We start from the raw sequence: 72,089 nt of genomic DNA, 5'->3' as shown, positions 1-72,089 counted from the left end.
ACTGTTTCTCCTCAAGGACTCCCATCAGGCAGATGCCAGGTTCCTAACTCACATCCCACACCCTCTATCTCTGTCAGTTTCTGTCCCTGCTACGCCCTACCCCTTTCTGGGATTGTAACCTAGAATACCATTGTGTGGTAGGGAAGTGGTCTAATATAGGGCCATATCCACAGCCTGATTTACTTTTTGAGATATGGTCTCACTCTATAGCCCAGGCTGGCTTTGAATTTGTGAGTTTCCAACCTCCCCCAGAGTAATTGAGCTTACAGGCCTGTACCACCAGGCAGAGATGCTGTAAACTCTTCCCACTGGATGAAGACTATAGGAAACACCCCATATACTTGGCCAGCCAGCATGGGGGCAAGAATGGGCTTGTGACCCAAAAATTAAAGCAATGTCAATTTTAGATGCCCCCTCACCCCTCTGTTCTGTCAAGAGGGGTGCTTGGTGAGGTGAGGGGATCTCCTGGCTCTGAAGGAAACTCTTCCAGCCAGCCTCTTCTGATACACACTGTAGACTTTGTTAGGCCCTACACAGACTGTCAGGAAGTGCCATCAGCTGACATACATGCTCACTGACCCCTCTAGCTGTCCAGAGTCAGGACTATTTCTGTCTTTGTTCCACTGGGGCCTTCCTACGGTACCCAAGGCTACCACAAACTCTCTAGAAACCCTCTAGCTTGTCTCTAGCTACTCCTTCGGGCTCCTCTTCCTGTCCCTCCTGCCCTCTTTTGCTGACCATTTCTGTGTTAGCTGTCAGGTATTCAGAACTCTGCCTGTCCTCTCTCCCTCCTCAAGGCCAACTCCCAAGAAGTCAACAGTAAGCAGCAAGCTAGGCAGACCCTCTTAACCTATGTGACATATGCTTACCTAGCCTCTCTAAGGCATCCTTGGCTTGCCTCAGCTAAAACTCCATCAGGCGGCTGAGGGCACCTTCTAACACTTAGACTTGGTGACTTTAGGCAGACAGCCAGGCATGCACGCATGCACGCGCACACAGACACAGACACACACACACACACACACACACACACACACACACCCCTACCTTCTCCTTCCCAGCAAGTCTGAGCCAGGCCTCCCCACTCTCAGGAGGAGCAATATCCAGTCTAGGTCTGAGCCTGAAGATAGTATCCCTGTTCCCACTTGGTCTTGTCACCACAAATGCACCTGAGCTAGAAGTCAGGCCAAAGACGGTTCCCTCTGGTGCTGCCCAGGCTCTCAGTAGCTACTGGAAGGAGCCTGGCTCAGAGGGCAGGCAGACAGACATTCGCTTCTGCTCAGAGCCCTGCTCCTGAGCCCTAGAACACCCATGAAGAGCCATTCTCTCAGCTGTCCCCTTGTTCCAGGTTGCTTCTGACTCCTCCTATCCCTATTATCTGCAGAAGTCACTAATGTTCTCTAAAACTCTTGTTCTGGCCTTGCCAAACCATCTTTTCTTCAGGGAGGCACACCCAACCCTCTAGACCACACGGGGCCCAGCTTTGTCAATTGCCCAAGTTTGGCAGATTGCTGGGCACCTAGCCCAGCATGTCTCTTTCCCTTTAGTAACAAAATCCCTACTGGGGGCTAAAAATATGAACTATTTCCCAGCTTCTATGGCAGCTAAGTGTGAGCATCTAATCTGCAGCCAATTGGATTGAGAAGCAAACAGACCTCCTTCTGGAGTGGGCAAGCCTCTTCTTCACGCCATTCCCACCTCCAGCCACTCAGAACACCAGGGTGGTGGCGACAGTGTGGTGGCGACAGTCCTACAGATACCTTGGGCCAGTAAGAACTACAGTGGATGGCGTAGCTGAAGCCACCTGAACCTCAGGCTTGCTGGCTTGCTGTCAGCTGGGACTCTCAGCCTTCATGTTTCTTTCACGTAAAGGTCATCATGCCACCCCTGACACAAACTGAATTTTTTGTCGAAAGCAACTGGCTGTTTTACTGGCTAAACAGTATTTATCACATATGCACTTGCTGGCTTAGAATGTGTTTTCCGCAGCATGCTGTGAACTCTGGGGATAGGGTGGGGTGTTTGTCTGCTCTGGTCACCCGTGTCCTTAATATTTCGTACAGGGCACAGCACAGGGGATGCTCCCAAAGACAAAAGAACAAGCTTGGTGTAGGCTCCATGTGCTCAAGGACAGGGGTCTGTATGGCCAGGACTGGGGCAGGGTGAGCAGGGTCAGGGGTCAGTATGTGGCCAAGACCAGTGTTGCGTATGAGTGGAACTGGGTCTGTTTGATCAGTATGTGAGCAGGTTTGGGGCACATGGTCTAACTGGAACCACAGCTTAGTGTATAACCATGGTGGGAACAGCATCCAAACTCAGTACTGAAAGGATTAGGGCTCAGCTGGAACTAGAGTAGGGCCAAACAAATCCCTAACACTGGAAACCGTTATTTCAAGGAGGGGCAAATGTTAGCCACACTGGTGTTTTCAGGGGACCAGAACTTAAAATGGAGACCCCTAGAGATGTCTCATAGCTGGTGGCACTGAGATGGCCCTCTGGGATTCACAGGACAGGACAGCAGACTCTCCTTTCTGAGAGAGGACTATAATTACAGACGGAGCAGCCATGTACCCCAGAGTGGGGGTGAGACAGGAAAGCCAGGCACTGTGTCAAGGGCAGCAAAAGATGTGTCCATAAAGTCTAGATGTTTCCTAGACAAAAATCATGGGTGCCGATCACCTGCGTGACATGTAAATAAACAGAAAGCCTCCATCCACGTCAAGATACCAACCCACCATGCTCTCCCACCCAGGGCAGCATGGCTTCTGACCTCCTCCGTAGGAATCAGGCTGGGGATCCAGGCAAACCATGTCTGGTACCCAGACCTGGCTCCCAAAGGCTACCTAGCCTATGATGCTATAGCCTGTGCTCCACCAACTGGAACAGGAAGCATGAAACCTGGAGGAAACAGGAAGGTCTGAGACCAGAATACCTAGCTGCCCTGCTGGAAGATGAGAGGCGAGGGGCAGAGACATTCACCACCCACTGTGGCAGGGGCCAGTCTCTATGGCTCATTTACTGACAGCACTGCTGCAGCTTCTGCTGCTGTTTTATGTTATTGTGAGAATATATTTTGCAGGGAAAGTCAGGTACGAAATGGTAGCCCACAACACACAGGGCTGAGCGCAGTGCACACAGGTGTCTGTAATCACGGAGATGACATAGAATGAAAAGCTCAAGAACAGTCGTACAAGAACCCAGGCCTCCTGGTTCACCTGAATATTGGGGTGAAGGCTTCAAGGAGAGTCATTCTACATCCACTGAGGTCTGCATGGAAATGCCATACAGTGGCTCAGGCCATTGGCACTGGCTGATTGGAACAGTGTGGGGTCAGGTTCACCATCCTTCTGCCTCCTCCATTAGGATCATCCCCGAGTACATCCTGGTGTTGCAGGCTTGTGTAAGCCTCTTTCCAGGAGAGTGCAGGGGTGGAGGGTGGGGTGGAAGACCAGGATATAAGGACACTATGGGGAAGTGTCTCCTGTCAATCCCCAACCTCCCAGCCCTGTGGATCTCAGCTTTCCTGGCTCCCTAGGTGTCTGGTCATGTCACCTTTTCCCAGCCAGATGCTGAGGAGGGATTGGAGCCCCTTTTCCAACCTACATCTCTTCTTTCACCTTTAGGAACTATGAGAAGCCCTCCAGGCACAGGTGGGTACTCCAGGGATACTAGGTGAGTCTCTGTGCTGTTCTACCAGCTGGGACATTGTGTGGGACTGAGGATGAGGCTTGCTGGGCAAGGCATCCTGCTAGCAAGTGCTCAAGGGTTTGGTTGAGGGCTTGACACCATCAGCCAGCCACTGGCTTTGCTTGGTCAGCTGCTACAGCAGCTGGTTTTGCTGGTCCATCAGTGTGCTCCGTTTCTGGGACCAGCTGGCCAGGAGAGTGTCCTGCCGCCTGCAAAAATCCAACAGCCATTGCTCAAAGGTGGAGGGCTCAGCTGCTGTTTCTGGGGTCCTTCCGAAGGGCAGAGAGGACAGGGAGGGGCCGAAGGTCTCCATGCATGTGGCTGCAGGGGATGCTAAGGTTGGATATGCAGGTGGGGAGAACGGGGACATGGATGACCTGGAAGACTCCAGGGGCTCGGGTTCACATGGGCTGTGCCATCCACAGTCTGTAGCCATAGGCTGGTAGGGGCCTCATCCTCCTGGTTGGCTGGAAGGTTGGCAGAAGGAGACAGAAGCATCAGACTATGTGAGCCACCACTGTGAAATCCCAGTGGCAGTCTCGTGCAAAGAACCTCGGCAGTGCAGCTGTTAGGAGGATGAGTAAACTAAGATCCTACAGGTAAAATGTTTTCTCTAGCACCAGGATCAGACCACAGCTCTACCAACATCTTAGTTCTCCCACTGTCTACTCAGCTGCCTTTGTCCACTCACCTTTGTCCAGTGACCTGTCTGCTATCCTGTTTGTCCATCTCTCTGTAGACATCCACCCACACCAAAACTCTCTACCTGTTGGCACACCAAGGCATGCCTCTGAGCTGACCTGTCCTTCAGAGACTGAAGCAGGAGGCAACAGGAGTGAGGTACTGGTCCCAGTGCAGCACCATCTCCATGCCAGGGGATCTGAGCCTGGGAGCCCCTACTCTGCTGCCTGTTTCCAGGAGAAAAGAGAGAAGCCAGTGTTGTGAGGGCTCTGCAGGGACCGTAGGCCATAGGCTGATGGGTAGATTTAGTTGGCTGTGGCACACCCCACATTCTAACTCAGTACTTCTCTGGGGATGTCAGACAGCCAGAGACCCAGCTCTACAGCTAGCAGCCTCCCATGCAGCCCTGGAGGACACAGGTGGGCATATTCTGGCCTGCCCCATGGCAATGCTTGGATGAGCAAGAGGAGTGAGTTCATGCTCTGGATCTGTATGGGGACACGACTGGGTGACAGTCTCATAGCTGATCAGCCAGGGCTTTACCCATCCCAGGCACAGGCTGCTTTCAAAGGCCCCAGACACCCCTGTCCCAATGTTGTACCATGGCTCTGAGAGACATTTGGGTCACAGGCCCTCCCCTCCCCAGACATATGAAGATAGCAGGTGCTCTACTTGGCCACCTCAAGGACCATGTGTCCCAGGAGACTCAGACACTCTGACAGCTCACAGCCTCAGTCTTCAGCCTTTAAAGTCTGGCTCTACCCAATACCAAGGCTGGTGCTAATCTTTAGGCTTATGGTTGGCACAGGGTATCTGGGCTTCTAATGTAATGCCCCCCATCCTATCACAGGGCTCTGAAATCATTTGGTTCTTCTTGCCTCTAACTCTCAGTCAGTAAATCAACAAATTCAGAAAGCTGTCAGCAATATGGAGACCATTCCCATGAGGAGCCCAGGGCATCGGGGAACATCAGTCAGTTATCCTCCCTGATAGAAGTGAGCCCAGGGCATTGGGGAGCAATAGTCAGTTATACTCCCTGAGGGAGGGAGTTAGGTCAGGGCATTAGGAATCACTAGTGTCAATTGTGTTGCCAGAGGGAGGTGAGCTAAGGGTTGTTAGGGCTTGAGAGTGGGCTAACCTTATCAGGCATCAAGGAAGTCTGGGCTAGGCCTCATAGCAGATGGGGGCACTCCTGAGTTCCTGCTGCCCCTCTGAGGCCCATTCTAGAGCCATGCCATCTCCTGCACCCATGTGTAGTGGCAGCAGGCATGGAAGAGGAACAGGGCCGTGCCACGGCGGCACTGTCATCAGAGCTACCTGCTGGAGAGATGAAGCTGTCCTTTGATTTGCAAGATGTCAAAAAGAAGCTAGTCTGCTTCCTAGGGCTTTATCTCAACTTCCTTCCAGCAGCTTCCTGGGACAGGACAGCCCATCAGGGTCGGCTTCAAGGTGGATGGTGAGGGGAGGAAGCAAGACAAAAAGCGGCAGCAGACACTTGAACCAGCGTCATGAGGGGACCAGAGCACAAGTGGACAGGGACAGCGGAAGACAGCACTTTACAGTTGAGAGCCCTAAAAGTCAGACCGGAAGAACCCACAGGAGAGGGGTAGTCACCCAGCTCCCACCTCAGGCCTCAGTAGTTGAGAAAGGGGTGGATATGGGCAGGAAGGCTTCAGCTCCCTCCTGGCTCCACCCCAACTCCACAGCCATGAGGACTGGCTGATAGGTTTCCGGTACCAGAAGGCTCAGTGAGGGACACTGTGTGGCCTACCTCTCCAAGGCACCCTCACCCAGACACCTACCTTCCAAGTCTGGGTTCAGCCTACAGGAGGAGGAAGAGAAGAAGAAAGTGGAGAAAGGCCTTCTTCCACCTGTCAAACTCCATGGCCGCCTGGCCTCACACTCAGCACTCAGCACACAGCCTGCAGCACTCAGCACTCAGCACAGCGGGTTACTTTTCTCAAGTCAGGTAGTCTAACCACAGCCGTGCTCTGAGCTTCGCATGCCAAGTACATTCATGAGGGCGCTGAGCGGGAGTCAGACGGTTACACTACAGCCTCGACCACATGCTAGATGTGACGAGGCAGAGGCTGAGATAGAACCAACCGTAGGCAGGCCTGTGAGGTGCCCAAGCTGTGCAGGACAGACTGCCAGGTGCTGGCATCCTAGTGTCCTGCCTGGACAGCATCGGTGGGACACCGAGCATTTTCCACACTCCTCACCTGAGCACTGTGGGCCTGCAAATGAATTCATGAGGGGCCTCCAGAGGCCTACAGGCTCCTGGCTACACTAGGTCAAGACTAAAGTAAGGCCCTGAATGTAAGGCCAAGAAGAAGTAGCTCGGAGCTTCCCATCTAGAAGGGCTCCCCACTCCTTCACAGAATCTCAAACAGATTCCAAACACTGGAAGTAGCCAACAAAGGAGTCTCTCAGTTGGCAGGATGTGTGGAAGGGCCCACTTGCCTGTCAGGGGCTCCCCTGTTGAGGGACAGAAGTTGAGAAGGTCTCAGCTACCATGTGCTCAATGGGAGCAAGGACAAGGCCCGGGACAGAGCTCTCCTTCACCCAGGTTCCTGTGCCCAGTACCACAAAGTTCCTTCTGCTCGCCTGAGGTTGCACAGGTCATGGTGCCAGTAGCCCAGAGTTCACGGCCTGAAGGATCCTACTCCACATCTGATGCTTCTACGCTCTTGTGTCCCACTGTGCTCCAAACAGCAGTGGATGGTGGTGTGACGCTCTGTGTACCAGCACCTCCAACTCCTGGGGGAGGCAGAAGTTGGGCTAGTGCGTCTTGGTGCAGGAGTGAGTGCCTGGTAGCAGGACTGCCTCTGCTGGCTCTGAGCTGAAGCTCTGCAGGCATGTGATCTTGTTGCTGGACTCTGAGAAGATACTGGAAACTGAGTGGGGTCCTCTAGTGCTCAGGTGCTCGATGCCTACCATGATGGGGCTTTGAGCCAGCAGCTCTTTCTCTGCCTGCTTGGCCTTTGGCTATTTCTCCCTCCCTTTTATCAGCCTACTGGGATTTGGGAGCATCTGGGCTACACAAGCCATTCTGTACTGTACATCTCCCAGCCATTTTGATGAGATCAAAGCAGCAATGACTGGAGCCATCACTCTGCAAGCCCACATTGGGCAAGGGAGCAGGTCTTGCCATGGGCCTTCCTCAACTCCTGTCAGGAAAGGGAGATGTTGAAAGCTGGCAAACAGCTAGCTCTCTGGCTGGCAGGTAGCTCAAGTAAAGCAAGTACTCACCAATGGCATCTTATTCTAACATCACCAAGGACAAGTCCTTGATGATCTATTTCACATACAGCATGTCACCCTGTAAAAACAGGAAGGAACCCTGACAGAAGCAGGGATGCTATGGGAACCTAGGTCCATAATATAGAGAAAGCCCAGAGCCATCTAGCAACTAAAACTCAGGAAAAGGTCCTCTTCCTATTAGGGGTGCTTCAGGCCCAAAAGGGATAGGTAGGCCTGTATCTACTTACTCAGATCCTGACCCATAGGTATTCACTGAGAACCACAAGCTTCCTCTATGCATGCAGAAATCTCAGGACCTACACAACCCAGTTGTAGTTTAGAGCAAAACAGTGTATTCACAGCACCATCTTGGTGGTGGCTTGTCAGGGAGGCTAAAGGCTATACATGGCAGAGTGTCCATGTTACCTATAGCCTCTAGCGAGATGGGCCATCCTCTCTTGTTAGGGGTTCCTTGATAGAAGGCTCTGCCTTCTCTCTGTGTATAAATAAGGGTCACATTGGTGTTGCCGAGCAAATCTAAAAGAAGGGGACAGGAAGGTGCATCCCAGGTGGAAGGATTAACAGCCAGCAGGTAGAGGCGCACAGGTAGGTAGGAAGTATAAGCAGGTTAGCTTGTGGGAGTGGCGGGGGGGGGTGAGTGGCCGAATAGTAAGCAGTGGGTGTCGGGTTGGGGTATTGGCCCTACTTCTATCCAGGCACAGAGTAGTTCTATGAAGCTAGAGAACCATGTAAGGAACAGAAACCTGTGCCAGGAAGATTCTGGGTTCCTCATGCCAGCTTGCCATCTGGTCTCTCCCATCCTCCACATTGCTAAACTTTATCTTAACTCTCTGTCCACTTAAGTAGCCAAGATATCCATGAGGGATACTCCCACACTGCCAGGGACTACACCAGGGACTGTAACTGGTGACTGGGCACACACTGCCACCCCTAATCCTTAAGGGGTAGGAGGGTTCAAGAGGTCCTGTGACCTCTCCAGCCTGTCAGTGAGGAGAAGAGTTGGCCTCATATCTGTGCCCACTGCCTGGATGCCCACCCTGCCCTAGTGCCACACTGACACTGTGAGACCCTGGACAAACCAGTCTCCTGAGAGTCACATCTGCTCCCTTATCTGGATAATGGCTGGGTACAAGCCCAGACAAGGGACACTCCTTACACCTGCTGAGGCAGGCACAGAGGAGTGCAGGTGGCCCCTGCCCCGGCACTCATAGCTCATCATGGAGCGAGGATTGATTTCCACAAGGGTCATTTCACCCCACCGCAAATATTACAGGGAAATTCATTTTCTTTTTAGGAGTGTTCTGGGAAATGAAGCAATTAGCATGATCTTAAACCGGCATGTACTATCAATTGCAATTCAATTACTGGGCTTAAATATGGCACAGGGCGGGCTGCTGCTCCCTGGAAACAAGCCATGGACAGGGAGGTAGTGAAGAACTTGGGGTGGGGTCTCAGCTCTGGTCAGCTCCCACTTATCCATGGTAGCAGATGGGGTAACAGCTGATGGGACAATTGGGTGCTGGCTGGTCAGCTTCTGGGTCCTTATCAATATCTACATGCTCTGGGAGTGGGATCCCAGCTCAGTACTGTCATGAGCCGATTGTTCCTAGCTCAGCTGGCCATGGACTGAGAGGTCTACCTCCATGGACTCTAAGGTTACTGGTCCAAGCCTGTCAGAGACCAGGCACTGATTCTCCACACTGGCTGCCGTCAGCCCAGTCCCAGAACACTACACCTGGAGACTCACTCATCTCCTTAAACTGTGCTGCTCGCTATTGCTCCATTCTACAGATGGACAGGAGTGCACAGTAGAGATCATGCCGTGCAATGTTGGAGCCAGGACTCAGACCCAAGTCGAGGCTAACTGCACCCCAAGGCTACCAGCAATGGAGCCAGCCATGACCCAAGAATAGTGATCTCCCCTAGGACAGAAACTCAGAGGATTGCTGTGTGGATGGAGCCCACAGGTGCACTGCATCACTTCCTGCTTGTCTAGCAGCAGAGGGACACTGATGTCTGTGTTGCCTTGATGGATAGAATGGCTTTACCATAGCCTTGGCAAGAAGGGAGGAAGGCACCACTGGCAGGACCAAGACTCTGGTAATCTGGCCCAGGGGTCCAGGTTGGAAGTCCCTACAGACCCTATGTATTCCCACGGCTTAGTTTAATACAAAGGGTACTGCATGGGAATCCCTAGATTGGGGCAGTGTTGACTCCTATAACCTGAGTTAGTCAGGATAAGACACTATTCCCAGGTCAAAATCAGATAGCTTCTATTCTAGGCTTTGGGTGAGACATTTTGGACACACAGTGGCTGAGGGCTAAATTCACTACAGTCCAACCATGGCCTCAGAGGGTTTCAGAAAGCCTAGGTCCTGTCTCCCTCTAACTGTGGCTAGCCTGGGCATGACTATCCATCATGGGCTGCAGGCACTGTATCTAACTTCTGATATCCCAGTCAATTATACAGTGGTGTCTGTTAGAACCACAAGGACAGAGGAACTAGGGACAGCTGTCCTAGGTAGTGAGACTTATGCTGAACTCAGCAGAAGAGGCAACAAGGGAGAGTGGCGTATCGATGGGATGACCTTAGACACATGGAAATTAAATTCACATCAAGATACTGTGGAGGACACAGATTTCCAGGGTTTCTGTGCATAGCAGGGCTATTGCATAGAGGCAGAACTTTCTTAGAGGTATCAGAGCTCACACTTCGAAAAAGGGAGGCCAGAGCTACATGCAAATGCAGTTTCACTCTCTGGCTCGTGTGGAATTCAAACAGATTTTGCACAGACACCTCTCTTTTCTAGATGCCTCTCTTTATAACATTGGGCTCACATCAGTGACCCCACATTACCACATGCCATAAGGCTTGGCTGCAAGTACTGGGACAACTAAAGCCCTATAGCCTCCGGCCCTGGCCCTGACTGCTGTCTGGCTGAAGACCCCTGCAGGTTTCACTGTCTAGTGAGCGGCACCCATTTTGGATAAAGAGAAACCTCAGCTTGAATAAAAGCAACCCCTGACCTGATGTTGGAAGAGGAGGTGGCTCCCTGCAGGTGACCTTCCTTCCCATAGACCACAAGCCCTTCCTTTGCATAAACTTATGTACACCACAAACCAGGACCCCTTCCTCTCTTGGGCCCTCCCAGTGCTGTTCAGAGAAAAGTACTTGCCCCATACAAGCTAGGTAATTTCATAGTCCAAAGGCTGGAGACTGGGAGGCTATCCTTTTTCTGAAGACTGTCTTGGTAACACTGGGCAACAAAAGATGGGGCAGTGTGGCAGGCAGCCACATGCTCTCTGCAGTTGCTGTGGAAGGAGTGGTAACATCTGCATCTTTGTACCTACACTTCTTTGACAGCCATCCTTTGTGAAAGGATGCAGAGCGGGAAGTAGTCTCATGGTGGCAGAATTAGGCAGGTACTGCAGGGCTGGGACATTGTACTGGGCCTGTCACTGATGGTGGATGTCAACCCTGACAGGGATCTGGATCTACGGTAGGCAGCTGGCACAAACCAGCATCTCTCCCATCACTGGTTACCGGGTAGACCTCAGTTTCTGGTAGGATCCGACTCCCAGGCACACTGGGATATGTGCCAGATATCTAGACTTCACTCTCCACCTCTCTGCAAGAACTAGGCAAGAAGCCAATTCCAGACAGAAGTTGACCTACTGTCCTTTGGTGAAAGATAAGGCCAGGCCTGGGAGGAGGGAGACTACAAGCCCTGGAACCCTCTACCCAGATCCCAGCTACCTAGGACAGAGCAGCCCTAGACAGTGTGTTGGAAAGTGCAGACAGCACAGCTTCCACCCCCAGCATGGGCAACAGAGAGCAGAAGCAAGGGACACTGGGAAATACCCCAACTTAGTTAGTGTTTAAGTTGTGCAATTATTCCTTTTGATTGCTTCTAAAGCTAGAACTCATTATAAGCTCACAGAACCTTCTCTCTCTTCTTTCTCTGGTACCAGGGAACTACTTCACATAAGACATAATAAAATCTCTTTCTCAATGTGTGTGTGTGTGTGTGTGTGTGTGTGTGTGTGTGTGTTTCTCTCTGTCACAGAACTCTTCTGGCAACTGTCTACCTACAAAGGCAGCTGCTCAGGTTCACAGAATAGCCAGCTTTCATTTATTTGTATGTTTATTTACCTGTTTATCTGTTAGCACAGGCAGGATCAGCCTTACCTGTGCAGGGCTGACTGTCAATGTCTGGGGTCTCCGAGGTCTTTCCCTTCTTGTATCTTGTATCTTTTCACTCAGTCCTCGGCCCTCCCAGGCCTATCATGTAGCCATGGCAACAGAGCAGCTAGTATTCTCAGAGCCTGCACCCAGGTCAGGTGACAAGTGTTGGGGACCTCCATCAGGTGAGAGCTCGGTGTGGCCTGGCACACATAACAGATGGCTCCAGCTGTCATAGTGTGTGGCTGCACACTGGCAGTAGCTTAGAGTGTGTTCATCTTAGCTCTCATACCTGGATCAGGACTCACTGGGTGCTGGCCTGTGTGGAAGAGCTATTAGCATTCGGCCTCTGGAGGGATTCTCTTCTGAGACTGGACTAACCAAGATCCTCTGAGAACATCACAGCTGGGATGGCCTTCTCCTGAAGTCAGGCAGCCTGTGATGGGTCCCAGCCTCACCAGCTATGACCTGGGCTAGTCAACAGGACATTTCTGTCTTATCCTGACAATGTCAACACCTTGAGTGCTTACTCTCTTGGGGTCCTGGTGTAAGCTGAGGTACACAGAAAATTGGCCATGAACTAAAGCAGCTCTTCCAAGAGTCCCATCACATAAAGCCACATTCCTGCCTCCACTCGCAGCCACTAACTAACCACAGAGCCAGGAATGCAGCAACAGCTACAACAGACCATACCACTGCCTCCAGCTGGCTGCCTGACACATTCTAGTGGAGGGAGATGAATAGCAGGAAGGTATTAAACTGGGTACCAGAGAAGGCACCGAAGGGACTGTCTGAAGTGAGCGTTCAGACAGGGTGCATGTTGCTCCAGGATGGGACAGCAAGGCTGCAGGCAGAGGGTCATGTGGTTGGGCAGGTACACAGGCTATAAGGAAGGCACTCAGGCTGTGAGGAGGTGATGGTGAAAGAAGGGAGGGAGAGAGGAAGGGGGGAGGGAGGGAGGGAGGGACTCTGCATCTCCCAGAGGCCAGTCCAGTCCACAGGATTCTCCTTCTACAGAGTGGCATGGACAGCCTCCTCACAAGAATACAGCCCCTCTTGTGGGCCTGAATGGAAACAATCTGGCAGAGATGCTGTGTGGCCTGCAAGCCTAGAGAAGTCTCACCTAGCTTCCTAGTTAGGACCCAGCATTGGGATCAACCATGTGGGTCAGACCACACATGTGGAGTTCAGGCCAAGAGTCCCAGTTCTGCCTCAGTCAATAGCTAGCAGGAACCCAAGAAGCCAGGGTTCCATGGCACAGAGGCTTAGCCCTGCTTATCTCTGACCAACTGAAGGACTAGGACAGACTTCCCAGAAGACAGACAGATGGGGAAGGGGCTTTTGACTAGGTCATAAAAGTGGTGACCTTCCAAAATGGCCAGCCAGCTTCTTCCACACCCTCTTGACCTAAAAGAAAAGCTGAAAACAAAGACCTAAAGCCTTTTCCTTCCACCAATAGGACCTCCCACTGCTAATGGCTCACCCAGGAGTACAAGACAGATCAGGACGTGTTATACACATTTATGGGCCAATCAGCCATCCTAACTTTCTTCAAACAACCATAAATTAAGGAAAGCTAGACCCATCGAAGGATTAAAACTGTAGTCCTCAAGGAGAGACTAAATTTGGGGGGCTCTCGAGTCAGAGTTTCCATCTCTGCTTTGCGGAGGAGTCTTTCTCCGTGTGTCTGTCTGTGCTTCTTCACCCTAATAAATGCCTTTCTTCAATGGCTGATTTGTCTGTTCCTGTTTGCTGTAGTCACAACTTCTCAATATCGTGCTTGAGCTTTTTCCTGCCTTTTAATTCTTTAACTGGCAGAGAAAGCAAACCCCATCAAGAGCTCTCGACAGTATTACGCCTTATAAATGTTGACAATGCCACAGTGCACAGCACAGGTACCACATGCCACAGGTAGTATGCCCTGGGTTCCTCACAGTCTTGCTGTTGGGCCAAAGGCTCTCCCTGTCAGTTAGAGAAGATTTGGTTGCTGTACCAGCAAAGCAGAAGGAGAGAGCCATGGTGAGCTTTGAGGCCTTAGAATTCTGAGCAGCCGGGGCTGGAGGTATGAGCAAGCCTGAGCCATAAGAAGTAGCCAGTAGGAGCCAACCAAAGGGGAGTCCTCATCAGCCCATGTGTCCTCCAGCCCAGGCACAGAATAAATAAGACTCAGCATGGCTCCAGCCTCTAGTCATCTGCATCACTCTTGGTCACACAAGTCTTCCCACCAGAGGCTCCACAGGCCTCAGGTTCGACAGCAGCCACCCCTGCAGAGTTCTATCTAAAGGCCCACTGTGGAAATCCATGGCTCTCCTTAATGCCACTGAGTTTGGGAACAGCACACAATGCATGGCAGCTCACAGCCTCCAAAGCTCCAACTGTTGCTCTCTGTGTCCCATCCTTAAGAAGCACTGTACAGGGGCTGGAACTGGGGAAGGGGAGGCAGGTGGGCTACATGGGTGAGGGGAGGCTGCTGCATCTGTGGTCCAGATGGGGCCAGGATACATCTTAAGGTGGCACAGAATGTGGTGTGTCATCCATGTGACACTGGTTTTGTAGACAAGCAAAATGCAAGAGTTACTGGATCATAGGGGCTTGTACCAAGGTGCCTAGAGCCACTGAAGCCAGGCAGCACGTGTGTACCTTCAGACTCCCTGCCTGGAGCTCTTATTGGGAAGTGAGTGAAACTGTCAAATTGCAGTGCACACCTAAAATGCTGGATATACCACAGATATTAGCGGAAAGCCCAAGACACTGAGTGGAATCCACCCCCAGAGAGTACATGTGTGCTGCAGACAGAAGAGGTGTAGGGGCAAGGCTACTGAACCTAGTTGGAAGAAGGGATAGGGTGGGTGTTTGTCTAAGGGGAGCCCCCTATCTCCAACCTTGCCTACCCAGATCCCCACAGGATCAAACTGTGCTGTCTTCATGAGTCTATCGATAGCCAGGGCAGAGCCAATAGGTAATATTTAGATACTAATAGGACCCTGGATCTGGAGTGGCTTGTTTATTTACCCTTGAGCCTGAAGCTGGTGAGTGCAGCCCTAGCTTCAGGCCCTGACCATGTAGGATCCCAGGAAGCTTTCCCATCCCTGGGGAGGGGACCTGACAGGGCTCTGTTATTTCCTGCCTGCATAGAGGAAGTGGGAGTCTGATTACAGGATGATTCTGGAGAGCCAAGAATGGAAGGGATGAGTGCAGACGTGGGTCCCACAAGATCCCATGGACTCAGCTCTTCACAGCCCCTCAGAGCACCCAGCTCATAAACACCTTGGGAACCCGGGATTATGTGGCCACCCACTCAATGTCCCCAGGGAGCTTTGGGCTACATGGTTTTATGTCTTCAGAAGCCACCCAAGTAAAACTAGAACCCAAGAACTTTTGAGGTCTATCTTGTAGACTTGCCTTACAGCCTTGTTGGCTACTGTGACATTCACTTGCAACCTGTCTAATAATCACCCAATAGCCAGTCCTCTCTGTACTGGACACCTGCAAGGTCATTCCCAATCTTAAAGGCATGAATCCCTTGCTCCTTTCTCACTGATCCCGGAGAGCTATGTCACCAGGACCTGCTACAAACTAGAGGGAGACAACAAGGCTGATGATATTGGTGTTTTGTTTTTCCATTTTCCAGGGGCAGTGCATGATGTGGGAAGGATGACACTCATGGCAGATGGCTCCAAGAATGACTGCTCCTGTCCCACTGACCTTCTGTCTGGCATCTGGTGAGTGCTACAATGAGATTCTGTATCTTATGTAGGGCCACATCTGATAAGGAGCCCATGCTGGAGAAGAGGAGCTACCTACAGTCTACTTGAGGACCTCATGAAGCCTCAGAACTACAGAGGCCTGAGTGGGCGGTCGGGAAAGCCCAAGCCTGGTTTCCTGGTCTGCAGCCAGATCTACAAGCCAGATTCTCTATCTAGATTGGGCTCTAACCTCGCGCTCACTAGACTACGTCAGCAGTCTCTAGAAAAGTCTCCTCTTCTGCCATATGCACCATACAGAAGCAGAGAGCATAGCACAGCCCCAGGCTGCCCACGAGGTGTCCCTGCCAATGAGAGACTGGAGATGCAGGCTGTCCATACCTCCAGCTATAGGACTTCACCCTCAGATCTTTGCCACACTATGAGGTCTGGGCTTCAACTCTCTTGAGACCTTTGGATGGCCAGAGGGACAGCTCCTAAGGTGTTCAGAGAGCGCTGGGTCCTGAGAAATAAGCATTCTTCTACCATGCTTCAGTAGGAGACAGAACAGAGGCACAGCATAGGTGAGCCCGAAGTAGGGGCGCAAGATACAAAAGGCCTTGAGCCTGGCCCTTTGAGGAAAATGGAGACATGTTGGTTCTCAGCTGAGAGCTTAGTAGGCTTAGGAGAATTGTCCATGTCCCTGTTTTCTTCAAGGATCATTACTGGCAGCCCCTGAGTGCTCCTGAGCAGGTTCCAACACTTCTGAAGCATAGATGGACCAGAAGGAGGGAAGTCTCAGGACTATAGCCAACAAAGTCAGGTCTCCATCAGCTCAGCTACCGTGTTCTACATTTCCTCAAGGGGAGGGGCACACTTACACTCACACACCTGTACTGTGCACCTCGCAGAAGAGCATACACTCAGCAGGCTCTGCAAAGACAGGCTGCCAGCAGGAACCACACAGAAGCAAACCTTGGGAAATTAGAACATGCAGCACAGTCTCACACCCACAGCCCACGCAGACAGCTCACCTGCCACCTGCTGGCAGCACCAGCAAATTGCAGGGTCAGTTCTGAGCGGTTTGTTGACTACCTGAAGACTACCCACTGGGAACTATGGCAGGTACCCAGTCTCTTTCTACTCCCTTAGTGGCCCAAGTTGAACAGAGCACCTTGTCCTACCACAAATGTCAAGAAGTCACACAGGATCCCAAGATTATCCACCATGTCTCGAGAGTCCCCATGGAGAGGGTGGAAGCCTACAACAGGCTGGCTCCTTGAGCCCTGGAGTTCTTGGCAGTCCCCATGGTGGAAAGCTGAGCGTCAACACATGCAAGTCTCACCAGCATCTGCAGGATGGCCTCCCTGTGCAGTCAGCTGGCATCCAGGTCCTCCTTAGTCAAGTATAGAAGCAGCACCTGCTCTGGCCCTGCCACTTAGCTATCATTTCCACTAAAGTTTCTTCTGGCGATCGGCCAGGCCTGCAAATTACCATCTGATACCTTGGAAGTCTTCTTCCCTAGTCCCAGTCAGGACATCTCTGTCGTGGGGCCTTGCCCTGGGATACTGAAAGCCTGGGGAGTTGACAGGTGCTTAGCTCTTAGCCCAGGAGAGCATGCTCCAGGGAGAAGAGGCTATAGGTTGCTAGGTAAGGTTGGCAGGAGTGAGGGTTGGTGGTCCCTGGTCACCTGTCCCATGATTATGCAGGCACGAGGAGAGTACAATGCGCTTATACTCCATGCTGGTATACAATGATGCCAGTTTCTGGACCATAGCAAGTCTAGGGATACAGTCCTGACCCCCAAGAGCGCATACTCTTTGCACCCAGCTTTTATGGGTCATAGGCCTCTTTGTGAGTTACTAAGGACATGCCAGTGAAAGGAACCAAAATCCACTGTCTCACTGAAGGCTGCAGACCCATCACAGGCCCAGCTCCAGGTAGAATCTGTGAAGCCAGACTCCAAAAGAAATGGCCACCTGATACCATGAAGTCAAAGTCCAAACACCATCCCAGGGAGCCTGCCCCTGCTGAATGGACTGAGGATGGGAAACTTGGGGAGGATTTTCAATTTAATTCTTCCTTGATTTCTTTAATTCACCAAATGTTTTAATATAATAAATGAATTTCTCTAACCCCATTTACTCTCTGATCGGACAAGCTGGGCACATTTCCAGAGCCTTCTGTGGCAGTGGCTCCAGAGAGACAATCAGTGAGCTTCCATCTGGTCCCCAAGCACTGGTCAAGCTGGGAGGAATTTCAGAATGAGGGGCTCCACTCCAACACCAAGATCCAGCTCAGCCCCAGCACCATCTGCTCCATCATCTCCAAGGACCCTGGACTCAGCCTCTCTGGTCTTCTACAGAAGGCATGGTCAAGGTCCTCTCTCCAGTTCTGGAACCTTCCCCTTTAAAACACATGGCCCAGCCAGCTTGTCCCTCTCCCTTGGCACCAGAGCCCTCAAGCAGCAGTATAGCTAGGGCATGGCTAGGTTGTCTGGGCCCTGGCTATTGAGAAGGCAGGACCTCATCTCCACTGTCATTCTGGACCAGGATCTAAGGGACAGAGGTACAGCAATGAATGGGTATGAGCTAGCACAGATGGCATGGGAGAGTCTGGGTACTACTGGACTCCAGCTGTGCCCAGTGTACTTGGGGTAGAATCTACCCTGGTTAGGCGCATGAAGCTGGGGCAGCTGTGTGGTCCCGTAGCTCTATCTAAGGGCAGACATTGGGATGTCATGGCTCCGCCTGGGCGAGCTGGTGATGAAGGAACTAGATTAGCTCCTTATGAGGGGAAAGGGCAGATATTGAGAGGCTTTTTCTCAAGACCCACCAAGTAGGCACAACCAATGCCACTTCGAGTAACGGTGAAGCCACCCTCACCCAGGTCTCCTTCCCAAGCCAACGTCCTTCCCACGCATCACGGGAACACAAGGAAGTCAGCAGAGGCCTTTAAATAAACAAATATGTGGATAGATGAATGTAAAATAAAAGACCTAAAAAATCTGTTGACAAGTGCTCTCATCCAAGGCAGTAATTATCGCCTCCCTTCCCTGTGGGTGGGAGGAAGTGAGCAGGGCCTGCGGGTGGGGGAGGCTCTGGCCCTGTGCCAGGCCTCACTCTATCCCCCCCATCCCCAACGCCTCCTTCTCTGCAGCCTCCTGAGCTTCCAGGCTCGTGGAAAGAACTCCGGCAAGGGTCCTGGCCCGGTATAGCACTTTCTGTAAGATGCGAGCACGGCACCCACATTCTCTGGACCTCGATATACGCATCTGTCAACTGGGAATGGTGCTGTACTGCAATGACCCAGTGTGTGATATGATCTCAGCAAGCACCTTTATTCTCTGGTCCTACCTGCCTGCAGAACACTGGGGACTTTTTATATCTTGCAACTTTATTAGGGGACCTGCCTGCCTAAGAAGAGGCTTCCTACTGTGTGGTCAGATAAAGTTTTAGCATCTGAGACATAGAGCTGCTACCACCCCTTGAAAACAAGATGCCTAATCAAGGGCCAGTGCATAGCAAAGACAGCAGACTAGAAACATCACTATCGATTCCATGAGAGGACACTCTAAAGACTGGTCCCCCGTAAGCCACGGGATATCAGTAAAATATCAGGCCCTGAAAACAGTTACGCAGAGGCCTGTTCCATCTGCTTCTCTGTTCCTGGCCTGACATGTCTTGATAGGCTTGTGGCACTTCCACAAGAGCCTGTGCATAACCTACAGCTGTTCTAACAGCTGGCCCATCCCAGAAGAGAGAGCTGGAAAAAACTGGGTCCAATCTCATCACCAGATGTCATGGGCCAGTTAGCATCAAGTCAGACCTGCTAGGGAAAGAATTCCCGAGAAAACTCGGTGTGACATGACCTGAGGGTTGAGTCTCAAAGGGCAGCTCCCTATAAGCTGAAGGCATAGGGGCCCAGACTACCCATGTGTGCTGCAGGGAGCCCATGCCTTTGATGGGCTGCCCCACTGAGGGCACAGAGTGGGGATATGGGGCTGAGTTTGCAGGGGGACGTGGGGACGGCAGTTCAACCATGCCAGGCAGGGCCCTGTAAGGACTTCTTTCCCCTTCATACAAGTCCACCTTCCCTAGCACACATGGCAAAGAACAAGGCTGAAGAAACAGTTTAGCGGATCTCCCAGCCTCCTGAAAGGGAGACAAAGCTCTTCTTTATGCTGCCTACAAAGGCTTAATTTGGGTCTTTAGCTCTGATGCCCAGATTAAGGATTTGCTTGCCAGGTGCTGGGGTGCAGAGTGGGGCCTGTGATGGTTTTCCAGCTAGAGAAAAGCTGACAAAGGCAGCTTTCTCACCCCTAGCCATGGCTCAAACACACACAGACTTAGGAATAAATAAACCCTGCCGTGGGACCACCAGAGAAAGGGCTTGGTTTCCCATGAGAAGACGCAAAGTTGGGATGGGCATCTTTGGGGACAATGATATTGGGCTGACCCTGGCCTCCTTCTGCCGAGGGAGCAGGAGCTGGAAGGTTCAGACCTAGGCAGTGTCTGGGGCTCAGGCTCTGGGAAATTGGGCATTTTCTCACGCACTGCAATCCCAGCTAAGAGGAGGGATCAGGTGGTGCCACTTCCTCACTTGGGGAAGGTGCCAACATCTGCTCTTCAACTCCTCCAAATGGCACGGGCCAAGAGACGAAGGAGAACTCTGCTCTGTGCTCTAAATACGATAGCATGACAACTGACTTCTAGCTAAACTGTGGGAATGAAAATGTATGGCCCCTGTGGTCTAGGTACACACACAAACAGAAAGAAAATAAAGGAAAGGAAAGGAAAGGAAAGGGAAGGGAAGGGAAGGGAAGGGAAGGGAAGGGAAGGGAAGGGAAGGGAAGGGAAGGGAAGGGAAGGGAAGGAAAGGAAAGAAGGGAGGGAGGGAGGAAGAGAGACAGAGAGGGAAGGAGGAAAAGAAAAATAAGAAAAACAACCATTTAGCTATGTCAGCCAGTGGTGGTACAAAGGCAGACAGTATGAACCTGAGGCTTGTCCCCAATAGCAAGCTATCAGCTCTGCTTGGGGCCAGACTGTCCAGACCAACCAGGGGCCACTCACTGTCTGAGACTGCATGGGGGGGCCCCAGCAGCTATGCCTCATCCTCAGGACTGCTGTGAACCTTCATACTGCCTGAAGCCAGCATGGATGACGTCTCTGCCTCAGTGTGGCAGCGGCTGATCACACCACGACCTTCAGTGAATGCACACACACACACACACACACTTTTCCTCAGGGCAGAATCGTAGGACCACAATCAACCATGTTCAACCTCAGCTGACACCCCTAGGCCTCCAGATCAGGGTACAAATTCACCCTGTCTCCACTGCCTCTTCCATATCTACCAGTGGCAGGTTTTGGCATTTATATTCAAGTTCTTGTTCAAGTAATTATCTGGGGGTATGAGGGAGTATGAAGTGACCAACACCATGACAGTCCTCTCCTTTAAAAAAAAATGAGACAGAGCATCACACTGTAGTCCAGGCTAACCTACAGTGGTCTTGAATTCACAGCCATCCTCCTGCCTCAGCCTCCTGAGCTATGTTTATTTTTTTCCCCAGGAGCCACTTTGGTTGAGTTCATGTTCACTGTTCATTATTTATTTGGAAATACTCTTTGAGAACATCTCCACATTGATTTGCAAGAGATCTTCATGAATGTTGGCAGACAGCGTTTCAGACAGAACCATGCTGCGCAAAAGCTCTCTAACTCTGGACAGCCTTCTGCTCTCTTACTGACGTACTGCTTTTGATAAAGTCATCAGTCTTCGTCTCTGTGGTCAGTGCCCTGCCACTGTGGAGGTAGGAAGTATTTCCTGCTTCTAGGGCTGTCTTTGTTTTGGAGGGAACGTTTATATGCATAAAAGATCTTTGTCCCTAGTTCAGATTCAACTAAGCTGGTATCAAACCCTGAGTAAGCATCAAGTTCTCGAAGGACAGCCACCTTCTCCGGCCACCTCCACCACCCACTCAATAGCCAGCACACACCTGGGCTGCATCTGGACCACCCAAAACCAACCCATGCACCTCACAGATTCTACACCACCAGTTTGGCTAGTGTCTGTGGTATGAACAAGTTCTTCAGTTCTGCAAACTTACCTTCACTACTCTGTCTCTTCCATTCACACAGGTGTACACACACACACACACACACACACACACACACACACACACACACACATGCTGACCTGGACTCTAAACACAGCACTCTCATTCCTTACATCTTCTCTCCTTTCCTGACAGTGACAGCAGCCATGCTGGATCTCTTCCTTCCTTTGATGCCATGCTAATGCAGTCATTTCTTTCTTCTTTTTCAAGGTGTCTCTGTGCCACCATCCATGGCCTCAATACCAGGGCACTAGGAACACAGGCACATGCTGCCACACCAACTTAGAGTGACACCAGGTCCTATATGCCATTTTCAAGCTCACTGTCCTCTTAGATGCTGTCCTGAAAAAGTGGTCTTGTTTGGAGGTATACTGTTGGTTCTAATGTCCCTGCAGTGACACTCAGTGTCAGTGATATGACTAAGCTCTCCCTGATCCCACCTTTGGTCTCCTCTTCATACCTGCTGCAAAGCCCCAAGAAGCACCAAAGGAGGAGACAAGACCTTCTGCCCTCAGACTCAGGAGACTGCTTCCCTGGCTCGTGTGGTGTCTGATGAACACTTCCAAAGACACCTTTGTAGGTCATTTCCTTTACGGGGCTGAGGTCTATCCTGAGCTTTCTTCTCTATCTGTGGTGAGGACCTTGCCAGTTTCTTCCTGTTACACTGAATGCCTCTGAGTGCAAACTAACCTTGACGTCTGTGGCCAATATCATAATGCCTTTTGCAAAGAGAACCTTACAAAGAGGCCATTCCACTCTGGACCTTCAGCCTCCAAAACTGAGCTAAATGTTATTGCTTCTCTTTATAAGTTATCCCAGCCTGTAGAAAGCAGGTTAAAACCACCTGAACACCAATCAGTCTTGCATAGCACAGAGAACTAACAATGGCTGTCACTTGGCTGCTTCACTGTGCACCATGGTTCAGCAGAGTTTTGAAAGCTGTCAGCTAAGCCTGACCACCGTGGGGCTCCTACCTCAGCTCTTCCTGCCCTTTCCCACAGCACAAACAATCGCAGGTTCTGGATTGTCTCCAAGGTTCCAGATACAGTCAAAACTTGGTTTTTACCTGCTTACTGCCCTGCTGCATGCTGGAAAGCAGTGCTTTGGGCTTTTCTGCAATCCTCTATTGTAAATAGTACAAAATGGGAAACATGGAAGAATATAAAAGGATAGAAAGATGACCTGGCACCAAGCAGCCACCAATGTACACTTAGGCTGTCAGCTCCCGAGAACAGATAGTCTCTGAAGGGATCTACTGGGTATCCCCCACTAATCCACATCATCTCCCTGGGTCTGTTTCCCTGCTGCTCAGCCCTAATAATCTCTGCTCTTCCAGATTTCTAGGAGATGCTGGGAGGCCACCTTTAGGAAGCACTTCTGAGAACAAACCCTTCCAAGAACACAGTCTGAAGACATGCAATGAGCCCCTGGTACCTGTTACAGTGCTCCCAAGGAATGCCTACTCTTCTGCTCTGGTGGAGAGGCTACATCAAACAAACCCAGGACAAGACAGCTAGTGAAGGGGGTTCAAGGAAGGAGTAATAACTAGCTGGACACCACCCCTCTCAGCCCCTCACCCTCTGCACCACTCCATAGCTGAATAGCATCTGAGAGTTGGGTTTTCAGCCAGTGCAGCTGACGGTGCTCCTGCTGCAGAGGGTGGTCTTACAGAACATTTGTCCAGTCTTGCCCCAGACACAGGCTTTTGGTCCCCAGAGATCCCTGTGCCCACTTCATCCTCCACAGGGTTACATCCCCTTTTCCATGTGTCCTCACACCCTCTGCCCTAACAGAGCACTAGGCCCATCATAGTTTATATCTTCAGTTGGCATCCCTTTAGACACTGACACCACAGGAGCTCTCTCTAGGATGCTTGGCATAGCCCATGGGTGTCGGGAGCAGCTCTGCCAAGGCATGTGGATGCAAACCCTTAGAAATCCAACTGAGAAGAATAATGGACCCATTTCACAGGTCAGAAGGCTGTGGCCAAGTCCCGAGTGGCTGCTTACACAGGTGATGAGGCTAAGCCATGCCTCATCTCGCCAACAGCTCCTCTATTTCTTCCAGCTTCTCTGTTGAAATGTCTTCTGCCATGCTTCCAGTGCCCAGGGGAGTCCAGCTACAATGCTAGCGTTCCAAGAGAAATGCTCCGTGCCTTAGCATGGTCAGCTCAGGCTTCCTGTGCACAGCACCAGCTGGTGGGGCCACCGTCTTGCCTCTGGCCAAGCAGAATCTGCACCAAGGAAACCAGCTGGTTCTCAGAAATTTCGTTCAAGTGAGTCTGAAGCCACACCCACATAGCCTAACACCCTTCTGAATGGTTCTGGCTGAACAGGCTTCTCTACCCCATAGCATACCTACCACTACGCCTACCCAGCACTCATGATGACAACTCTATATAAGCATGCTGCTCATTGGCAGTGTGCACCACAGTCCCGGGGTGTATGGTCTACCCTTTCCATAGCAGTTTTGTGAGACTTGTTTTCATTTTAGCATCAGGGGAAGTTATAGTTACTGGCCCATGTGAAAACCCAAGACAACAAAGAGGCAGAGAGAAAAACACTGGCCACTCTACTCTGTAGCCTATCGCTCAGTGGGATCAACCTACACATAATCTTCCAGAGAGCCCTACTGGGCACACTTCCATGACCATGCTTCTGGAAGGCCTCTCTGCCACCTGAGGTCACATCACACATCAAAACCTTGCACAAAAGGAAAGGGACATGAGTATAAAGTCACAGTAACTCTCAGACTCCAGAGACTAACAAGGACTCCACCTTTAGGCACCAGCAAGCTCAACAGCAGCCAGTCTGCAAGGAGTTATCACCTGAGATGACAATGGTTCTGACCGTTCCTGCCACCACTGCTTTCCCCAAAGACAGGATGCAGGAGCCACTCCCTCCTGCACTGAAAGTGTGTGTGTAAGACTTCAGATTACTGCTGAACCAAAGTAGGGGTCTGGCTCTCTCAGTTCCTGTTCCCCAGTCTTGGCTACATTCATCAGAGCTGGCAGCCTCATTTCTCACCTAGCCTGCTGTGACCTGGTCTGACTCCTCCCCATCCTGCAGTCACATGTGACAGTGGACATTCAGGGATCACCATAGAGTATCTCCTGTAAGGACAAAAGGCTCAGGCCCCATGTCACGGCCCAATGGCCCCTGTTCAGGTTAAGAACTGGATGCAGGAAGACCTGAGTTCTTGGCCAGTTATGGCTGCTATGCATTTGGAGGGACCCTCATCTCTGAACAGGGAACAAGACCAACAGCCCACACTGTCAGAGAAGAGGGTCACAAAACTAGCACAGGGCCCAAGGATCAATTTATCTAAGGTCCTGGGGGCCCCTTGGCCTTAACTTGAACCACACATCCTATCGAAGTTTGTACCCTACAAAGTCAAAGATATGTGGACTCCTGTCTCCATCAGTCCACTCAGCTAGACAGAATACATCACTAGCCTCTCCAGAAGATGGCTGGCATGGACTATATCATCCTAGCTCTAGAGAAACACCCCCTGAAACATAGGGCCTGGCCACTTGGAGCTGAGCCCCTGTGCTATGTAAGAGGTTCTTCATGACAGTGTGTGAAGAATGAATGTGTAAACAGAGGAAAGCACACATGCACATGGGGACTAGAATAATGTTGCAGTGACACAGGACACTGGTGCACTGCTTGGTGTCACCTAGGAAGAACAAACATCCCACCAAAGATTTAGAGTGAAGTGCCATCTTGCCTCGTGAACCACTGCAGTTGTGACTTTAAAATGCTGGGCGTAAGCAGCTGCTGGCCACCCAAACCAAGGACAAAGGGCTTTCAGAGTCTGATTTCTGGAATATTCTAGTCACTGGATCAATGGCTACCACCTCCTCAGCACCTTCATGTTAGTGTAAGTCAATACTTGGAATCAGAATGTTTTCACCAACGGTGACTCAGTACTACACAGATGCATTATGATTGTTACAACCCAGTCTTAGAACACTAGCATAGTCCCAGTGCCCTGACAGCCTAATTCAGCTAGACCCTGCTCACACCAGTCCCTGCAGCCACCAGTCCATGTTCCAGTCTCCACGACCCGAACTTGTCTCAGGAGCATACCCACGTGTTCAGGCTCCATCCATCCTTATTCCAGACTTGTGCTGACTGAGCCACTCCCACACAGGCAGGTCTCCTGATTTCACCCCTGCTGCTGCTGCTGACAGTCCCTGAGAGTGTGGGCCACAGCGCTCACAGCTCGACAGAACAGGGGTGGCAGACATTTCCCGTCAAGGGCAGATGCTTGGTGTTCTAGGCTTCGCAGGCAATCTGCTACAGATACAGTACCAGTAGCAGAGGACAGTGGAACCAGCCAGAGAGGCTGAGCATGGTAAGCTTCCTGGTGCAGGCAGGGGATGGCAGGCAGCAGCCTATTGCTTCACAGACTGTGGACTTGCAGCAGTTACTCTCATGCTCTGGGCACTCTCCAGTCTGTGAGAACTCTGGAAGGGTGTTGCCAACAAATGGAATGAGTGGACATGCATGGGTGGATAGTGCAGGAAGGGACAGCAGTAGCCGGGACAGTGTGTGGCAGTCATCTGTGAGAACCGTCACGTGACCATGATGTTGGTGTAACTGAGAGGGTACAAACGGAGGCGCGGCACAGGATGGCTGGAGGTAGAAGGGTAGGGGACAGAAAGCAGGGCAGGATGAGAAGACATAAGCAATAGAGCCGAGGGCCATGCAACTGCTGACAGGGTGTTCAGGATGTTCATCTCCAGGAAGAGTAGACTGCCCTCATGACCACTGTACCATGGGCTCCAGAAGAGTAGAGGCTCTCAGGAAGTGTGCTGGCCACAGAATGAGCCCAGAATGAGCTCAGCTGTCCTGAGTGTCCTTCTACATCTATCAGTCCAGTGTCTTGCCCCTGCCAGCTCTGCACCCCATCACAGGCACCAGGGTATCTTCTCCTCCGCCCACCAGCCACCACCTTCACCAAGCCTCAAGTTCCCTAAGGGAAAACATGCCAGGCAGAAGCCCCACAGCTCTGACACCTGCTTCATGGCACTGGAGCTGGCGGCGGCGGTTTTCTTGGTGTCTTGCTGGACTTCAAGCCTGGAGTAGTGAGGCTGGGGTTGGTAGGAAGCTCAGGGATAGCCCAGAGTGAGAGAGAAGAACAGGGAGATGGGGCAGAACCAGGCAGACAGAGTTTGGGAGATGCTCAGATGAAGGATGTGAGGCGCCAAGGACAGCCAGGAGCAGAACGGCAAGGCACAGGAGTGAGGGGTGCTTCAGGTAGGTAGTAAGTATACCACAAAGAGCAAAAAGGCAGACAGAGGCAAGGACAGCAACCTAGAGGAACAGGCAGAGAACACACCAAAAGACAAGAGAGGGTGGGGAGGTGGATGGATAGGGGCATGCAGAGCAGAGAAGGCAAAACACACAGATGGCCGCGGGAGGTGAAGGCACCAACCCTGTGGCTCTAACTCCTTCCTAGGCAAATGACTAGACTTTCTGCTCCTACTGAGGCCAGCGCTTGTCATGCAGAGAGGCACACCATACCACTCTCCCAGCCTTGTGATAACCTAAACCTGGCAGAGTAGGGGCCTCTTCCATGAGGGAACTCAGGTCCTTCCAGCACAAAAGACTTACCTACAATTTCATGTGACCCACCCTCTCCAAATACCATGAGTCTGCTGCTTAGGGATGGCCCTACACACCTTACCCACAGTGCCAGCCAAGGCAACCCTGTCCTAGCCTGTCCCCAACACACATAGCCCAACAGAGAAGGAGGTCTGACCTGGCAGGAACCACAGCCTTGGGTCCTCAAAGGCCACCAACCACCATGCCCTGTACCATAGAGCAGCCTGCCTGAGACCACTGATCATGGCAGAAACAGCGAATAAGGCCCTGCCTCCCAAGGGACACAGTCCTGGCAGCCTGCATGGGAAGAGAAAACAAACAGAGAATACTTGCAGACAAGCACAGGCTAAGGACACTATGGCAAGTTACAAAGAGGGCTGGAGCTAGCAGAGCCTTTCCTGTCATATGTCACTACCTGCTATGGCCCAAGGTCATCTGCTTACCTGGCCAACCTCAGAACATCACAGCACAGACTTCCCCAGGACCATGTCACTTGCCACTCCCTATGAGAACCACCCGATAGCCTCTGGGCCTAACGTCATCTGAGTGCCACTAGCCCACGTTCTGTTCCCAGCTGCCTCTGAACTCCAAGCTAGCCTCCATGGCCTTCCGCTGGCAGCAGCTCTGCCCAGGTATCGCATTGGCCCCCTTTACCCACCTCAGCCTCTGCGAGCCCCATCCTTCCAGTCCCTGAAGCAAAGCCCTGCCCCAAGCAGCCCACTACACGGTTTATCAGCCAGCTCTGCTGCACTGTGTTTAGGCAAATGCTGCACCAACACGTCCGTTCTTCTCATGTCTCCAGACTTCCGTAGTGTCTTCTGGCCATCTACTACCACTACGTCACATGCCATTGCAGGTGGAGCAGCTTGAGGAATGCCTCTCAGAGATCAGTTCATGTCCCTCCAGCCTCTCCACATAGCAGCAACTCTGTTTCATTCCCAGCAAAGCCAAATCCCTAACTACGTTCCAGTACCACCCAGGGCACTGCTCTACAGGCCCTGGACAGGCAGGGAGAGTAGCAGCAGCTCAGCTGCCACCTGACATTCCATTCTTCAGATACAGAGCAGTGGGCAAAGCCCCAGTCCAAGGGGTAGGAGCCACTCTAGCTTCCTCCTCCTGTAAAGCCCTCTCTATTCCTCCTCAGATCCTGTCCCGGACAATGGCAGAGGGGATGGTGTGGCTCTCATCTTTCTGACATCCGCACGAGACTGAAAGCAGTCTACTTCTGTGTCCCTTCCAGGATGTGTCTCCTCTTCATCTCTCATAGACTGTGGCCATCTCATAACAGAAAAGCAAGCCAGCCTCCGTACCCGGCCTGGCATCCTTCGTGCATTAGGTCACTCTGCCAGCTACACAGCTAGTGAACCCAAGAAACAGCACAGAGAGAGAAAAGGAGTGCAAATCACCAGTAATTGCAGCAGCCAGCGAGAGCATTTACAGATTCCTCCTCTTCAAGGACACTCACAGTATTGACAGGCCCAACCCAGGGACTATGCACAGCTGTGGCCCAGATCAGCCTGTCTGCCAGCCCATCTACCACCAGAAGCAGAAATCAGAGCTATGAGTATACACAGCAGAGAGAATCACAATGCAGCGGGGACAGCACAGAGCAGAAGTTAGCACTTGGAGCTCCAGTATCAGAAAAGACAGGAGGACAAGATGGGTATGTATGCTGGAAGTCCACATCAGGGCTGTGTCTTGGGTTTGCCATCTGCAGAGAGCCCCGAGGAAGCCAAAGGAAACCTCCAAGAATAAACGAGGAAATTTTAGGTGCCACCAGGCAGCAGTGTACAAATGCCAGCCATGTATCTGAACTGTGGCCAAAATTGGAAAGTGAAATTTAAACAATGGCGTGTGTGACTGTATAGAAACCATGAGAACATTCAGATGAATTGAACATGTTACACCATGAACAAGGCATGTCACTGATAACTACAAGCAATTGCCTAAAGAGAGAACAAATAGAAGAAAAAGCAGCTTTATGGGGCATAAGACAATATCACTGAGATGTTAATTATTCAAAGCCTTCATAATCAAAATTAGAAAAAAGTTTTTTTAAAAATAGAAGTTAACAAGCTGATGCTGAGTTGAACTGAAACACAAAAGGTCTGGGCATCCAGAAGAGCTTCAGAAAAGCCAGCAGCGGAGGGCCCACACCTGAATTCAAGTATCACAGGCCCAGGATGTAATACAGCAATAGGCTCTGGCAGTTCTCCAAAAGGGCGCCAACATAGTCAACAGGAAAAAAAACTTTTTTTTTTACTTGTTTAATGAGCTCAGTCTTACCTCACCGCATACACAAAAATAAATTCCAAGCGTGTCAAGCCCAAAGGTGGGAGCTGAAAATACAAAAACCGTAAGCCTGCAAATACATGAGCCATTAATACATCGGCGCATTACTGTAATGAAGTGCCTGAGGCAGGCTACCTAATAAAGAAAAAAAAATCTCAACAACATGGCACAGGCCCTCATGAGGGCCTTCCAGGATTCATGGCTGAAGCACATGTGTACTTCTGGGGTCTCCTTTCCTAAACCACCAAAATTCTATCATGAGCCTCTCTGCCTTGGTGTCCTGTATTTAACCATCACCCCAAAAGCCTCACCATGCACCAAGGCTGGACTGAATGCTCACCTTCCTAATGGTAGCTGAGTGAAGGGTAAAGCATAAATCATGTTCACATCACAGGAGTGGGTGGAACACTCTGGGGACCTCAATAACGTTAGAAATAAGATACTCCAATAAAAGACAAGCCTGTGGCAGGAAAGTCTCCCCTTAGCACCTGGCACAGGACTTGCATTGAGCACATAAGCGCTCTGACAACCCCACAGTCACAAAACAAGAACAAGTAATGACAAGGACAGGCAAGAGACTGACATGCACCCAGAGGAGAACACAGTAGCCGCACAGTAGCCACTGTAATACACATGGAAGCTACAACTGTCCACACCTGCGGGCTCTGGAGAGGACACAGAGGCCTGTAAATGTCAGCTGCTCTGGAAAGCTGAGTGGATTCACCTCGAGTTAACACACACCTCATTATTGGCTCTACAATTTTGCTTCAGGCAACTCACCCAGAAGTGGAAACACACAGAAACCTTGTAGACACAGCGCAGCTTCAGCACTAACTGGAATCAGCCTTGGGTCCCTCAGAAGGTGCTGGGTAAAGAGAAAGTGATAAAGCCACTACTTAGCAATATAAAGGAAAGGACTCAGCATGGCCACCATGAGTGAGAAATGGCACGGAATACAAGGACAACCCCCATGGCTGTGCATGCATGTAGCTCACATGTAGTTCACAATAGACTAGAAAACAGGCAGTAGGTATCAGGTGAGAAGAACCAGAGAGAGTTTCTGAAAGAAAATGAATACTCAGCATTCACCCAGAACAACTCCGGCAAATACACAGTATCAGGCTTACTGAATGCATGCTAACCAACTGGTAGTATAGCTATCAATGAAACCGACTTACACTCACCACCACCCCCACACACACACGTACACACAAACATGTCCCAGTGACAGTGAACAAGTTGACAAAGCTCTGCCTGTCCTAGGACTAAAAAAAAGACATCCAGAACCAGATATGCCCTCTGGCACCTCAGCATGGGTGAGGGCACTGGGTATAGCAGCCTCATTTGGCAAGGACCTCTGGCCCTTGTAGAGAAGACTGGCACCAAATGTGCCTAGGGGTAACCCTACTGTCACACCAAAGAAGGCCCGACACCCTAAGCTGACACTCCTCTGAAACAAGTGTCTTTATTGGTTAAGGCACAGGGCTGAGATCAGAGTATGGGCTGTGGGTGGGGCACTCACAGCAGCCCTGGGTTTGTGCACAGTGTCTCCTAAGAAAACACGCAGGCGCTATCCCTGCTGAAGAGAAGATCTATTACCATCTCTGTTCTCATTCTGTAGATCCAGGAAAAGTCCTCCCTCAGGACCTCAGTTTTCCCATGTGGAGTGAGAAGCTCTGTCTGTATCTGTGAGCCTCTGGCCCCCAGAGTGCCTCTAAAAGTAAGTACATCTTCCCACAGCTAAATCAACCTCAGACCACTCTCAGCAGCACCTGAGAGGAGCAGCTTGCTCCTGCACCTGAGCTGTCAGGTCTCTGTGTACAGACGTGCTCAACTGTAGCAGGCTGGATAAGATGCTGTCAGGCTGTGGTCCTGATTAGTAACTGATGGGGGAGGGCTCAGCCTACTGTGAGTGGTGCCATCTCTGGGCTGGTGGTCCTGAGTTCTATAAGAAGGCAGGCTGAGAGAGCCATGAGGAGAATCTTAGTAAGCTGCCTCCATTCATGGCCTCTGCATCAGCTCCTGCCTCCAGGTTCCTGCCCTGTTTGAGTTCCTGACCTGACTTCCTTCAGTGATGGACTCTGATGTGGAAGTGGAAGCTAAATAAACCCCTTCCTCCCCAACTTTTGGTCATGGTGTTTCATCACAGCAACAGAAATCCTAGCTAAGCCACCTGGCCATCTGTGAGCCTGATGGAGGAATCTTCTCCACTGCCAAGAGAGAGCTGCTCATTTACCTTGATCCAGGCTGACCAAGAACCTGGTGTGGATTCAGCCCAGCCAGTGTCAGATACAGAGAGCAGCATCTGGTCCATTGCACCAGGCAAACACTGAGAAGGGATTCTAGGATCAACCAGCCAAGTACCTGGGATTCCAACAGTACCCTGAGATGACACTAGGCCACCCACAGCCAGACAAATATTGTCCTTGCCACCACTAAGCCATTAAATTACTGATATAAGTCTCATGCTTGAGTTTGAGGGCCTATGACATGGAGGCCTAGGCTAGACCCTGTGGCAGATCTCAAAGCAGCACTGCCTGGTGCAGGGCAAGGCTGAAAGGTTTAGCATGTGTGACCCAGGCCAGCAGGACCCTCTTAGAGGACTGGAGTCCCATTGGGCAGCACCAAACCTATGAGCTTTCTCTACTCCAGCCTGTGTCCACTGAGACATTTTCATCTCTGTGAGTCTGTCATTGAGTCTGGGGCACAACAGAGACATGGTTGAGCACGTGGTGGGACACAATACAAGGTGGCAAGCACCTGCCCTTACTGTATCCATGCATGTGTCTCAGGAGGTGGTCACAGATGTGCTTACTCCTAAAGTGTAAGGGGTGTGCAATTGTGTGTGCCACAGAGGTGAGTCACGGGGTTGTTGTGGCCTCAGGCTCTGAGCTCAGACTGGCTCACCCACAAGTGTGCAAGTGTGCATGTGGCACCATGCACGAGTACAGAGATGTAGTGGCCACACATACAGCCTGTCCTGAAGCGCCTGTCTGTTACTTAGTTCCCCCAAGGAATGGAGGCTCTGTTCCAAGGACGTCACTTCGTAAGAGAAGATGGTCAAGATAATCAAAAGGACTCTTCCTCCCATGGGTGTACCCCCACCATGCAGTCACTATGGCAGAAATTGGGCAAAGGAGGCCTGGACAAAGGACAGTGTAGACCACCTATGTACCTTGAACACTATGCTCAGTCCACTTCCGCCCAGCATAGGTCCTGGACAGGCCCCAGGCCTGCATACCACAAGTCTAGGAAAGGCTTCTCCCTTCTCCCTGAGAACATGAGGTTTGGCTCTCATCCCTAGTACTGCCCGCCCTGAACATCCAAAGGAACCTAGGATACACTCCTTCCATAGCCTCATGTCATCATACTGAGGATATACAGGAAACTGAAGGGAAGGAGGAGTCTGGGAAAGGCAGCCATGAATAGCTGATAATGGGGAACAGGCTGGCCAAGGAGACTGCCTCATGCTGGGAAAGGACACCTGAAAAGCTGGGGTTGGCCTGCATGATGGTCACAATACAGTAAGGCCTCCAGTGTCACCTCAGTGACCAAGGGCAGCAGGATGGAGAATGGGCCCAGGCCAGGACTCACCATGGGAGTTGATTTGAAAGGCACTGGCCACTGTGACCTGGCACAGCTCCTGAATGTCAAGAGCTTCACCCTGGGTGGCAAGAGAAAGGAGTAGAGAAGATAGATGATGGTGCTGCCTGCGGGATCACTATCAGCAGATGCTTGGGTTGTTCTCACAGTGGGGGTCTCCAGGACAGGTGCTCTGTACCCTACCGCTGCCTTCCAGTTCAACATGCAGAGCCAGACAGAGAGTCAGGGATGGATGTCTACAACTGCCCTCCTACCACTCGGGCTGCAAAGGGAAGGGGGTCTCTGCCTTAGTTTCTTTTCTGTTGCTGTAATAAAATCTCAGACAAAAGCAACTTAAGGGAGAAAGGATTCACTAGGCTCACAGTTCTAGGTCATAGTCATCATGGCGGGGAGGTCACAGAAGCAGACATTTGAGAAAACCAGTTATATTCTGTCCACATTCCAGAGCAGAGACCACTGGATTAACATATGCATGCTAGTGCTGTACTCACATTCTCTACTCTTATAAGATCCAGGATACCCTGCCTAGGGAATGGTGCCACCCACAGTGGGCAGGTCTTCCCATCTCATCTTAATCCAGGCAATCCTTCATAGACATTCATTCCCAGAGGCTAACCTTAACCCAGAGGATCCCTCAAAGGTGTTCCCAGAAGCCTGCCTCATAAGTATCTGATAATACTAACCTCACCAAAGAGAACACCTAGTCCCTGTGCTCTGCAGTCCGATTACTGTGCACATGGATAATTCTACCACAAAGTACACATGCCAAGAACAGTGAGGACTTCTATCCACACAAAACCATCAGGGCACTCAGAGTAGCACTGTGTCCTGAGAAGAAGTAGAGGCCAGCTAAATGCCCAGCATCAGATAAGCTATAGCCTTATCTGTTCACACAACGGAACAAAAGGGACTAAAGAGGGTTCTGACTGACACATATATGCTGCCATGTGATACACCCAGCATCTATGCTCAGCAGCAAACCAGGAGCTGCATGACTCCATCTAGACTACACACCTAGAAATGGCAAGTCTGCAGAGTTGGAACAGGCTGCAGTCGGGGTGAAGGTAAGTACAGTGGTTGGGGACCTCTCTGAGATGACAGAATATTTGGAAGTCAGAAGGTGATGAGAGCTGGCCAGCCTGGTTGTGCTGGTTGGTTAAAATTGTCAACATGACATCACCTAAAGTCACCTGAGAGGTGACTCAGTGAGGGACTGTCTAGCTCAGGGAGGCTGTGGGAAAGTCTGTTAGGAACTGTCTTGACTGCTTTGCTCAGTGTAAAAAGACACAGCCTGAATGTGGGTGACACCACTCCAGGTACTGGACTTTGGTATTGCCAGGAGCCTGGTCTGTGAAAGAAATACATTCTAAAAGCATTCCGGCCCTTGCCACACTAAAGGCAGAAGGAAACAGTCTGTACAATGGGCACTTATAACTCAGGAAATGGAATGTACTTTGTTGAGATGCAAAGGCTTGCTCTGCTCCAGTGTATTTGTTGTCCACACTTGTCTTTGTTCTCACTGGTGATCTGTTAAACAAACAAACAAACAAACAAACAAGCAAACCCCTATTCCTTGTAAATGTACTTCAATGATTGCATAGTATCTGCACACATAGTATCTGCACACATAGTATCTGCACACATAGTATCTGCACACATAGTGTCTGCACACATAGTGTCTGCACACATAGTATCTGCACACATAGTGTCTGCACACATAGTGTCTGCACACATAGTGTCTGCACACATAGTATCTGCACACATAGTATCTGCACACATAGTATCTGCACACATAGTATCTGCACACATAGTATCTGCACACATAGTGTCTGCACACATAGTATCTGCACGCATAGTATCTGTGCATCAGTTGTTCCTAATAAAAACTCAGCACAAGACATATTCTAGGTCCTTGAAGTTTCCTGTATGCTCCTTGGACCCCAGCTTCCCTGATGAAAATTCACATTCCAGGTTCTGTATCCATAGCACCTCGGAGTTAAGAGTAGAGAAAGTTAGCTGAGCGGTAAGCATGTGTACATCCATTCCTTCTTTGCCTTTGCCTGCGATATAACTGCTTCAAGTTCCCACCATCATGGCTTTCCTGCAGCATCGACTACAATCTGACATTGTGAGTGAAAAATAAACCTTTTGCCCCTAGGCTGCTTTCTCTTAGGGTATTTTTTTAAACAGAAACAGACATGAAACCAGGTTATGGATAAATATGCTAAAAACATTGATACATCATCAACATGGCTGAACTGATGGCTTCAGTGCTAGACAAATTCTATATCAATTTAATCAAACCTTAAGAACACTATGGAAGCATCAAAAATCACTCAGCTATGAGAAAAAAAAGGAGTAAGGTCCCTTGCAATGACGATGTGCTGGTTGGGTATAGGCTTACCATGACCTAAGGATGCCACAGAAACTTTGTCAGAGTTAAGAAAGTCTCCAGTGGCAAGGAGACCAGGAGGCTGGACAGGCACAAGTGCCCAACAATCAGGAGTAGGTGACAGAGGAGGGTAGATATGCATGAGTGTCCAACAGTCAGGAGCAGGTGACAGAAGAGGGTGGATAGGCACAAGTGCCCAACAGTCAGGAGCAGGTGACAGAGGAGGGTGGTCAGGCACAAGTGCCCAACAGTTAGGAGCAGGTGACAGAGGAGGGTGGTCAGGCACAAGTGCCCAACAGTAAGGAGCAGGTGACACAAGAGTATAGAAGTACAGGAATTTGTCAGGATGTCCAGAACAGAGGCCTGGGGATTTATTTAGCTTAAAGGATGCTTGGTTACTGTGACAGGATCTGAGTTCAATCCTGGGTACCATAAAAGAAAAAAAAAGTAGAATTCCCAGAATGTACACTTGATCTCTGAGCAATTCATCATGTGTAAATGGGAACTCAGAAGAAAGGGCAAGGAGGCTGGGCATAATGAAAACACAACCATCTAGGTGTAACAGATGCCCCTGTCCCTGCCATGGGCATAGTGCCCAGCTGCACAACCATGAGAGCAAGTGGGCTCCCAGTGCACACTGCCCCTGTCTCCTGTGTGCTGCCCAGGCAGAGATACGTGGGACAATCAAATGACGTTCCCACAAAGACATTAGTTGCAGGTGGAGGCATGCCACAGCTACCATACATGGAACCATCTCCTGGAGAGACAACTGTGTAGATACCTTCTTCACTGTGTCCCCTAGAGGACTAATGCTTCAGGGAGAAGGGCCACACTACGGGGTAGCCTACACCCTGTATAGCAACTGCCAAGCCTCAGGCTATGTCCTGTCCCCAAGGCTGCCTACAGGCCCAATGAGGGTACTGCAGTCAAGTGACAAACACTTGTTTCGAGGACAGTGCTCAGACAATGGCTGAACTGAACCAGGAGTGGAGTCAGAATGTGACAGAGAACCAGAGCCAGGGTAGCACTGCTGCAATTGGCTGACTGCAGTATCACAGCCTGGCTTCCTCTCAGATGCTAAGAGAGGCCTATGAGCCTTCCGTATTCATACTAGAACTGCTGAAGACTCCTAGAGTTTGACCTCCTGCTGACATACCGACTGTTCACAGGCTTCCCCCTTCTGCTCAGTATATTCCAGCCCACTTCCTCTCTGTGTCAAGCCAAGGTCCACCCAGTCCTTCTTTACCTAGTCTGGTGGTTAAAAACCCTGTGCCTATGGCCCACCCAGAGAAGGCAAGGCTTTCCCTGACATGGAAAGAGACTGCCGGGCTCCAGCTTCTGGAAAGGGAAATTACGTGGGCAGTTCTCAGTACAATAGCCTGGGTCAAACTAGTTTCTCTACTTCTAGCCTCCAGAAACTGCCAGGTTTCCTCTTCCAGAAAATGCCCAGTATACCTGATCACTCTGCTCTGGCATGCTGCATCTGAGGTCTCCTAACTAGCCTGCAAGGTCCCTATATATCCCATGGCCAATGCTTCACCAACATAGGCAAATGGCAGGCCAGCACTGAAGGGAAGCAGCATAGACTCTGCAGGGCCAGAATTTCTGCCAACTACAGAACGCAAGGAAAGAATTGGAGGTGGGTACTGAGGAGGGGAGGGGAGGGGAGGAGAGGAGAGGGGAGGGGAGAAGAAGGAGGAGAGGGGATGGAGGGAAGGGGGAGGGTGGGAAAAGGGAGGGAAGGAAGGGGGGGTCTGGTTGTTGTCCTTTGTGGCTGTCAGGTGTGATCATCACATCTCTGAAGCACTCAGAAGCTGAAGCAGGGGGATGGAGAGTTCTAGACCAGCCTAGGCTACATAGAGACAGAGGCCAAACTAATCCAAACCCCACTGTTCTAATGAACAGCCTGGAGCTTGTGTGCCTCAGACTGGCCTGAGTTCCCTCCTATTGCTGGAAACCCATCAAACACGGGAAAGGACTCTCTGACCCGTGACCATACTCACTACGGCGCTGTAATTCTGAGAGTAAGAGAAAAATGAACTGCTCAAATGAGCCTGCGGAGCAGGGAGGGACCCTTGGAAGATTCAACTGTTTCTGAGGTTTACAAAGTCAACCCTAGGCACGATGAGGCATAGCTGCTACAAGAGAGCCAGTACAGCCAGTGAGAGGGGCACAGACAAGGCACTCTGGAGCTCTGCCCAGGGCACCAGCCGCCATCCAGGCACAAATTTGTGCCCATACAAGCCAAAGCCAAGGAAAGAACAACTTCGAGGGAGCAAGCTGTAAGCCCACAGTGGGCTGAAATAAATGTATCAAGGGAATGTGGCTCAGTGGCAATGGCCTGTTGAACATGGGCAAGGCCCTGAGTCCAACCCTCAGCACCTGGGGAAGGGGTGAGGCAGTGGGAATACCGGAAGTGACAGTCCACTGCTAGGGAGAAATCGTGGAGTAAAATAAAGGGGCTAGTGGACAGAAAAAAGAACAGGAGAAACTAAACCCAAAGGGGAAAAAGCCAAGGAAAGGGAAAGAAGATCCAGGATCCCTGGCCACACCCCCAAAGTCCAGGGTACACATGGGAAGAGAGGCACATAAGCACATAAGCAAACAATCAAAAGAGACTTCGAAAACTGATGATCAAAAGCATCCAAATACTACGAAACTATAAACTACAACAACTAAGTGTCAATAAGCCCCAGGCAATAAGTCACACAATAAGGTAAGAAGCCACTGGAAAGCAGACAGCTCCCAAGGGCAGAGGAAGACCCACCCAACACATGGGGCCTATGGTGGGTCGGAGGGAGATGCTGAAGTGTAGCACCTTTAAATGCAGAAGGAAAAAAGAAACTTCCAACTGAACTCTATACTCACTGGAAATCTATTTCAAAAATAGATGTGGAGTAGATATTTATTTTCTACAAATAAAGAGTGAGAGCCTGTTCCAACCAAATGTGCACCACAGAATGTGTTGAAGTAAGTTATTCAGGTCAGAAGCACCAAGCAAAGGAAATCTCAGTCTAAATAAAGAGCTGAAGAAAGCCGGGATGGTGCAGAGGGAGAGAGGTTTAAACAGGCATCTTCTCACTTCTGAGTATCTAAAGGAAAACTGACTGTTAAATTAAAATCAGTAATAACATTAATGATGGCTGTTAACATACTGGGGGAACAGACAAAATACTTATGAATGAACAAGGCCAGTACGAACTATGCAGGCAGAAGGGTGTAGGTTTGAAGGCGGGCCTAAGAGTTAGAGGTACATACTGTGAACTAGAAAGCAACCACTAAGATAGTACATAGAAATAGTTACTAAGCCCTAACGATGGTAAAAATTGATATTAATCAATTTATCAATTGCTCCAAGAAAGGGAGGGTCAGGATGAGAAAAACAACTGCAGGGAAATACTGACAATACATTTCAAAATAGGCGCCGAGTAGATATTTATTTCCTGCAAATAAAAGGTGAGAGCCTGTTCCAACCAAATGTTGGAAAGCATGCATCAAGTGGGCAGGGTGGAAGAAAGCCCTGGCATTTGCAGCACAGATGAAAGGCTCAACAGGAGGTGGTCAGGCCAGCAACCCCTAGCCAGGGTGGAGTCTGAATGTAAACTGTAATGAACTGAAATTAAATAAAATGATTCATTCCTCAGCTGCACATTTTAAATGTCCCTGTACTACTTCACAGTAGAGAAGGTGGGACACGAAGCTTTCCAGTTTCCACAGGCTCTGTCCAACAGCACCGACTCAGTCACAGAGAAGAGGCTGCCAACTGAGGCGGTGAGAAGCAAGAATCTCATGGAATGTGCATAACTCTGCTACAAAACAGATATGGCCAGGTAAAAGGGATGGAAAATATGCTGTAGACAAATTGACATCGGACAGCAGAGTTCAGAACCGATACAGCCAGGGGCAAGAGAAGGAAGCTTGCAAGAGGTTGAACGATAAACGGAATGTACCTAATAACACAGCTTGAACACAGGTGAAGGCGAACAGACAAGGCTGGGAAGAGATAACGCACAGCAGATACAGAGCAAGTGGGCAGAAGCCAGAGAGGAGCCAGAGACTCAAACGCAGCACTGGTCAATGCCACCCAACAGGGGCTAAGCACACGCTCCTGACAGGACATGAGGATGCTCATTAGGACGCGTCACATTTCAGGCCATAAAGCGAGTGTCTGCATGTTTATAACAGCAGTTACCATACAAAAGAACGCATTCTCCGAACAGAAGAGACCTAACAATTAACAGCACATAGGTGCCTGTGAATATACGTAGCTACTTGAAATTAGGCAGCACATTCTTTTAGTAAGTAAGTAAAATAAGAATTTAACAAGAAAAATTGAAAAATATTAACTGCTTAAACTGGAAATGGTATGTTTGATGTATACAAGTAAAACAGTACATAGAGGGAAATTTATATCACGAACACATATCAGAAAAAAAGAATTGTCTCAGTTGATGACCTAAAAATAACAAAAGCAAGTCTGACCCCAAGGAAGCAGAAGGGAGAAAAAAAAAATAAATCAACCAACATTAGAGAAAAATCAATACGACCAGAGCCTGCTTCTTAGAAACAGTGAAACTGGTAACTTTATATTAATTGCATTAACTCCAATTCTATCTTAGATTATCTAAAACAATAAAATTATACCAGATAACCAAAACAAAAGGGTAAGCCTGGGTGTGGTGATACAAACCCAGAATCCTGAAATCCTAGCACCTGGGAGGCAGACGGACAAGGATCACCATGAGTTCCAGGACAGCATGCTCTACATAGCAAGCTAGACGTCAGCCAGGGCTATACAGCCAGACCCTGTCTACACACACAAACACACACACACACACACACACACACACACACAGCAGGGGGGAGAACACACACAGGAGGAGGGGAGACAAATACAGACCAGCAACACCAGCCATGGAGGAAGAGACACCAGTGCAGATCCTACGGACAGGAAGAGGACACACCACGTTCCGCTGTTCTGACAGTTTACCTGAAATGGGTAAGGCCTTTAAAAATCAGGTCATGTGAGAAGCAGCAGACGCCATGGGCACCACTGCAGACTGAAGGAAAGTGAACTACAGTTCAGTATCTCTCTCAATGGAAACTCCAGACTCAGAAGGCTTCCCTGGCAAATTCTGCCAAACATTTACAGGAAATTCACAACGATTCTGCATATACTCCTCAGAAAATGGAGGGATCATTTCCCAACTTATTTCAAGACAAATTTTACAGACCCTGCAATCACAATGGTGCAGATCAGGTGGAAGCAGCTATTCAGACAAACGCCCACCTGAACTGAAGGAGACAAGAGCTAAGGAATCCACGGAGAAAGAAGCACCTCTCAACCAACGAGACCTCAGATTCCCCACAGAGAGCCACATGCATCACAGACATACATGGTAGATCCTCAACATCTGCAGTGAAGTAAGGAGACAACACTCTGCAACCCTATCCTGGTCCAAGTCTCCTTGGGCAGAATACAAACGGAAAAGCAATCAAAGAAAAGGTCCAAATAGCAAAGTACATAACCTTCAAAAAGCCATAGCTAAGGTAAGTGAAACAAGCCATAGTCTACAAGAAAATATTCAATTGCAGACATCCGACAAAGCCCTTGTGTACAGAAGAGGCAAACTCACACAGGATAACCCAAGAGACCAGCAACAATGGAGCTGGACAGACAGACACGGAGAGAGTGCAAATGGCCAGTGCCCATGAACACTCAGTAACAGGAGAGTGCAGATTCAAAGCCATGTGCAATGACTAACCATGAGCATCCAGCATGGCCCTGAGAGGGTGGAGAGGTAGTGAGCACCTGCTGCTCAGAGACTTTCACAAAAGATATTTCTTTCAAAGTCACTCTGACATAGCCAGCAACTTCTCTCCTAGGTATCAACACTCCTGAAAAAACAAGAGTAGAATCCGCATGCCTGCAGGGGCAGCAGAAGGGAGGAAGAAAGACAACCAAGCACCTGTCCTAGTACTGCCAGCCCTGGGAGGCCAGAAGAAAGACACCCAGATACCCAAGTGCCTGCTTCAGGTGCCACTCCAATGGCCAAAAGATGGAGGATACAATAGAAAGATAGAAGAGAAAGTGAATCTGAGGATTTGTACACTGTGGAGAAAGGTGGAACTGGCCGTGAGAAACAGGCAGATATGAGGAGGTCATGGTGAGGTTCTGACCCGGGCTGCCATGAAGGGCCAAGGCTGAGTCCATGGTCCTGCTGCAGCTGGGGTCTATGTCAATGTTTGTGGCCTGAGTTACCACCAAGGGCCAAGCGGATGTCTGTGGTCTGTGCTAACGCTGGACGCCCTGCAGATATCTGAGGGTTGTGCTGCTGGGGGCAAAGGGGACATGCTGATCTGAATGGCCTGCTCTGCCACCTGAGGCCATCCAGGCCCAGGCTACTGCCAGGGCCATGTCTGTGTCTGTAGTTCTTTGGCAGCCAGGGTCTGTGTTGATGTCCCAGGTCTCTGTTACTACCAAAGGCCATGCAGATGTCCCTGGTCTAGACTGCTGCCTGAAGCACTGTACTGAGCTAGTCCCGCTCCTCCCTGGCCACCATATTTGGGAAAGCTGGCCTGCCCCTCACCTGAAGAGCACAGTAGAATGGCTCATGATGGCAGGGGAGTTGGGGAGTCAGCCTTGAGGACATGATCGTGGGAGAGCTGGGCCCACGCCTAGTCAGCCATGGGGTAGCTTGGGTAAAGGATAGCCTCCTAACCCTGGCTCCTTGCTATGTGGGGCAGGTAGGAGAGCAAGCCCTGAGGTCATGAGAGCTGGAGAACTCGGGACAGTAGGCCCTGCACCTCACCTGGGCTGCACAGTACTGTTAACCAAGGTGGCCGGCAGGGGTGAGGGTCAACTGGCCCTGAGGGTGTGAAAGAGGAGGAGCCTGCCCTGTCCCTTGCTGCAACATTGGGTGAGCTAGCTGGGGCAGTGTAGGACTGCTTGCCCTAGCGAGGTGAACACTGGCAAGCTAGTGGGCTGACTAAATCAGCTAACACCCAGACCCAGATCCAGGGCTTTGAGTTGGCCCACCCCAACATCTACCCCATCTATGATCTGCTGGAGCATGGGAAAGGGCTGGTCCTGCAGATGCAAAGCTGCAGGATCTCCACGACACAGGACAACAACATGAGATCCCTGTGAGGACCAAGTATTGATAGTGTAGCAGAAGCCAGAGGCCTGGAAACAGACCAGTGACTCACTGGAATGAACATTTGCAAGTAAAGAAGTGTGGACAAACTGGTATACTGTGTGACACACTGTGACACACTATAACACACTACAGCCTCCATGACAAGGTTTTTTTAATTCTATCTTCTTTTCCTTTAGAGAGGGAGGTTACAAGGGTGGAGGGCGGGTGCAAGGGACAAGAGATGAGTAGGATTGGGGTACATGATTCGAAATCCACAATCAGGAAAAAGGGTTGTTTTTTTAAAGATAAGGAAAACAAAGCATTTTTTTAAAAAGTAGAAACTTTTGCCATACAAGGTTTTCCCAATGATGGAAACAAAGTACATCAAGAGGATGGGACCCAGAGATGAAGCCAACCTAAACTGTACTCCTACTGAGCAGGAAGGACGCTCAGGGGGCCAGAGCCCAGGACTGAGGAGCTGGAGACTAAGTGCCAGAAGTAAGGTAGGTAGCCAGATCTTGGATTCAGTGTGACCAGGGAGAAGCCAAAGTTAGTCTTAGAGCATGGGAAACCCTCTCCCTCCGCTGGGTGGACGTGACACAGTGACTGTCAGGTGTCACAGAGCTGACACGAGGGCATGCACTATATGTGGTTATGCATCTGTGGACAAATGGATGAAGCAGAGCATATGCAGAGTAACATACCTCTACTCTCCATCAGAGCCCCCATGGCTGCTTCCACCCAGCCCCGACTTCCCATCCCAGCTGCCCAACTGCCCAGCTGCCCAGTCCAAGGCCCACCCAACCTAGCAAGCCCAGCAGGCCAAGGCATCTAGACAAAGCTCTGCCCTCCAAACATCATCTCCCTATAGGCAAGAGAGGACCATTCTTCCCACTCAGCATCAAGCTCTGCGACTGGAGTCTGGCACAACTACATGTCCCAGAGATGACTGCTGAGATCAGTACAAACTACAGATTAGAACACACCCCAGGGATACCAGGTAACCTGGCAGTGTGGCCCCACACAGCCACCACACTCCTGGGGCATGGTCTCCCCTGGGTAAACCCCAGCACAGGCATCTACATTGTCTCATCCCACTGGGTCAGGCCCCTGCTGGATTCACGAGGTTCAACAGAAACACAGTTTGCAGCACAGTTTGCTTCAGATAGCAAATGCAGATCAGAATGTGAACAAGACATAGATAGAATGACAAGTCTATCTCCCGAGGCTTCAAGAACTCTTTTGGAGCAGTCATTGTCTGGGAAGCCTGGCTTACACAAAGTCAGAAGGGAGCCATACCGTGGCTCTGCCCATCCTCGGTGGAAAACCAGAGGGGGAACCCTGTGCCTCGGTTCTTCCCAGAAGAAAAAGGATGCTTGGACTTAGGGATGCCACCTTAACTCTACCTAGGTACTGACTCCCACACTCAGTAAAACATAAAATAAAATGTCAGCCAAGCCTCTAGAGGCTTTCCTCCTTCCTCCGTGTTTTACTCTGGCCTTTGGTGTGACAGGCACAATGAACATCCTGAGCACTAGGAGGAAGGGGGTGTCCCTGACTTGTGTCCCTTCCATCCTAGTTAGGGTTACCATTGCTGTGATGAAAAAGCATGACCAAAGCAACTTGGAGAGGAAAGGGTTTGTTGGCTTGTGCTTATAAATCACTGTTCATCACTGAAGGAAGTCAGGACAGGAATTCAAACAGGACAAAGATCCTGAAGGCAGGAGCTGATGCAGAGGCTGCGGAGGAGTGCTGCTTATTGGCTTTCTCTCTCTGGATGGCTTAGCCTGCTTTATTATAGAACCCAAGACCGCCAGCCTGGAGGTGACCACAATGGCCTGGGCCCTCCCCCATCATTAGCTAATTAAGAAAATACCCCACAGGCTCGCCTGCAGCCTGATCTCATGAGGTTTGCTCCTCTCCAACGGACGACTTTGTGTCAAGTTGACATAAAACTATCCTGCACACTCTCACGTCTTGCAACAACACACATCATGGTCTGCCTGCGGCAGGAAAGGGATATAGATTGATAACGTGTGACAACCGAGCACCCCGAAGACTGCCCCCGCCTGTTGCTGCATGCAGCTCTCCCCCATCCACATTTCAAGGCAAACCCAAGGCCTTAGTGAACAGCTGTGGGAGGCTCTCCAGAGGCAGAGGACAAAGTCAGACCTCCAAAGGGATAAATGACTTCACCAAGGAGTGGCACCAAAGGATGCTCCTGCCTCTCAGTGGTACTTGCCCAAGTGACTGCTGGCATGGGCTCTGTTCATGGTGACCATCAGAGTAGACTGGCAGGGACAGGCCTACCGTCCTGACAGGCCTGCTACCTGCATGTCAAGTGTCTGATGGGCTCTGTTCAAAGTGCCGTTTACGCAAGCAAAAGGAGGGAAGATTCCTGGTGAGAGCCAAGCTGAGAAGCCTCAAGCACATGCATAGCAGTGATGGTCTTCACGATGAGAGAACGCTTATGAATCCCTGAGGAGGAAGGGTAGTGCTCAAAGGCTCTTGGACAAGACTCCAGAGCCTATAGGATCAGGAATTGAGCTCAAAGGAGGATCTGCTAAGAAGAAAAGCCAAAGATGAGAATGCCAAAGGGCAGGACCTCTGGCTACATGGCCTCATGCACTGGCATGAGACTGTACACATCACTAGCCAGAAGTACCACACCCATGTCCTTACAAGCTCTGCTCCTCCCTGTGACCTAACACACCATTGCACCCTGACATTTATGTCCCTAGCAGGCTCCCAAAGCCTGTTGGACTGAGGACCAAAGAAGGCTGGGGACATCTTACCAAGTGGGACAAACAATGAGACTGGTGAGGTGGCCTGAGTCAGCTTATGCCCCAGCGGTGCCATGGCAGGGCTCAGACTCAGGACTCAATGCACCCCAGGAAGCAGACAGCTATTAGGGAAGATGTGGGCAGGAAGGTCAGGGTGCAGGAATAACACTAAGACCAAGGAAGCTCTATAATCCAGAAGGAATGAGAGTAAGTCAAGTCAGAGAGAGGAAGGCACCACCACACAGCCAGTGGCACACTGATTCCTAAGACCACGGAGGACAAACCTCCATCCATAGAGGAGTAAAGCTCCAAGTTGCAGAGAAGACATATGTGCACACAGCAGGAATGTACTATTCAGAGGAACTACCAGAAGCAAAGACAAGGCAGACAGACTACAGGCTGTCAAGAGTTTGAGCAGAGAGAGGGACTACCTCCAGTTACCAAAGGTACAGACTGTCCCAGGGTCACAGGGATGTACTGGAGTTAGATGGGGTAACAGACAAAGGGAAAGAGATGCTGAAAACCATGAAACTTGCATTTGGAAAAGGGGGAGAGGGCTGGAGGTGTACCCCAGGTTACAGCAGGTGCCTAGCATGTGCAGGACTGGAGGGAAGAAAAGTGTGGGAGAGGAGATAAGATGGCGAATTTCAATACCTGAACGTTATCTCAATAAAGGAACGCGGTAAGGGGCTAGAGACACAGCCTCGTGGGTGAAGCGGTCACTGTGCAAGCACAAGGGCTGTGAGCTCCATGCCCCAAACCACATGAAAGGCCAGGTATGAAGGGGCACTGGTGATCCGAGCACTGGGGACGTAGAGACAGATGGGCTCACTGACCAGCCAGCCAGCCTAATCAGCAAGCTCCAGGCCAAATGGGAGACCTTGTTTCAAAAAACAAGGTGACTGGCTCCTGAGGAATGACACCCTAGCTTAACTTCATACCTCCACATGCTCATGAACACACATGTATGCACATAAACCCACACACACACATACACATACAGACACATACATACACATACACACATGCACTTGAATGAATACACATACACAAAGAAACAGGGGGGCATAGATGGAGGAAAGAAGGGGGGAAGGGGGGCGAGAGAGGGTAGCGGCAGGGGGAGAGGGGGGATATAAAATAGGCTGCTACAATACCTGCAAAGGAGCTAGCCTCAAGCTCTGCCCAGACCCCCTTTCAAGTACTGCCAGTTTTGCTGCAACCACAGGCATGAGATATCTCAGTCTTCTCTGTGTCCTCACTTGGGCAGGGGGGTGGGAGTGTAAATCTGAGCAGGCATCCCAAGCTAGCTCTGAGCTCCGGGAACCAGTCTGGCCCCAGTGCTGTGACCCGTCTGGCCAGCTGCCACACACCCCTCCAGCCAGAACCCCACACAGGGAGCAGACCTCCTGGCCAGCTCATCTACTGCTACCCCAGCTCTGGAACTATGTCTCCACACAACAGCCTGGCTCCCCGGTGCCTGCGCCCCACACCTAGTATGCTCCAGGGCCTTGAGTCTGCACTAGCCTCTGTTGGCCTCCTAAACCTGTCAGGTGCTGAACCCCAGCCTGAAAGACTAAGAGTGGCTCCAGTAGACTCCACCTTCCAGGTCCCACTTGCGCTCACCCAACGCTGTAGTGCTAGACCTGCCAGGAAGGACATCTCTGCTGAGGATGATAAGCACACAGAGCCAGAACAGCATCGCTCACACCTGTTCCTCCCACTCCAGGGTGGCTGCGGAGAGAGGGTCACCTAAACCCAGGGGTTTGGGCCAGCCTATAGCACACAGTGAAGCCCCATATCTTTTTTTATTTTAAATAAGCCACGGCATAGCATGGTTCATACCACAGCTCTGAGGACAAATCAGCAAGTTACTGAGCATTCTATATGGCAAGGGTGGATCAGAACACCATCGGCACCTCAGATGGGGCTAGGATGTTAGAGCCCTATTTGAAGGGGCTGGGTCTGAGCTGTGTGCTAACATGTATCTTATATCATAGCCCAATTGACTGAGATCCCAGCAGGGAACTCTGTCTCCACTCTGTTCTGTCCAGGACTGGGTAAGGAAAAGCTGAAAGGTAGCCAGGCGGTCGTTCACAAGTGTCACAGATCTTGAAACTATCGTGAGCAGATGGATGGACAAGTGAGAGAGTGACTGGAGCAGAAAATGACTGAATAAGAACATTCCAGATGGTTACAGCGGTAGTGAGGACAATGAGGAGAAAAGGCAAGGATGGGTCACCTAGAAGGAAGGTGCAAGCGAGGCAGCTAAGGTGGGGCCATCTTTCTACAGGCCAGACTAGTGGCCCGGCAGGCAAGCCGCATATGGGCAGCTCCAGGCGGAAACGCTCAGGGAGCAGGGCCTGGCACAGGAACATCCTAGCTACCGCCCACTCCATGGGTGTGAGCCAGAGCTGAAGCCAGAGCCTGGGCCAACAGGCACCTTCTAGAGCTGACCCAGCTTGTGCCACACAACAGCACACAGGTCTACCCACTTGTGCTCCGGGTCCCACCACATCTTGGTGGCAGTAGCCCAGTGCATTCAGCGCCTGTAGGATCCGGCTCCACATCTGGCACCTGTGGGTGGGCTCAGCCTTCAGCAGCCCTGACTTGGACAGCAGCCGGTGGTGCTTGATGACTGTAGACACCAGCACCTTAGTCTCCTGGAGGCAGAGGTTGGGCTTCCTCTTTTTTTTGCATGAGTGATGTGCTAGGTCCTGCCATCCAGCCATGGAGCCCAATGGCAGTGTCTTTCCTTGGGCCCATGGAAGACAAGGTGGGCTCTGGTATCTGACTGTCTTCAGGAGAGACCCCTGGCCCTGGAAAGACATCAAAATGTGGGTGTCTGTGGCCTGGGAAGTGGGGGGGGGGCTCAGAGAGAGCCTCTTCTGCATCTTCCAGGTCAGGACACAGTTACCCATTCCTGCTCACAACCCCTCCCCACCTGTCTAGAGGCCTGTGTGCAAGACCTTCTAGCTAGGTGACAGCAAGACACTTTACTTCTAAGCCATGGTGCTGCATTGTCACTGTCCCAGCCTGGCCTTCATAGTGACCATCAGAGTAGACTGGTAGGGACAGGCCTACCGTCCTGACAGGCCTGCCAGCTGCATGTCAAGTGTCTGGTGAGCAATGCTGTGGCTCCTCTCTGGCTCTTGGTGCAGGGCAGACAGCTGAGAGGCAATGTGTTCGCAGCACACCACAGCTACTAAGGAACCATAGCCTGCCCACTCACAGAACAGGGGTCCACGCTGGACTCCCTGTCACCCCACAGTAGCTCCCTTCCTAACAACACCATATCTTCCTGGAGGCAGGGGATCTGTTACCAAGGGATGGCTCCATAGAGACAAAGGTTTCCTAAAGGCAAGAGCAGAGCCTTCCCAAGCCCAAACTGAAAGACCCTTGAATAAAGTACCTTGGAGCCCCACTGGGAAGAAGCCTGACCTTCATGAGGGCCAGTGTCCCTGGGGCACATAGACAGGCCTTCGTTAGCAGAAGGGATGCCCGTCCAGGCCACCACTTCAGGTCTCAATGCACACCTGTGCCTCCTCAATTACATACCAACAGCCCAAGCCCTGTCACTAGCCCACTCTGCGGGTTCTGAAGTGAAAGAGCCAGGGCACTAGCCAGGACCAACTCCTACAGGAAGCCCTCCCTGACCACTCTGCCTCCCATCCTCACTGGGCTCAAAGCTAGCACTGTGTTCAGAATGTCACATGCTCCAGACTACTCTGTGAACCACAGTTCTTCTAAAAGTTGGTCCCAAGCTAGACAAAGTCTTTATATCAAGACCCTTAGATGTGACCCAGGGACAAACCACTACAACACCCCAGCACAGACTCACACATTCTACTGGACCGTGCTCTAAAATCTCACTTTTTCAACAGCAGGGCTGAGGGACCATCCAGTGCAGAAGAGTGGCAATTCTCCCCAGCTCCAGTCCTAGTGGGCCCAACACAGATATGGGCCAAAGAGAGAATGTGTCTTAAATTTCATGTATTGTAATGACGTTTGTAGACATAGGTACTAGTGCTCTTGGGTCCTCAGATATACTACATTTACCTTCTCTAAACCAGAGGCTTGCCTTTCAGCACATCATAGCTGACAGGGGTGGTGTATGCTAGGACAGAGCCGCTTTGTAGAGACTGCAAGCACCTGTCTGCAGCCTGCTGTCCGAGGAGGCTCTACATGAGAACTGGGGTGGGCATGCTGAGGACGCTGAGGTAACACATGACTGTCTGTGTATGAAGTGACTGCAGTGTCAGTAGCAAATGGCGCTGTCCTCCCTTCCAGATCCATGTATGTATTCCCGCCTTCCTGCCTGGAAGACCCCCCCCCCAACTCTAGGGCCAGCCCTACAAGAGCCTTCCCAAGCCACCCAGGACAGAAGGCAGCACAAGAAGGCAGACCCAGGAACACTAGACATCCCCAACAACTCCCACATGAAAACACCAACTCCTCTACATGGCAGGTGCTTGCTGAAGGAATCATGGCCAGGCTCGTTTGCTTTAAAAACATTTTTAAAAGACATCTGGGAAGACAAACACTCTTGGAAATGATGAAATCCACTTCAAAATAATTCCTGGGTCAAAGAGAAAAATCACAACAGGAATCAGGAAATATTGATTACCGAACAAAGATGTAACAACTCTAACTCAGTAAAGAAGCTGGGAGAAACAGTGACCTCAGGAGCCAACAGTAGCAAGCACAAGTCCCAGGGGTGGGAGGAAAGAGGCTCAAACCCTGTGTGGACCATGTTTCAAAAGAAACAAAATACCAGCAGAACCATTCTCTGTAGCCCTGGCTGTGCCTGGAGGGGAGCAGTCACCCAGCAAGGCCTCAGGGATAGGGTCTACCTGGTCCCATCTTTAGGTGAAACCAAGCTGCCAAGAGACACAGCAGGGGCACCGGGGTCAGAATGAAGCTGTACACTTGCTCTCGGCAGTGCTGACCTGTGGACACTGGCAAGGAGAGGCACAGTGTAGAATCTTTACTTCAATAAATCTGAATGTCTGGGTGAAACAAACACATTTTTAAACTACCACGAGAAGGAACAAAAATACAGGAGTGGCTTTTCGCAGCTTGGAAGACTGACTGAAGTCAAACTGCTTTCATGCGCAAAACCGTTATACAGCAATGTCTCAGGAAGGTTCAAGGAGCACACATGCTTCCCTTTATGAATTCAGAGGAGAGACAGTCCCCAACAGGTGTCTATGTTACGACAGTGTGACAAGGTGACATGTCTCATGGTGGCCTTATAGCTGAAAGACAGATCCATGGTGCAGCTTTACTCATGCACTTGGGATTTTGAATGGTGGCCTTTTTTGGGCTGGTAATGTGTGGCACAGTCCCCTGGTGGCATGCACTGTGTGGCTCCAGCATGCCTCACCAGGGGACCTGGCAGAGCTGATGTTTGTAACTTTGCACTTTTCCATGTCTACACAAGCAATGAGTGCACAGGACAGATGGTGCGTTGTTAGACAGCCTACCCGTATCTACTGTCCAGTGAGGACTCGGAGCACCTCCAGCTAAGCCGTGAGGTTCAATGAGACTAATCACTGTCCACTCACTGTGACTTAATGGCTTACTGAGGGCCACATGAGGGTCCACATGTCAGAAAACAGTCCCCAGCCAGCTCAGGGAGAGGGGAAAACATGAGCAGGTGAAACCACTGGAAGAGAAAACTGCCCTGTTCACAAACATGCTCACAGCAAACTCAAAAGATCTCACGGACAAATTACTGCAATTCATAAGAAAGACTTCAGCAAAATGGCTGGGGATGAACTCAATTACACTCCACGGGAAAAGCTGGCTCCTTCAACAAATAAACTTCAAGGGCAAAAGGGAAAATGACGGAGGTGTGTGTGGATCCAGAAGGCTCAGGATGTGTGGTTTGCAGGCCCGCCACCCACAGCAATCCCGAGAGCTCAGCACCTGCCTCAGCACGTGGCTGCTGAGTGGCATTGCCTGGCACTGACCACAAGGACACGTGCAGGGTTCAAGTGAGACCTGACCAACTAATCAGAAGAGGCAGCAGTGACAAGGGACAAGGGGACAGTAAGGGGCTACTACATCGCTATATCTCTTTTGTGTATATGAAAGTTACCGTATCTATAAAGTTAAGAAACAAAACATTAAATTAAGAAAGAACTTCAGATTTTGATTTTCACAAAAAAAAAAGTGTGCATACCAGCAACAAACACTTGGAAAAAACTTAATATTTGGAACCCTGCCACTGATAATAGCAAAAATGCTCTTATGTTTTGTTTTAAGAAACAATGCATAGGACTTTTATGGGAAAGTGCACAGGGCTTTATTGGAGAACGGGACAGAAGATACAAAGATTGAAGACTGAATGACAGGAATATGGATTTCCCCCATGTTCACCCAGTGGATATACAATCTCAATCAGAACAACAGCTGAGGAGACTTCAGGAAGCACACCTCCTCCATGCCCTAAGAGCCTCTGGGCACCTTTGTGGGGCTCAGTAACAGGAGTGGTGGTGCCAGGGAAGAGTAGCCCTAGTATGCCCACAGCAGAACAGATGGCAGGAACAGCTAAAGCATGACAGCTCCGTGTCACACCAACAGGCATCAGATCAAGAACGAAGGCAGCGCATCAGACCCCTGTGGTAGGAAAGCCCACTTGACAAAGCCCCAAAGCACACCAAACCCAGAAAGGCACCAATAAGGAAACACACAGGGAAAGTAAACTAAGGGGAAAAAAGCAAGCAAGATTCAGGACCAGGATCTGGGCTGGAAAAGGCGAGTGACCAAAAGTGCTTATCATCCATCTTCAAACCATGAATATGAACTGTGAGCATCTAAAGAGAATATACTGCACATATGTATCTACCCTTTATACACTCAGCATCCCAAGAACACCATAACCTGACACCCCTGAAATCCAGCTCTCCTATATCCTGCTTAAGCCCTCACCTTCTGCCCGGCCACGTGGACAAATGAATGGCACTCAGTGCTGGCCCTGTGCCTTCCCACTCAAGTCTCCCTGTGGCTGCTCCCTTCAAGCTGGCTCCTCCCTCCCCCCTAGTCAGCTTAACCTTGGTCTCTGGTTCTCCAAAGTCACGTGATGCCATCCCAGAAAGCCTCCCAACAACATAGCCCCTAGGTCTGGGATTCACTTACTACCTCCATTCAGGACCCAGTACCTGGAGTCCAGCCTGGAATACAGACAGAACCAGCAGAGAAAAAGAGATGGCGTGAAATGGAAACTTAAGGGTTCTTTGCAGAGTCAGTTGTGTTGGATGGTGTTTTGCTGGGGCAAACATGTGAAGGAGTGTTTTCCTGAAGTGGACACAGGTAAAAGACTAAGGCAGACTTGTGAAGGAACGTTTTGCTGAAACAGACACAGGAGAAAGGATGTTATGCTAAATTTAGCAAGCCCGTGAAAAGACATATGATGAAGGATTCTTTGCTAACAACATACATGTATTGGTCCACCTTACACTGTGTAGTTGAGCTGCACTTGTCGGGACTCCATAGAGAGAGAGGCACCAAAAAACTTCTGGTGGTGTGCCTCTGCTTTTTTGCCACTTCTATGAACTTGGGCTGATTGGCAGAGTGATGACAGCTAAGACAGACGCACGTGCTGAGGCAAGACATGTGGAGGACATGTGATACTTGGAGAGAGTATAAAAAGGACTCAATGGATAGTGACAGAGAGAGAGCTAGGCTTGATTATAGAACTGGCTGTACAATGCTTATGGGTCTCACTTCTTATGTGATTTTCAAATACCTGAGAGAGGCACAGCCAAGAACTTCATCTGGCATCCCTCCTCGTCCCTCCTGCAGACTCGAGCAGAGGCTAAGGCCTGGCTGTCTCTGCTAGGAGGAAATTAAACTAGATAATGCCACCACTAGGTGATTCACATTTGCTATCCCAACCCTACAGAACTAGATTTCTGGTTTATCCATGAAGTATTTGTGAGTGGATCGAGCTGCCTCGGCTAACCTGGAAACTGAACTGCTAATTTCCAGACAACACAGGTGGGAATTGCTCCAAAGAACCTTTCTAAACAGGTCCACTTCCCCTTCCCCATCCCCCGTATCTTTTCTTTTCCATTATCTCTGGTGGGTGGTGGGCTTCAAAGGAGGTTAAAGTGTTTAAGAACCATCATTAAAAATAGATTTTGAAAAAAAATTAAAGTTACGATGGTGTCAAGGTGAGAAGAGACCAACCATGTGAGAAGGAAGGCCTGGGCAGACAGTGCCTGGACAGCACTTTGTCCCAGTTGAGGAGGCCGTACATGGTAGAAGCACCATGAGGAGGGAGCATGCAACTGTCCTTCTCCCTGACACGGTGCAAACCTCAGCATAATCAAGGTAGAGAGCAGCCATCTTTAGCAAAAGAAGGAAGTAGATTAGCCAACCTGGGGGTCTTCACTCAGCTGAAGAGAACCTAGGGAGAGCTGAGGAGAGGATCCCTCAACCCAGAAGGACCCTGAGCTCAATGGAGCCACGCCCAACATATAGGCAGGGCCCCTAACTTGCAGCAACTACTAGACTGAGCCTAAGCAGACCCCAAATTCAATGTCCTTCCTACTCCAAGACAGGAAGACTCCCCTAAGCAGAAGCTGGGCCAGATGAGGGAACTGCAGCCACAACAGACCCTCATATAGGCCCAAATGGATCAGGGTACCTTCCAGGCCAGCCTCACAGCAGAATATGGCAGAAAAGGCAAGAGACTCAGTAAATCACAAACTCAGATACCTACAGTGAGAGCCTAGCTCAACCGCTGAGCACAGCTTATCACCCAAGGGCCTTAGTGTCCTGCTTTAGCAAAGCGCAGCTTGCTCCAGCACTCTCAGTAGGTCCAGCCAAAATCATCCATCCCTCAGCTGCACCCCACACACACCTAGAACATTCCAGGAGTGTGGCAACAGTCATGTGCACCATGCTTCACAGAAATGACAACTCTTCCATGTTCCCACACAGAGCAGCCCCTATTCTTCCTCTCCTAGAGTACCCCAGTCACAGTTATCACTGGTGCTGGTCACTCCTCAGAGGAGTGTGACCTGATGGAGCCGACACTGCTACCACTTGCCCACCTCTGAGAATCTGCTGTGTCATTACCTAGGGCCTGGCACCCTTTTTGTGAGGGCCCCCTCAAAAGAGTCATGGCTCCCCAAGCCGCCTCTGCTGGTGATGGATTCAGAGGACATCTTCTGGTGGGCAGGGCAGCCGGAAGCCTCCTAGCTAAACAGAAAAACACAAAATCCCAGAGAGATGGGGAGAGAAAAGAGGAAGAGTTCAGGTTCAGGACTCAGCACAGGCCAACTCAGGCCCACCTGGCTCCTCTACACCCATTTCTAGGGCCCCAGAGCTGTGACCTTGACAGAATGGTCACTGTAGGTGGCCATTTGTTCTACCTGTTAACCAACGGAAACAGTGAAACAGGGTCAAGAAGAAGGTATGCCCTATTTTCTTTCTCAAGAGCTCTGGGAAGAAGCTCTCTGACTACCTCTAGAAGATTACAGAATGAGAGGGGCTAAGGGGGGTTGCTGCCCTTCCAAAGGACTCAAATCTAGTACCCAGCACTCATATCAGGTGGCTCACAACTGCTTATAACTCCAGCTCAGGGGGGATCCAACACCCTCTTCTGTCCCCCAGAGACTCTGCATTGCATGCACAAATACATATACACATAATTGAAAAACAAAACAAACAGATGGGCCAGTAAGATGGCTCAGGAGGTAAATGTATCATCTGTCTTGAACCCACCAGTGAAAAAAACTTAGTAGAAGGAAAGAGCCAACTCCTGTGAGCTTTCCTGACTTCCACATGAACTCTGTGGCTCACATCCTCCCCCTCACTGCTCCCCAGACATACACAAAATAAATAAATGTAAATACACACACACTTACCCACATTGAGAGTCCCGCTCACCTAGAGCCTTACCCATGCAGGCCTTCCCAGCTCATACTTTGGATCGCTGTGTCTCTGCAGGCTCCTCCATTATATCTGCCGCATACATGTGCCTGTGCCCAGGGCAAGTGCATAGCAGAAGCTCCAACCCTTTCCGATTCTGGCACCCCATGACAGTGCTGAGAATCAGAAACTCCGCAAGCTCTGGTTCATGCAATTCTATCAACAGAATTTACTCTGTTTGAAACTAAAAGTGACTTCTTCCTCAATTGCCTATTAGCTTATTTTGAAGTAACAATAAGCCCATCACTGTTAACATACGCAGCATACACCTTCCAAAACAAAGCACAGCGGAGTGACGTACAAGCACTCACATCTGCATCCAGGCCAGGCTGCACAGCTCTAGCTGCAGCCCAGGAAGAAAGCCAGCAGCACAGTGGGAGGCAGCTGGCAGAAAAGGCTTAGGGGATCTCTGAAAGCACTCAGGAGTCCTCTCCCTTAGGCCTTACATCCTTGGATCTATATGATGTCATTAGGTTTCCATCCACTTCCTTCTTTCCTTCCTCCTTTCTTCTTTTCTTTCTTCTTTTTTTTAACATCATAACATGTTTATTCATTATTTGACAATTTCACATCAGGCACCCCATCACACCCATGAAGTCCTCCCAGGTCCACCCCTTATCCTGTGACCATCCCCCCAAGAATAAGAGGAGAAGGAGAAGGAATAGGAGGAGGAGGAAAGGCAGAAGAGGAGGAGGAAGAGGAAGAAGAAGTCCAATTTGTATTGGCCATATACTCACAGGAGCATGATCAAATTCCCAGTGGCCAGCCCCCTAAAGAAAACTGAGTCCTTCCCCACCCACACCTTCACCAGAAGCCATCAACTTCTGGTGGAGAGCTACGTTTCAGCATCCTTATCACGATCTTTAAGAGTTCTCTTCAATGGCTTCTTGTCTAGCTGTTACTTTGGGGGAAGGGGTTAAGGGTTGTCACAGAAGCCTTCTAGATCCCTTTTTCTCAATTATGAGTCTGCAGTCATTGACGCCACTTCAAAAGTAGCTTCCTTGCCCTTTAAAGTGTGGACCATGGACTTCCGCACGGTTTTTCTGGTGACAGCCTGGACCATGAACGTTCACACGGTCTCTAGCGTCAGCATGTGCCACAGACCTCAGCATGGCCTCTGGTGGCAGTACAGACCACGGACAGCAACACGGCTTCAAGTGGCGGTACAGGCCACTCACATCAACACGGCCTCTGATGGCAACCCAAACACGCACACTACTTCAGCCTCCTGCAGTAACACAGATTATAGATGCCCACTAGCACAGGCCTTGGGTATCCACATGGCCTCCTGTGGCAGCTCACACCAGACATTCACATGAATCTTCTGCTTCAGTATAACCTGGAACAATGGACCATGGATACCAACATGGTCTCCGGGGCCTACACAGACCACAGAGAAGCCATTCTTCATCTACAACACCCTGTTGTTGCACAGAACCGGAGTGATCTGGCATCTAGGCAGTGCATTTGGGGGCAGAGTCTGCGCAAGCTCCAGGCTGCTGCACACCACCCTGTGTGTCCTATCAGCAACAGTGTGTCCCCCCCACCCCATCCACTGCAGTCTTCCTCATCTGTCACTACTGTCGAGGTCTCTAGTTCCACCTCTCTCTAGCACATACTCACTGCTCCGTTCCTCTATCTTTCTCACCTCTCCATTGGATATTGTTCTTTGCAATGGCATTTGAAACTGAAGTATGTCACATAGATAGATAGATGATAGATAGATAGATAGATAGATAGATAGATAGATAGATAGATATACATACCAGCTTTACATGCAAAAATACTCATTGCAATGAGTTGTTGGTCAGATCACTGATCTGGTTCACAGTTTTTGATTTCTAAAGCACCATACATACTGGACCATTACAGAGTCTTAGATATCCTGCTGTTACCCAGAGTCAGGGAGATGTTGTGGCTAGGCAGGCCATCTGGGGGCAGGCTCTGTGCAAGTGTCTGGCTGCTGCACACCTCCCTGCCCTCAATGTCTGCCACCCCAGACTTGCTGGGCTCAATTTTTGTGTTTGTAGACAGCAGGGCAAGCGCAAAGACTGTAGCCACAACAGCTCCATGCTAGGGGGTGGTCAGTGGGCCCAGGGCTGGCGCTGTTTCATATTAACCTGTTTGTGCAGGAGCTGCAGGCCACTCTCTGTCATCAGTGCTGGGTGCCCCATGGCTCATCAGGCACAACCTTTGTGCTTGCAGCCTGCTGGCTGAGATGCAGCAGTGAAAGGTATAGATCTGCCGTCTTTCATAAGACTTGTGTATGTGTTTTTTTAAAGTTGTTCCAGGACGACAAGCTCTGTAGCTTCCTCTCCATCATCACATTGCCCTGTGGAGCCTCCATGGGTCTCCAAGACAACTCTGAGCTCTGAGACAGGTGTCAGTGGCTGCCTCCAGCTTTGTCTTCTCCCCTACTCTACTTTCTATGTGCTTCTGGAGAAGTGACAGAAAACAACCTAGATGGAAGAAAGTGACAGATGTCTGTTGGTGTTAGGGGCATGGGACCAGAGAGCACAACAGCTTTAAGTGTCAGTCAAAGTAAGAAGTAAGGCCCACGGAGCAGAGTGGTCCCTATGGCATGTATATCAGGAGAGACCCCTGACATGGGGGGCCCGTGAGTGGAGCAGAGACTACTAGCTCACTAGAGAAAGCAGGAATGGTGGCTGGTAGCAGTCAGCAGTCAGCACACACTGCACATGCAGGTGTCCGAGTTGACCATTCACAGGCTCAGCCTCTCAGATCTGACAGATGTGGACACAGAAGGTGACAGGAGGAACAAACCTGACCACAGCCACACAGCTGGAAACTCACAGAGAGAGGTTTGGGGTCCAGGCACTCTGGTCCTGGGCCTAGCCCTACCATGTTACAACACAGATGGGTCCAGGGGTTCTGGCTGCTATACCTAGTCCTATTGTGTCAGGCCCCAGAGAAATGCACCGGGGCCCTTTAACCCCATGAGACTTAATGGAAGGCTTCATCCAGTTACTAATGAAAGGCTGGCTCGGACTGCTAGAATCCAGAGAGAGATGAAGGGAAACCAGGGCAAAGACTGACAAGGCAAGGTGGACACTTTCTGACCAGGTCCTGCAGAAGCTTCTGGAGGGACATCAGGAAGATGAAAGGGAGACTGGACCGCCGAGAGGCAAGAACATGAGACAGGAGGAACTAGAGGCAGGGCTTTGTTAAGTGCCTAAGAAGGACATGAAACCTACACAGAGGCCGATACAAACTCCGAGGAAGAGCAGACGGGAGACAGGAGCTGGAGAACGACAGGCATGCGTGCCTCTGCAGGCTGTGTGTTATGTGTGGATGCACATGTGCCTTCGCTGTGTGAGAACGTGCCTGTGTGTGTGCACATGCCCGTGAGAGGCACAGAGACTGGAGTTCTCCTCTCGCAAGTCAATAAATAATGCCTAAACGATTTTTTAAAATCAAGTAGCAATACAGCTCATCATTTAGAGAAAAGATAAACATCAAAGGATTCCAGTGAAAAGAGCTCCTCTGGGGAGGCGGTGGAGAGGCGCTGGGGATTACGATGTTCTTAATTAATCTTGTAGAGCTCGTTTACTCCCTAAACTCTCCGCTTGTATAACTTTAAAGTATTAAGCTGTGTGTGTAAGAGCCCAACAAAACATCAGTCAGACAAAAGTGTCTGGAAACAGAGGAGGTTGCAGGAACCTAAGCAGACAACAGCCAGGTAGGGAGCCAGGTGGGAGAGCAGGGGCCCAGGCCCTTGACCAGTACACTCTGCTCTGGGTGGCTAGGTAGGCCAGTCACCCCACACACTGACCCAGCACATCCATTGTGCACCAGGAACCATGTTAATAATGCCCCCTGGACTCAGAGAAAGCTGGGCCGAGGGTTGGAAGATTAGAGGGAACCCAGTGAGCTGGCTGTCAGCAGGCGTCAAGGACCAATCACAAACCCTTACTGAGAAAGCAGGAAGACAGAGCTGTGACCTCCTCACATCAGAAAGTAAATAGCCATGCATTCAGAAAGGACAGCTGACCGGACACAGGCTGGGGACAGTCAGAGAAAACACCTAAGGGAGGATCTATGGTCGAGGGTAGTGAACCAAGCCAGGTCCAAAGAGGAAAGGCCCAGAACAGCAGGAATGCTCACCGTAAACCCGCCAAGTGCACAGCCAGGTGGTGGTGGTGCACACCTTTGACCCTAGCGCTTGGGAAGCAGAGACAGGCAGATCTATGAGTTTGAGGCCAGCTTTGGTTGACAGCGTGAGTTCCAGGACTGCAGAGCCATCTGACAGGTTCCTGAAGAAGCAAAGTGAGTTAACAAGTGTCCATGAGAGGCAGATGACCCTTTCTTGGCAGGGAGGTAGGAAGGTGTTTGAGCCTCAGACAGGCTTTATATGCCAAAGCTAGGGTTTCTGTGGCCTGAACACAGGTGGGAAGGCTGGAAAAGGACTGGAGAAACCAGCCCCAGGACCTGGGCGAAGCAAGAACTGTCCAGGTGGATGCAGCCTGAGGCATATCCACAGGCTGTGACAGAAAGGGGCAAGATCTCCAGCTCAGACTTGCAATTTCATTTTGCTGCACGCTGAACTTGCCCAGAAGCTGAAAGGAAGGCGGGTAGTTGATAGGAAAACATGGAAAGCCATGGTGTTCCAATAATAATAATAATAATAATAATAACAATAATAGCAATAAATAAGAACAGGAAATGCTAGTCTGTGTCCTCTACCACCTAGCCAGCCGTTCTGGGCTCCAGGTAGATGCTAGGATCCAGCAGACGCATACCCATCTCTGGGAGACAGCAAGACCCACAGGCATTCTGCTGGACCAATAAAAACTGCAGGCATCTTATAGCCTCAGCACAAAACTTGAGGCCTCTACCACACCAGCCCTCCCAAAGTCAACCAATGTGGTTTAAGTCTATAGTTCGGACTGTCCCAGAGCCTCTCGCTGATGGTCTGCAGGTTCCAGTGACCTCACTGGCCTTGGAAGCAGGACCACTGCAACCTCAGAGCTTCCTCCACCCTAGCTTGCTTTCTGGGATTCCACTCATCAGCACCAAGGCTGTCTCCAACCTCAGTGCCTTTGCCCATACTGTGCTTCCGCCTTCCTCCCAGTCTCTGCCCATATCCTGCAACCAGGCCCTACCCCCACCTTCTCAACCAGGCAGCCTGACCTCTTGCCATGCCTCACCTCAGATTCCCATATAGGCCCTACCAGGCATCCTTGCATTCTGGGGACAACCAGGTGCCATCTCTTGTCACCTTTCTCAGGCCCAGCCCCACTCATGTGTCTCAGCCAACCAGCCTATGTGACCATCAAACATGTCCCAGTGGATCTTAACTGCAGACCAATTCTGCCACAGTTCAAGGACACTCCAATGCTTGTCCATCACAGGGCCATCTCTGATCCTTCACTGAGAGGAATCGGGGTATGGAAATGAGATAAACAGTGACCTCAGAGGTTGGGCACAACTCATGTCACAGGGCACCCTCAAACTCAAGGCCAATGCTCACAAGAGTCCTATTTACAGAGGAACCAGGAAAGCCAAGAGGCAGACAAGACACACCTGGCTCCACACCTCAGGTGAGGGGGCTGGAGGTCAAATCCATGGGCTCTCTTGCTCCCGTGCTAGTGAATCACCTCACCTGTATCTGTGACCTTACTTCTCACAGATCCCTTGTAAGAAACACAGGCTACAATTAAGAAAGGGAAACAAAGGCTCAACTTGTCCAAGGTCACTGGCAAGTCATTATAGAGCTTGGAGCACAGCGGAAGAGTGTCAACCTCACTGCAGTGTGCAACTTTATCCCAGGCTCGCACACTGCCCATCACACACTATGGCCACCAGGAGGCTAAGTCTGCACCCCTGCTCTTGCAAGCTCCAGCAGGGCTTGAGACATAAGAGCCTGCTGAAGTCAAAAAGAGTGAAGCACAGTGACATAAGCACCAGAAGGCAGAGGGCAATGGGAAGACACAGCCGTCAGGCACTAGGCACTCAGCTAAGGTCGGGAAGGATCCAGGCCTCAGAGCTGGCTCTGGGTCTCACTGATGCCTGTCTCTGTAGTGTGCATAAGATCTCTGGAGGGAGGCAGGCCAGAACTGGGGACTACACACAGGCAAGGGATCTAACGGGAGCCAGGAGTGAAGGACAAAGGGACTGAGTCCCCAGAGGACGGGGCAGGAAGGAATGAACCAGGCATGTGGGCATCTAGGCAGCCCTAGGGGTTGTAGTGAGGTCAGAGTGGGCAATGATGGTCTGTAAGAGAAGCTGAACAGAGGCTGTAGAGCTGTTCATAGCCAGGCCGGCGGAAGCTGGCAGCAGGGCCTGGCCGGAGGAGTGGGCGGAAGCTGCTAAGCTGTTGTGCCCAAGAATGGCCCAAACCTACTGAGGCTGAAGAAAAACCACAGAGACAATGATCACTTGCTCCCAAGGAGACCTCCAACCATGCAGCTTCTGTGACTGCTGCCAAGGCCAACTCCCAACCCCTCCAGCCTTGGGCTCTCCAGGCTGGCGCCACCTCTTCCCAGGGACCTCAAACCCCTTCCAGTCTGAAGGGAGCCATCTGTCCTTGCACTGTCCAGATCCTGTTTACAGGGTGCCAGAGGAAGTGGGGGTGCCAGGGAACGCCTACCTCAGGCTGCTGCTGCCCCAGTAGCTAAGTCCTAATCCAAGACCAAGCACCCAGGCCCAGGGACAGAGTCCCCAGGGACTGCCACCACCCAGTGCTCCTATCCACGGTAGGAGACTAGGGTCCCATGTCCTGGACCCCAGGACAGGCTCTGACTTCAGTTTCCATGCCCGGCTGCCAGACCTTCCAGGGCCTACTCCCATAAAGAACCCCCAAGCTAAGGCTACCTTTCTCAGCAGCTGACAAGAAACCATAACCCCTAGGACAGGGTGCCCCAAAATGGACCCCACTTCTGCACTGAGCTGAGAGCTCCCTAGTCCATGGGGCTTGCCACATCTCTAGAGGGGATGTCACATCTCATTAGGTTTTGTCACTTGTCAATGAGCAGTGGCCTCCCTCCTAGGCCTGGAGTCACCCACACTGGGGTCAGGAGGCGTAAACAGCAGGAAAGGACAGCTTGGCCTGCTCTCCCCTTGGGGGAATCTCATATTCAGGGACAAGCAGAGAATGCTGCCACAGTTGTCACAGGGTTGCTGCTAACTGAAACCATCCCAGAGGGAAGGCGGAGCTAAGGACAGCTACTCCTGAGAATCTGAGCCATGGTTCACCAGGTGACCCCTGGGAAGTTCCTACAAGCCCACATCAGGGCATTGTGAATATGACTTCTGACTTTCCAATGGCTCTATGTACAGGCCTGCCATCGTTCCTGTCCTTCAGCGTGTCACTGGCACATGCCAGGCAGGTCAGCTCACATCTATGCCCTTTCTGGTACCTGACCTCCACTCATACAACAGGCACAAATGGTGGCCTAGGGTAGACTTCAGTCTCCTAGAGCTCAGACTGGCTAGCCTGCAGGAGCACACCTTCACATGCATCCTAACTGCCTCATGAGGGGCTCCAAAGACACAGCCAAGACAAAAGAGGGGAGGGCAAGGAGTGGGGGCAGGGTGTACAGCAGGCCTCAGTCAGTAGCTGGTCAACACCATCCCTACTGCATGAGGCCTGTACCTCTAGGTCCTGCCTTACACAGAGACGACACACACTGCGCCCAAACCCTGGTAAATCTTTTTCTCAAAGCCTGTCCTGGTAGGAAAAATTATCTTCTAAAACTAAAAGGTAAAGAAGAAAAACCTGATGAGGTTTGCCAGAGCCCCAACATCCATAGCACAAAGGCTGGCTGCGCAGGACACCTCCACAGGCAGTCATGCCGAGGCTCACAGGCACAGGTCTCTGCTTGCTATCACAGACCACTCAATGCCTCACACATGACCCTGAAGTCTACTATAGGAGGGAGCAGACAACCACACACAGGGGATCCCGCCAGCTCCTCAAGCAAGACCTGCTGTTTCCTGGCTTTTCTGAGGCCTCCATGGAGCCCGCTAATAACACCATGCATCCTGCACTGCCCAAGATGCTTCCAGACTCTCTGGACTTCACACAGTGCCTTCTCTGAGCTCAGCTGAAGGCAGAGTTGAAAAAGTTCCAGCCTACGAGTAGAAACTTGGGTCAGCTTCCCACTTGGCCTCTAGCAGACACTGTCTTAGTCAATCCAACAGCCCTAGGACCTGTTCCCCTTTTACAAAATCAGAGGGACTATCACACGGTCGAAACTCATACCAACACGGTAAAGTATAGGATGTAGTCTGTCTCTAGACAGGAGCTCCAGATACTGGCTACCTCCAACTTTATGACCTACCTATGCCCAACTCTGATCCCTAGAAAGGGCTCCTGGTACCAAGCAGCTCACAGTTCAAGATAAGAGACCAATCTCCTAGCTGCCACCTATGATGGTGTTGCCACATCCCCATTGGCCTACTAAGGGACAGTTGGGGGGCAGGGCTTTCCTGCACTCAATTCCACTCTGGCATGCTATGGTGCAGGACGGGAAGCATGAGGCCCCAGGTTGCGCTGCTTCCCCAGTGAAGGCAGTGTTGGGAGGCATGAATGGATGCCTGGCTCTTCCTAGGATGGTCCAGGTGACTGATGATCTCCCTAGCTGTCTCCCTAGTCAGGCAAGATGTCTTGACTCAGCCTTTGCCAGAGCCTCCAAGCTGTGACTAATGCCATCTGGACCCCCATGTCCTTCCACTGGCCACTGCCTCCTCAGCCATATGACTGCATCTTTGGGGACACGAAGTCATACAAAGAGACCTTATAAAAAAGACCACAGCCTCGAACAAGTCTAGGTGACCTGGCAACTCAATCACAGGCTAAAAGTTGAATACACACATTCAACTCCTGAGGCTGCACTGTGAAGTGGGGAAACGTCTGCTCTAAAGTCAAAAGGAGTCTTGAGTGACAACAATGTCCCCCATGAGCCAAGTGAAGGAGCAGAGGCACCGACACTAGGGATTCTCCAAAGAAGTTCAAAGCCCAGTATTTCAGGTAAGAAAAAGTAGATCTAGGAAAGAAAAGTGCAGAGTCACAAAGAAGTCCCAGGGCACCACACAGTGGCACACACTGCAGGGTTTCCTCCACTCCGTGTGGCCCACATGTGTGCTCTCTACACCAGACATGAAGGTCTCCAGTGTGCCACACAGCGGCCTCCCATCTGGCCGGAAACTACATGGAAAGAGGTCAGCATCCTCTCCCTGGCTACATCACTCTGGCCAGGCCTTTGCTCATTTACTTGCAAGGAGCTCAGCATTTAGAGGGACTAGCATTCAGGCATCATTTTTAATACACACAGAGAAACACAGGCATAGGCTGTGGGAGTTCCACAGCTGCACACACATACACACACACACACACACACACACACACACACCTGTACACTCTCTGATAAAGCCCTGTCGACACAGCTCCCAAGGCTTTAACCAGCACATCCATCTTAGCTCCTAAACTAATGGTGATTCTTCAGTATAAAGAATGAGAAGAGTCAAGAATCCTGAGAGAAGTGGTGGATTCCAGGGCTGCAGAGGAAAGAGAGAAGGCATGCTTCCCACACAGGGAAGAGGCTCAGAGAAAGCCAGGGCATCTCAGGAAGACATGAGGATGCGAACAGCCAGGACACGGAGTGTGGAAACGGGTGCCAGTGAATGCTGTCTTTCTACAACTGTGACAAAGTGCCTGAGAGAACCAAACTAAAGGACACAAGGTTTCTTTCCACTCATGGTTTCCGAGGCATCCTTCAAGGTCACTTGGTGCTGCTATTTCTGGGGAAGAGATGTACAGGACCAAAGCTGCTTGCCTCACAGTGGAAGTAGAGAGAAGACGGAGGAAAAAGTCGGGAGGTAATACACCAGTTCTAGTGCATCCCGTAAACAAGCCCTGCCCCTGAATGTCCCCCTCCCACCTGCTAGCAATGCAAGCCAAGCATGAATCTATCTACGGAATCTTATACTGGCATGGTGAAAGATCTTAGAGGCCTATCTATGGTGTCTTCTACTAGCATGGTCAAAGATCTTAGGGGCCCAGCTGCTTCCCTAGAAATGCTCCTCGGCGAGCTGCTGTGCTGGGACCAAGCCCTCTGTAGTCAACAAGAATCCCAACCTGGGAGGGATTTTTCCAGGTGGTGGAAAAAGAAGTGTAACTCACTGACCAAGACTCACGGAGAAAGATCCTAAGTAAAGGATCTGCTAACAACTGTGGAGGAAGGCAGAGCTAGAGCTATCCTCAAGAGACCTAACTTGGGAAGAATAATGCCCCTTGAGCACTACAGGCAGTGTGTGAAAGACTAGTAAACATGACACCTAAAGGGTTTCAAAGTCCACTTGCGGAGGTGTCTTTTATTGAAAACTTTAGGGAAACACCCAGCCCTGAGAAGCTAAGACAGGAAGATTGCTATGTCTGGCCTCATGGTGTAGGCTTCAAAGATCCCACCTACTTTACCAAACAGGAACAAAACTGAACACTGGCCCAGCAGCAGCACGGATGTACACTTGGGTATTTACTAAGCCAAGAAGCCCTTTCTACATAAAGATCACCAACTAAACAAGTCTTGTGGGGGGAGAAAAAATACAAACAGAAGAAAGAGAGGTGCCCGCTTCCCCCAAGGCACCAAGGTCAGGCAGGTGGTCTGAGGGCAAACACTGACCTTGGGTGGCCCGGGACATGCAAGGTACCCACAGGTGTTAGGAAGAACAGAGAAGGCCCCTTGAGCCCCTCGAAAGTGGCAGAAAGCCTTTATGGAAGGAGAGGCAGGAGACAGCACCCCACCACACAAATAGAAAAGAAGCTAAAACACTGACGATGGAAACACTACCTTTAGAAATGAGTAAGGCACATTCAAAGACAGAAGGAGAGGAAATGGCTAACTCCAATATTGTATGAAAAAGTGAAAACAGATGAACTAATTTTTAGCTCAAAAGGTTAGAAAAGAAACAACAAATAATTCAAAAATAGCCACAAGGAAAGAAATAATGCAAATAAAAGCAAAAAGCAATGAGGCAGAAAATAGAAAACATGAGACCTAATTAATAAATCAAAATGCTGTTTTCTAAAAAAAAAAAAAATTAACAGATAGACATCTAACAACTAACTTAATCAAGAAAATAGGGAGAGGGTTAGGATGGGGCTCAGTTGATAGCACACTTGCCCAGCATGCACAGGCCCAGGGCTTGGCACCCAGCACTACGTTAAATTAGGTTGAATGGCCCATACCTATAGTCCCAGCTCTCAAGAGATGGAGGCAGAAGAATTAGGAGTTCAAGAACACTCTTATCTACGAAGCAAGTTCAAGGCCAGCCTGGGCTACATGAAACCCTGCCTCAAAACAAAAACAAAAAAATGAGAAACACAGCATGCCATGTAGAAGCTGAAAGAGAACACAGCACAGGATACAGAATCCGTGTCCCTCACACTCCTGAACTGGAGCAAACAAGGATCACAGGAAGTGGTAATTCATCAGGCAAGGGATGCTGACCTTGGGACCTGCAGAAGAACCAAGCTTCTGCTCGGGAAAGGATAGGAAAATCAAAGCCTGCACTGAGAAGAAGCTTCAGGACAACCCTGCTGGGACACAGCCAGCTTCTCTCTGCTCCGAAAATGGATCCAGACCACTAGAAACAACAGAAGGAGAATTCTGATTCCTTGAGATTTTGTTAACTATTTTTAAAAATCCTTTGAAACATTTTCCTTTGTTTTGCATATGGGGGAGGGGCAGGAGACTATGACACTCACACAACAGTGCACAGAAGATAACTTGCAAGAGTCAGTCCTGTCCCAGGGATCAAACTCAGGTCATCAGGGTTGGCAGCAAGCCCCTTTGCCTACTGAGCCACCTCACTGACCCTGGTTCTAAGTGTTTTTTATGACACATATGTAACAATGATGTGCAAACCTGAAATGGTCCAAAATCAAAAGAAAACCACAAGTCAGTATAAATATGGACTGGAAAAATAGTAAGTTAAACACTCAGAAACAAGATTCGAAGCCTTGTTGGTTGAAAAAAATTTTTCTAGGAATACACGGCTGACTCAGCACTTGGAAATCCATTTATGTGGGATCCTTTATTGGCGGACCTACACAAGAATGCTCAAGGGGTCTTCATATATATGTGTGCTACAAATATACCCACAAAACCCAACACTTGTTTCTGGTAAATGGCTCAAAAAGCCATCTTTGGTGATAAATACTTGCCCACCCTTAAACAAGCATCTCATTTAACTCGGAGACGCCAGGCACTTCTCCCAAAGCGTGGGAAGACATACGGATTTTCTCTATAAGGTCCAACATCCTGTGGGTGGGCCAGCTAGGGCTACTGAGACGAAGAGGAAAGGAGTCAGACAGCCCAAATGAAACTGTCTCGTGCAAGCAGCACCACAGTTTGGGTGAAACCGTACAGTCACAACCCAAACACCGGGATGAGATATTAACGTACAGAACCAACAGCTGGGTCTGGAAAGATGACTCGGTGGTTAAGAACATTTGACTGAAGTTCAGGGCCCAGCCCCCATGCTTCACAACTCACAAGCATCCATAAATCCAGCTCCATGGAATTAAAAACCCTCTTCTGGCCCCCATCAGGACCTGTCTATACTCACACAGATACACAAGCATGCACATAAGTAAAAATAAAAATGAGTCTTAAAGAAAAGGATTCACACACAGACTGCCAGATGGAGGAGGGAATGGAGAAGCCTCAACTCCAGCAGCGGCAGAGCAGTGGACCTGAGAGGGTGTGACGACGCAGGAGACTGGAAAGGGGCCGAGGAGGGAGCCCCAGACAGACACAGCTCTGTAGAGACACGCTCTAGTCTTTGGATGCGACAGCTCTGTTTCTCAAAGACACGGATTCTCCCACCACACGGAAGGAGTGAGCCAACAGCATCTTTTTGGGGCTCGACAAACTGACAGGGAGGTTCATGTGGGGAAACAAACGCATGAGAACATACAGGAAGACACCAAACAAACAGAAAGGCCTAGAACTGGCAGACTTGAGCAGATCCTAGAGCAGAGTACTGGCACATGCCACAGCGTGGGTGGATCCTGAACGCATTCCACAGCCAGGCACCAACAGCCTCGGGCTGTACAGCTCTGCCTGCATGGGATGTCCACGGCAAGCAAACCCAAGACACAGCAAGGAGCCGGAGGTGGGCAGGGACGGCCTGCTAACCAAGATGGAGAATGTTCTAGATTTCAGTAGTCGCATGGGTACACCACTCTGTGAACAGGCCAAACCCACTGAATTGTACACTTGAAAGGGGCGAGTCTTTGGTATGTGGATGACATGACAATGGAGCTGTTATTAAAAATGCTAGAAAGTCCCTATAATTAAAATGCTGTGCATGAAAACACAAACAGACCAGGGAATGGGGGGGTCTAAAAATAGGTCCCGAGACTATGGAAATGCAGCGTGAGATAAATGAAGCACCCGGGATCAAAGACGAGCTTTCCCTAAGTGGTGCTGGGACATCTGGCCAGCCATGTGGAAAAATAAAAATCGATTCATGCCTCACATAATAAAAAGGAGTATCTTCCAAACAGATCATGGCTGTCACTGTAAAAGGCGGAACAACGAATGTGCAAGCACAAAAAAAGAAGATATCCCCGTGGGAAAGGGGAGAGAAGAGAGAGACGACTCACAACATGGCCAGCAGGCACAGCAAGCACAGTGCAGGCACAGTGAGCACAGGGCAGGCACAGTGCAGGCACTCGAGCACAGAGCAGCCACTCGAGCACAGCACAGGCACGGTGAGCACAGTGCAGGCACAGCGAGCACTGCTCCGGACAGTAACTATGAGTGACATAAGTCACAGGCAATGCTGGGAAAATAGGAGAAAAGGAAGTTTGTTGTTGTTGTTGTTGTTTAAATGGTTAAGAAGACACAAAGAAAGTTCAAAGGTATTATACAAAACAGGCTTAAAGATATGACCAGAAGTCCACATCTCCGTAAACTGAGATGCACAGATCAGAGCTAGAGAGGGCTCCCCCCCCTGCTGGCCACAACCCAACAAGACAAAAGGCTACAGAAGCTGCACTGCTGTCTTTTTCTGAGCATCATGAGAACCTGTTCTCAGACAATGGGGTAGCCTGGGTACCACAGCCTCTCCACTCTCTATAAGCAGATGTCCCTAGGGTACAGGGACAAGGGCTGCTGTAACCCTGCCAGGGTGGGGGTCCCATCTCCCCTACAGCACCAAGGCCAGGCTGCTGGTCTGAAGGCATCAGATGCTGATCCCTAGACAAGCAGGTTATCCATAGAGACCAGGCAACAAGAACAAGATATGCCCCTCTGCCCATGGAAGGAAAGCAGGGGGTCTTCATAGGTAGTGGGAAGAGATTGCCCCAGAGTACCAACAAGAGCCATCACACAACTGGACAGCCACAGGGGGAGGGGTTCCTAGAAAGCTCACTACCAGATCATGGCTGTCATGACTGAGGCTGCTGTGGGACCACCGTGATCATGAACACAGAGATCCAGGTGAAGCAGAGAGTAGACAGAGGCAAGAGAGGCTGAAAAGAAACTACCCACCCCTGAGGCTGAGACACCCCCCCAGGAGAACTATCAGCAACATGTCCACCCCAAGCACACGGTAACTTCTGAAGAACATGAATTTGAGGGAAACTGAGGATAGCCACAGCAGCAGCAAGGCAAAGCAACCCAACATGTGTGTGCACACAAACATACACATGCACACACACAAACATGCATGTGCTTGCCAACAGACAGACCAGCAGGCCTCAATCCCACACAACACGCAGAACAAACAGGATATTTACTCTGACCATGAATGTGCTGACCTCTGACATCCCAGGAGTACATAATCCTAATACCATGGGAGCATGAGGCCAATCAGACGCTGATCTCAGACTAAGACCCCAAAATGACTGTGGCACATCAAAGTCTCCAAGGGAACAGACCACATGCTGGAACCATGGAATACTTCACAGAGATGTGAGAATCTGAGAATTGTGAATGCCGGAAGTAATAAATACCACCAGCAGAAATGAAGGGTACCTGTGGGGAGCTGGTCAGCAGGTTGGCACACCCAGGAGACAAGGTGCTAGAACCCCCATAGAGAAGCACACAGACAAAGAGAAGGTAACCAGGCAGACAGATTGCCCCTAGAGCTCTCAGACAATGGGGGCTCCAACCATACTTACGTGAGGAAACAGAGAATCAAGCAAGAAATAATTAGACAGGTAAATAAATGTAAAAATAAATAAAAATGTAAAGGCCTAGAAGCTGACAGAGAGAGGTCCTCATGACCTTGTACCAGGAACAGAGTGGGAGTAACAACAGATTTCCCTAGGGAACTGTTACCCAGTGGAGTGGCCTCCCCAAGTTGGTGAGACAAGAATACCATGGCAGAACCCTATTCCATTCATTGTCAACACTCCAAAGAAGCCAAGGGGAACAAAAGGGTTGACTAAGCACTTCCAGAAAAGTGTTCTCACTGCAAGTGTCAGGGACAAAATGGAGCCACAGTGGAGTACTGCTCCTAGTGAGCACACAGGGACACTATCGTTAGCTCTAGGGATGCCCAAAGGATGATGGGACCATGCTACCAGCAATCTCAAGCACTCTGGCTATGTTAATGCCTGTGAGTCCTCCAACTTAGACCAAGTCAACAAATCCCCTGTAAGTCGTCAGGTCAAGTTTATCCAGGAACAAGAGGACAAACAGTCCTGTCCTGACAGACTATAGATCTACCACAGTCACTGGGCACTATGTCTATTTCATGTCAATAGCCTTATCTATGATGGCACAGAGGCACTTCGGTCCCTCCCTGGCAGTGCTACTATCCAGATGACAAGGGTGGGTCTGGGGATACAGCTCAGTCGTATTGTGCTAGCACAGCAAAAGGCATTGGGTTTAGTCACAGAGCTGGAGGGGGAAAACAGACAAAGGCTGTGGGAAGAGGGGTGGGTTCAGGATGGGGTAACTGTGAAGGCTGGAAATCACCTCCTGGAGATGCAGAGCGGAGCCCCGGGATAGGTCCACACTGACAGACACTAAGCAGGCTGGATGCCAGCAAGGCCTCTAGAGCACAGATGCTGGGCAGAAGGGGCAGCAGCTGGCCAGGAAAGCTCAGCAGTGGCTCACTGCAGCCTTAGCTGCCAGCACTGAGCACCTGGCGCCAGAGCCAGGGGTTCCTTTGCAACTGTCTGTTGAGAGGATAAGGAGAGTGAGACGCCCTCCAACAAGCAGGTTAAGGGGGCCACTTGTTCCACACACTCCCTCTGGGCTCCTTTCTGGTCCTGTCTGTGTCTCACATTCCCTCTGGATCCCCCGCTATCAGGCCACCTCTTATCCTGCCCCCAAAGATTCTTTTAGGCTTCGGAAGACAGAAGAGTGGGGGAGCTCCTGGGGGGGAAGGGGGGAACCAATAAGCACATGAGCCTAGCAGTGCTGAGTCCAAATCCCTTGGGAAGCAAACCATCTGGTCTTTGAAGACACCACAGGGCACAGACCTGGGGTGAGGCCATGGGAGCTGGCTTGGGCCTGGCCACCTTCAAAGGACAGCTGGGATGGTATTAAAGGCCCATGAGTCCATAGCCTAGCCCAGCTGGGCCTCATCCACAGGGAGGGAAATAGTGGGATAGATTTTCTCAATGTGCCATCGAACTCCACCTGGCTCAGGAAAACAGGACCCAGGCTCTAAAATACTGTGGGGGGTTAGAGGGCTGGCTCTGCTGTCTTCCAGGGACCCCTGCCT

General features: G+C 50.5%; 1 protein-coding gene across 1 annotated transcript; it reads right to left on the bottom strand.

Moving 5' to 3' along the window:
* Positions 1–16,759: 16,759 nt before the first annotated feature.
* Positions 16,760–48,355, bottom strand: Tsnare1 (t-SNARE domain containing 1). The gene is given in 12 exon segments (XM_028773271.1): positions 16,760–16,981; positions 22,683–22,739; positions 23,194–23,212; positions 23,214–23,266; positions 26,613–26,700; positions 32,493–32,562; positions 33,115–33,198; positions 47,764–47,853; positions 47,856–47,943; positions 47,945–48,133; positions 48,135–48,253; positions 48,352–48,355. Coding segments are annotated over 12 exon segments (1,083 nt in total).
* Positions 48,356–72,089: the final 23,734 nt, after the last annotated feature.

Source organism: Grammomys surdaster, unplaced genomic scaffold (assembly GCF_004785775.1).
Source record: "Grammomys surdaster isolate TR1022 unplaced genomic scaffold, NIH_TR_1.0 224, whole genome shotgun sequence".
Lineage (NCBI taxonomy): Eukaryota > Metazoa > Chordata > Mammalia > Rodentia > Muridae > Grammomys > Grammomys surdaster.
Note: the sequence above shows the minus strand (reverse complement) of the source record. Positions and strands in the feature narration are given on the sequence as shown.